Source organism: Miscanthus floridulus, chromosome 2, assembly GCF_019320115.1.
Source record: "Miscanthus floridulus cultivar M001 chromosome 2, ASM1932011v1, whole genome shotgun sequence".
NCBI classification, from domain to species: Eukaryota; Viridiplantae; Streptophyta; class Magnoliopsida; order Poales; family Poaceae; genus Miscanthus; species Miscanthus floridulus.
This window is the reverse complement of record NC_089581.1, coordinates 125,609,396-125,681,484: the sequence shown is the minus strand read 5'-3', so window position 1 is coordinate 125,681,484 and position 72,089 is coordinate 125,609,396. Positions and strand designations below refer to the sequence as shown.

Below are 72,089 nucleotides of genomic sequence, written 5' to 3'. Positions count from 1 at the left end.
GACGAGACGATCACCTTACCCTTGCGGCTCGCGCCAAAAAACATGAATAGTTGTCGTAACCTCGCGCCAAAAAAGCCAGGGCCGCACCAAAAACAACGAACGTTGTGCCAAAAAACAAAAAAACGAGCCTCACAACTCGCTGTTCGGCAAAACAGGCTGTCTCTTCATGGGCCGATGCCCAGCTAGCTGGAAGCGTGGTTGGTCTCCCGCGTGTGGCCGTTGGATGGGAGTGGACGGTTTGATTTTCGTGACTGCAGCCATACGTCGGTGGTAGTGAAGTCAGGCGATCTGATTCCCTCGGAGGAGGGGGGGCAGGCAGGCCCAGAGATACTACGGGGAGCAGAGCACAGCAGAACCGCGGAGGGAGGGAGGGGCAGTGGGAAACAGATGAATGGCGGGCGTTTTAAGGCGGGGGCGTGGACGGGGAATCTGCCGGTCGGGGAGGGGAACGCGCGCAGACCGGGCGGACGGACGCCGCTGCCAGGGCTTCGACGATGGGGGGACTCAGCGTGATGGGCGTGGGACGTGGATGGTCGCTGACGGACTGGTTTTCTTTTTTTCCACGAAAGAAGAATTATATTAGATAATAGCTGGGTATATCAATATCTTACCAGCACTCTTAATTACATAAATATTTAGAAACTGATTTTCATCTAAATGGTACCCACACTGTGAATAGCTCCAGATCTCAAAACCAAACATGTACGAGGCTTTGCAGTATGGATGACCGCACAGACAAACACTCGGCAAAAGATCTGAGAACAGATGCCCAACGAACGACGGCCAACATTCATGTAGGCGGAGTTGAGAAACTTCTTCTTTCTGGTGTCGTCCTTCTTCTTCTTTCTGCCATCGAATAATGAGGAAGACCGATCTGAAACTTAATCTCCCTAGTCCTCCATCGTGGTCAGATCTAACCGTAATAAAACGGAGAAGAGACCGGAGAAAATTATTCTATGGCGGCGACACTATTTTCGTCTTGATGTCGTCATCCGGAAATAAAAGTCTCCATGTCATACTGGTGAGGATGCTGACGCCGTAGTTGTCGCCCTCATCTTCAACAGAGCCGTCATAGAGAAAACGATTCCATCCTACCCTCTTGCTGTCGTCAGAGAGGAGGAGGAGAAGATAAATCCCCAAAACAAAAAACGTGGCATGGAGAGACCATAACCCTAAGGACTCGATCTACTAGAAAAACTTATTAAAAACGATGGATCCCCACTCCCTCTGGCCTCCGGCGATATGCCGGAGGGGGGCCAGCAGTGGTGGAGGCGGGCGACGGCGGAGGCGGCAGCAGCGACGCTCCGAGCGTGAGACGCGAGACCTGGCGGGTACGTCAGGAGTAGTGGTTCATCTGCGAGAACCGGGTCAAGCTGGTTTCGCATATTCCAAACGGAAAACTTTTGAAGAAAAAGGTAAAACCCAATAAAATAAACTCGAAGGTCCATCGTTTTTTGCATATAGCTTGCCTACCTCATGGGGAAGGTATTCCTAAGAGATCTTGTAGAATATTAAGTTTTTTACAAGAATGATAAAAAAGGATGTTTCATGGTGCTCATGGGGATATAGGTTAAAAGCAAGGCCTAGATATGTTTCTAAGAGATATTTGCATCTCTATTGAGCATGAGAATAAATAGAAACCGACTATCTTAAAGAACTCACTAAGACGTGGACTTGAGATGATGAAAAGAGGGATTTTAGGAAACAACCATGGGAAATTAGGTACTCTGGTCTAGCCCATCATGTACCCATGTCCATAGGTGTCTCAATATCTAGGTTAAACCCCTACATGTCTAACAAAAACATGGAGGGAGTACTTGGCATCCTTGCTCTTAGCTAACCCTAGGAAATGAAAGGGGGTAGATGGTTATCTTGGGTAGCCACTTCTACTATTTACAGACATATTACGCAATCCAAAGTTTCAAAAAATTACACAATCCAAGAATGCTCCTAGGTTCAAACATGAACCACTTAGCCAACAGGGGCAAAATGGTCCAAGTTGGCCTTCCATGCATCGAATGGCCACGACTCTTCATGAAGTCTCTTCACCTTGACATAATCTATCCAATGACGTCACATGTCGCCTCAAGATCTTGCTTGGGTTTTGATGTCCAACCCTGTAAACCACTCCGCTCTCATGGGCCATGTAACCAGTATGAAACTCCTCCAATGTCAACATATGCCCTCTATATCCTCGGTCTGGTGATCCACCAAATGCTTGTGATGCCCCCCACCTTAATTTGGTCCATCTATGTCCTTGACTTTGGTCAACAATGTCTTCATCTGAATCTTCATATGCTTTTGCTCGTTCTCGTGTCACGTGCTAGCCATCCTTGGTCTATCCTCCAGCATCTTTGGTCCCTTAGCCTAAGCCTCTACATCTAGTTTTCACCACCAACCACTCGCTTGACCTTCTTCACTGTCGTCGACCACCTTGATACACTCAACACTTGTACATTCACAATCCAAGAGATATGTTGCGCAACACACACCAACTCAACACCCTAGTTAGTCTAAATCATGCTAGAACTAACCCAACCAAAACTCGACCATCTCGCCTTGACGCTCATCATCCATGAGGGATTGTTTAGCTTCACTCGTATTCACCATAATCCACATGTGTTTAGAGTGGATTAGAGTGAAAATTAGTTAATTTCTCATCTCAATACATGTGGATTGAGATGGATACAACTTACGAATACAGCCAAACAAGGTCTAGCATGGGCACATATCCACCATGTCATCTCACTAGCTCCCTTATGTAATGCCCAGAGCGTGGGCCCAATTAAAGCCATAGATATTCAATTGAGTACCCACTGTTTTTTTCAAAAAGTATGTATGTATAGTATATACTATGTAGATTTATTAAACAAAATTATAGGCTGCTCTCAAACATTCAATTCAAAATAATCAAGCATGCATGCTGAAAACTAGAATTTATTAAACTATATATCAAAAGCGTTTTCTTTTTATCCTTTGAAATTTTGAATACATACCCTTGGGTCTGTTTGGTTTAGCAGTGGAATGTGAAAAAACTACTGAGTTATATGCTGCGAAAAAATTGTAGGTTGTTTGGTTAAAATAACAATAAAATCTATCGACATAACTTTATCTCCCTTGAAACAGCTGTAAAATGTCTCTTTCATTCTTTCCACCCATTTGGAAAAGCTAAAAACTGAAAGGTGAAAGCCAGAGCAGGATTCAAGGTGCCGCGAAATTGTAATACGCAAAAGCAGCTGTTTAGGAAAGGTTACTTCTAGTTCTATCTGTTCGGTTGGCTTTGTACTTTTTTGCGATGGAAGCACTTTTCAAAAACTAAACCAAACACATCCTAAATCCTGGCCCCCACCAGACCATGCCAAACGCCCTATCACCATTGCCAGCTGATGTAGACCTTCCTGCTTCAACCCAAGTGTCATGGTGCGTCACCTGTGCTCCATCGATCGACCACCTCATCTTCTAAACTCGTTTACCTATTATTTCGAACTTAGAATCCATATGACATATTTTTTATGGGGAGTATATATGGGTGGCAAGCCTCTACTAATCCATATGTTAATTTCAGCCAAGATAAATTGAGGTTCCCGTTCAGTTGGTGACTTTGGGTCTAGCTGCAAAATTTAATTAGGCCTTCGATGGAATTGCATCATTTTGTTGGTATAACTAGACAAAAAATCGCAAACTACTACTACATCCGTCCCTAAAATTATACAATTCTAGCACAGTATTACATCTTAGTACCTCAAGTTTGACCAATTATAAATAAAAAAAGTATCCATATTTATGATACAAATAAATACCATCGGATTAATTATGAAATGTATTTTCATAATAAATTAATTTAAAGAAATAAATGTAAATATTATTTACTAAAAAATTGGTCAAACTTGAACATTTTTTGTGACATGCAATGCATAGTTACATTCTTTTTAAGACCGAGTTATTACTCAGGAGTACTACTAGGCTTTCTTATTGAGGGAAAGATTAGGTGGCCGCGGACAGCCGGACAGGTGCTCAGCCTTTCGTTGTCACTCCCTTGTGCCTGTGAGCCAACGGTTGGGACTGCGTGTGATTATTAGCAACGGGGAGACGTACGTACGCTGGGGTGTATGTGAGGCCACGTTGATTTTGGTGATGCTGATCAGCTCATCATACGATGCCGACCTTTGACAAGATTATCTAATGTCCGTGGAGTATCTTTTGTTTTTAAATGGATATAACTCCGTTTCGCTCCCTCAACTTGTTTTAATTTTCCAAATAACCCGCCTGCATCCTTTTCTTTCCTGCTTTATGTTATCAAATACTCCATCCGTCCCTAAATATCTATCGTTTTCGCCTCCCGAGAAACAACTTTGACTAAATATATATTAAAAAATATTAATATTTATAATATATAATTAGTATCATTGGATAAATATTTGAAACTAGTTTTTAAATAAATTTTGGAGATAGAAATGTTGCATGCATTTTCTATAAATCGAGTCAAAGTTATCGGCACACAAATCGTAGCGACTAACATTTAGGGACAGAGGGAATAGTAAAAATAGGTTACCCTAACTAGAATTTTGTGAATATTAAAAAACATAAACTTTGTGAAATTTACAGCACAATTTACTTGGCATCGTGTTTATATTCTTAGATAATGGAAAAGTTCTAGCTTCGAACCTCTTCAAGAAGAGCCAATCCACAAATTTTCAATTTAAGAAAAACAAAAGTGTTCAACATTATTGACCAATACGAAATCTACAAAGCAATCTATATGGACAGCTTGGGTTAGAAGCACCTAAAATCATTTCACCTCATAAATGAGAAATATGTGCAATAAATAGTCGTCAAAAGACAATAAAAATATTTATAACATATAGTATGATGTATATCACCACACCAAAAAAATCAGCTTAAATAAATGGTAGATACGGAAACACAGTATCATAGCGAAGTGAAGTGCTGAACCTGGGTTTTACTAGCTGAAGAGCAAAGTATATATAGGATGAAAAAACTTCTTCCCAAGAAAAAAAAAATGGAAAAAAAAAAACTGTTCAGGGTGTTATTCAGCAACTTTGAATTTTTGGAGGGGTAACATGCTATTGTCCCTTGCTATTTTGCAAGCGCCAACCAAACAAGAACGATCCAATCGACACCAGTTGTTTGGGAGATATAGCAAACACTAAACACGCGCCCAGATAATTGGTTCGTCAATCCAAATTTCATTTGATCTAGTCAAACTGGCAACCTCAGATCCAACACCCAGTTTACATAGCCATTGGGTCGGTTCAGAATCCAAGAGATCGTTTCTGAATTATGATCCATGATTTGGGTTTCTTTTCATGAGCCTTAATTACCTCGATGTGTTGCACTATCCCTTAACAAGTGGGGTTTCGTGATAAACGAGCTTGCATAAATACTACTCATCATCAGTCCAAGGCAACTTGGTTTGACAGCTTGGAGTCAACTGCCACACGATCTTCTGAAATTGCCAGCAAATCGCTGTTCAAATTTATAATTCGAAAGGAGCCTGCGATTATGAATTCTTATCCACCCTTGAGGCCTTGGGGTTTGAGCAGTTGAAAGTTGCAAACAGTAGGAAAAGGAGGTGCTCACATGGCGCATGTGCCCAACTAGCTGTTAGTGGATTATGCATTCTTTCTTTTGTTGTTTTGTTTTTGGTCCTATGGCTATCCATTTGGAGTTCAGACTTCAGATCGGACACACACACACACAAAAAAAAGCAGCTTCCCACGGTTTATCGCTGTGTGGTCTCCCATTTATTCGGAGCACCTCTCTCTCTCGGGCCCATTTTTTAGTTACTGGGCTTTGTTCAAAAAAAAAAACTAAAGCCCATGACATGAACCACCATTCTAATCTTTATAGTATACTGGGCTATACCACAAACGGCCTCAAACTGAGGTAGCCCGGTTAGGAAATTGCCAATAAATTCCTGTTCTGTGTGTGTGTTTTTAACTAGTTTAGACTTTAGACTAGTGGATATACACGGAGAGGAATAACCCTTGGACTAAAGTCTAAAGTTTAATTACCTAGCCGCTTTGGTAGCCGACACGTAAAGGCTAAAACAAACAAGTCCTTTGGTCGCGATCTGAAGCCGATATATATACATAAAAAGTGCAGGTCTATTTGAGACTATCGTGCTCTATATTTTTTTAGCTCCGCTTCTAACTTCGCTAATAAAACAGAAACAGCTCCAAGAACCCTGTTCTAGAAAAGAATAGTTGGAGATCAATTCTAGGGTTTTTGTGAGCAGTGCTAGTTTTGGTAGAACGGAACGGTCCCAAACATGGAGGCCTGTCAACTCGTGGAGCCTGGGCATGTCTATTCGCATCACACAAACACATCCCATCCTGTTTCTCACTTGGCTCCTTATACTACAGTGAATGTGAAGTCCATGTGAGGTTGATATCTCCACCAAGATTGGCCCAACGGCCAACTTGGGCCTTGATCCCACGCTCCGATCGGGACGCCCAACCCTACATGGTTGGTGGACTCCGTCGCACTGCACTATATAAAGAGGTGGGGGCTGACGGCTCTCGGTACGAGGTTCACCGGTTGCCACAGTACCCCACCGACAGAACTCTAATCCGATCTAAGGGAGCGCAGCAGCGGCGGGAAGCGCCGCCACCGTCCTCCTCGACTCACCGCCGCCTGGACGCCGTCGTCACTAGACAATGTCTCCCCTCTCCATCGACCCCAACTCGACAGTGCCTTCTTCATTGACGCCATGGCTAGCTCTTCTGCCAAGCCCACTGATGGTCGGTAACACATCCCCTCTCTCATCCTCTCTCCTCTCTCTCTAGTTCATGTTCTAGGACGGATCTCTGTGTTCTATCTCAAATAGAAAGGTTTCACCCACTAGATCTACTCCTAGATGATCCTACAGTTATAACATTGGTATCAGTTAGCCATACCCTAGCGTGTAGATCTAGGTTTGGCAAAGAATATAGAAGGAGGTGAAATGAATTTTGATTCGGATGAAACCCTAACCCTAAAGAAAGAAAGGACGGAGAGGGACCTACCCGGGTCTTTTTTGCCACCGTCGCCACCGCCGTTGTGCGGGAAGGATCTCACCACCATGCGGGAAGGAGTACCAAGCCGCGTTCTAGGGAGACCATGCCACCGCGAGGCCTCCGACTCAGACTCGGGGGTCAAGGGCGTCGCCACAAGGCCGCTCGATGGCAGCGCACTCAACCTCAGGCGAGCGCACGCTGGCGAGGGGCCCTGCAGTGGCGCCGCCGTCCCTGTTCGGCCGCCATGAGTAGCCATTTCCCTCCCTCTAGATTTACTCACTTGGCTGTGGGATTAGAAGAGAGAAAAGGGGAGGGGGAAGAGAAAGGAAAGAGGAGGGGAAGCTGACCGGAACCTGCTCCGGCGAGGCCATCCCCTCGCTGCCACTAGTGGCCTTAGGCCACGCGCGGCATTGAGAGAGAATGGGGAGGAGCAGAATGAAGTTAGGGCTCGGGGGAGAAGGCCAGTGCTCAGGTTTTGTCCAGCCAAGATCGACGTAACCGTTAGATCGGATCCGACGGACAAGGACGGTCAGGCCGACTTTAGGCCCAGGCGGGATGGAGAAATCTCGACCCAGGCCTAGGTTGTGGCCTAGGCACGGGGGAGTGCGCCACGCGTGGCTAGGCCACGGGCTTTTTCACAGCTGGGCCGCGTGCTGTGTTATTGCTAGCCCGTATGAACAGTAGTGCTTAAGAATTAATTTTATTCTTTTTCAGAAGTAATTTTGATGATTTTTGTCTAGTCTTCAATCTCTACTCAAATTTGAACCAACGTGATAATTTGTTTAGAGAGTAGATGAGTACGCTGAGATGCTTCTAATCAAGAATTATTATTTTTCAAGTTTTTTCATGTTTCCGCTGCTATGATTATATTTATCCTCTAATTAAATTGGAACCAATGAAAAAAATAATAAATGAAGGAGTAGTCATATATGTTTAAGTTAATTTATAATATTGTTATTTTTTTTACCAACGTTGATGATAACAATATTATAAATTTATTCATGAGTTGTTTTCCATGCATTAATTTCATTTCTGTCCAACGGTGTTATAGAATTAATGTAGAAGAATGTTGTATTTATGATATTGCTATTTTCTCACCAAAGTTGATGATGACAATATTATATATTTTTTTTACTTATGAGTATTATACATTAGTTCTATTTCTGCCCAACGGTGATGTAGAATTAATATAGATGAACATTGTATGTTTTAATTTTGATCAACATTAAATTAAGGCATGTAATTATTATGTTAAATGTTTGTCACTTTCTCTGACATTGTTTTCAGGCTACAACCCAATGACATTTATCTCGTCCATTCCATCTCTCAATGGAAGCAACTATAACACATGGCGAGAGAAGCTTGAGATAGCACTTGCGCTCTCTGACAATGATCTAGCACTTATCTCTCCGTGTCCCACTGAACCTATGGACTCGGTGAGGGCAGAAAATAAGACCGATGCAACTTTCGCTACTCGGCAACGTGACCATGTAGAAGTGAGAATGAAGTACGATCTTGATCGTGTAAAGTGGGATAGTTGAAACCATAAGTGTTTGATGGTGATTAAGGGCTTCAATGAGGATCCAATAAGGGGATCAATCCTAGCATGTACCACCGCCACTAAGTATCTCAAGAAGCTAGAGAGATAGTTTACTAGCTCTTCAAAGGCTTATGCAAGTACTCTAATTAAGAAGTCAGTCAATGAGAAATACTCTGGTGGAGGGATTAGAGAGCATATATTAAAGATGAATAACATGGCATCTAAGCTCAAGCCAATGGACTTGGGGCTCAAGGATGAGTTCCTAATTCATTTAATTTTTGTTTCTTTGCCCAAAGAGTATGAGATTTTTGTTGTGAACTACAACTTATAGCTAGATAAGTGGGACATTGAGAAGCTCATTGCAATGTGTGTGCAAGAAGAGGAGAGGCTTAAGAGCTCACATGGTGACTCAACTAAGCATATGAAGGAAAATAAAAGGAAGAACTTTTACAACAAGGAAGACAGACCACAAAGGAAACCTCAGTGGGACAATAGCTCCTCTAAGTCACAAGGAAAGGCCCCTCAGAAAGATTACCATTAGAAATTCAACTATGTTTAAGTGGACAAGGACACCTGCAAATGGTGCAAGAAGACTAGACACTATCAAAAGGATTGTCCAGATTTCCTAAAGCACCTGATGAGAAAAAGGTGAGGACAATATTACATTCATAGATGAGTCCTTGTATTTAAGTTATGCAAAATCTACTTGGTAGATTGATTTAGGTGTAACTATTCATATTGCAAATTCATTATAGGGATTCCATACGAGGAGGACCCTACAAAGAGGAGAAAGACACATTAAGGTGGAAAATAGAGTCCAAGCTGAAGTTGAAGCCATTGGAGAACTCCCATTAGAATTAAATGATGGCTTTGTACTTAAGCTTACCAATGTCCTTTATGTACCCTCTTTGCGTAGAAACTTAAGTGTTTCATGTTTAGACAATGATGGATTTGATTGCCATTTTGGCAATGACAAATGTAAGATAATGTTTAATCATAAATGTGTTGGTCTTGCCTTCCAACTGAAAGGTCCTAATGGCTAGAGGGGGGTGAATAGCCTGTTAAAAATTTCTACAACAACACTTAGCTAACCGGTTAGATAATTATGAGGCGAAGTAAGTGTTGCGCTAGCCTACTAAAAATGCAAGCCACCTACCACAATTCTAGTTTCTATAGTTTCTAACCACACAATGACTATGTCACTATACTAAGTTAGTGTGCTCTCAAGGGCTAACTAAAGAGCCACACTAACCAAACTAAGAAGCTCTCATAACTAGCTACACTAAAGAGCTTGAAAACTAGTTTGCGGTAATATAAAGAGAGTAAGCAAGATAGTTATACCGCCGAGTCAAGGAGTGAACTAATTAATCACAAGAATGAATACCAATGAAGACCAATCACCTCATAATCAAATAATGACACAATGATTTTTTACCGAGGTTTACTTGCTTGCCGGCAAACTAGTCCTCGTTGTGGCGATTCACTCACTTGGAGGTTCACACGCTAATTGGCATCACACGCCAAACCCTCAATAGGGTGCCGCACAACCAATACAAGATGAGGTTCACACAAGCCACGAGCAATCCACTAGAGTACCTTTTGGCTCTCCGTCGGGGGAAGGTCTAGAACCCCTCACAATCACCACGATCAGAGCTGGAGACAATCACCAACCTCAGCTCGACGATCCTCGCTGCTCCAAGCCGTCAAGGTGGCGTCAACCACCAAGAGTAACAAGCGAATCCCGCAGCGAAACATGAACACCAAGTGCCTCTAGATGTAAACACTTAAGCAATGCACTTGGATTCACTCCCAATCTCACAAAGATGATGAATCAATGATGGAGATGAGTAGGAGGGCTTTGGCTAAACTCACAAGGTTGCTATGTCAATATAAATGGCTAATAAAGTGAGCTAGAGCTGGCCATAGGGCTTAAATAGAAGCCCCCACAAAATAGAGCCGTTGTACCCCTTCACTGGGAACTGCTCAGGGTGACCGGATGCTCCGGTCGCCCGATGCTTGCCACGTGTCATCGGCTTCAAACGCTGATCGCCAGATCTCAACGTCATTAGTACATTTAAGTAGTGACCAGACACGCTGCTCAAAGTGATCGGACGCACCAACACCAACGTTCGGTCATTTCCAATAAGGTACTAGAAGCGAAAAATTACGACCAGACGTGTCCGGTCACTCAACGTCTCCTGTGTGCGCTGCCACGTCAGCGGGACCAGACGCACCCCGTCAGCGTCCGGTCGCAAAGTGACCCAGCGTCTGGTCGAAGACCGATGCCAGCGACTTCGCTGCTTCCACTGACTGGACGCTCTGGTCTAGTTGAGACCAGCGTTTGGTGCACTCTGTGAAACCCTGTCTTTTTTGCATAGGGCACCGGTGACACCATTGGACTATCCGCACTCTATGGGCGGACACTCCGCCGTTGAAGTTCCTAACCCTTGCTCAAATGTGCCAATCACTAAGCGTATCACCTTGTGCACATGTGTTAGCATATTTTCACAAATATTTTCAAGGCTGTTAGCACTCCACTAGATCCTAAATGCATATGCAATGAGTTAGAGCATCTAGTGGCACTTTGATAACCGTATTTCAATACGAGTTTCACCCCACTTAATAGTATGACTATCAATTCTAAATGTGATCACACTCATTAAGTGTCTTGATCACCAAAACAAAATGGCTCCTACCATATATAACTTTGCCTTGAGCCTTTTGTTTTTCTCTTTCTTCTTTTCAAGTCCAAGCACTTGATCATCACTATGGCATCACCATCATCATGTCATGATCTTCATTTGCTTCACCACTTGAAATGTGCTACCTATCTCATGATCACTTGATAAACTAGGTTAGCACTTAGGGTTTCATCAATTCACTAAGACCAAACTAGAGCTTTCACCAACAAGACGAGCTTTATTTGTTATCATTTTCTGAGAATGTGAATGTTGTGAGCACTGAGAATAAGAATGCCTCCTCATCTATGAATGCAAGAAATAAGCGAAAGAGAGTTCATGATGTATCATCGAAATTATGGCACTATCGTTTAGGTCATATTTCAAGGGGGAGAATAGAACGATTGATTAAGAAATCAATTCTTCTGCCATTAGAAATTTTAGATTTAGAATAATGTATTGATTGCATTAAAGGAAAGTATGTTAAGAAAATAAAGAAAGACGCCAAACGAAGCGCAGAAATTTTGGAAATAATTCACATAGATATCTGTGGTCCTTTTCTTGTTAAAAGTGTGGATGGTTATCATTTATTTATAACATTCATAGATGATTATTCTCATTATGGCTATATTTATCCAATTAAGGAAAGATAAGAAGCATTGGATAAATTTAAGATATTTAAGGCTGAAGTAGAAAATCAGCATAATTTAAAGGTTAAGATAGTAAGATCCGACCATGGGGGGGAGTACTACGGTTGTGGGGGTATGGGCCCCGGTATCCATAAGACAAGACATGAGCTGCACCATTAGAGGTGGCCCAGCCCACAAGATCAAGGCGTGCATGGCGCTGCTCGGCGTGCACCATAAGCTATTGTATAGTACCAAATAGGATACTTTCCTTGTAACCCTACCCCTCCAGACTATATAAGGAGAGACAAGGGTCCCCCTAGTGGACATGATCCATACATCTCAATGCAATACATCAGAACACAGGATGTAGGTATTATGTCATACTGACGGCCAAACCTGTCTAAATCTTGTGTCTAGGTGCTTGTATTACCATCTCGCTCCTGATCTCGCTCACCTTTACGACAAATCTACCATCGTGGGATACCCCTCAGTGGATTGCCAAGTATCTTTTGTCGACAGTTGGCGCATCAGATAGGGGTGTGCACTTGATCCATGGGGGGCCAGATGGGATCTCAAGATCGACGCGCTCATGGCAACCTGACTTCCTACGGCAGCGTCCTTTAGCAGCCCTACGGGCTTGACATGCGGTGCATGTATCACCGCCCAACGACATCAGTGTATCAAGCTTCAGCTATAGCATGCATCAACACCGAAGATTTAAAAGCAGTGTTATGCCATCACGTGATGATCTACGCCACCATGCAAGCTAAATATAGTTTCCATATACGACAACAAGCCAAGAAGGAAGGAACAAGATAGAAGGCATGCAAGCTAATCATGCATATACGTGTATATGCATCATGTACAGTCTAATCCTGCTTGATGTTTTCATCCAACGACTACTCGATCCAGAGGATACCAGGATGTGCACAAGTTTCTACATGTGCGCATGAGGCACTATTGCTGCTTAGCCCCAATTCCCTAGACTCTGTCAAGGTCATCACCAGGATCGACGATTTGTCTTCAGCATGGCCCGCTGATCGCGGCGGCCTCCATTGACTACCTAATGAGACTTGACGTCGACGCGTCTTGTGACGACAAATCCCTCCGACGCCGACATGATCACCGAGATGAGCTTCCAAGCCATCGAACAAGCCATCCGATCTGTCAAGCGAGCCGCTAAGCGAACAACCCATGTCGCTGACCAGACGTTCTGTCTAAAGCTAAGTCATAGCTTTAATATTCTCATAAATATTCTCCAGTCTCTACACCATCGCAATGTTTCTCCAAGCCGTTTTCTCCATGTTTGCTCTTCAAACAATTTTCTAAACCCTTGAACAGTCATGTTGATGCTCGGATGCCTCTAGAGATGGCCCTATCTTTGGCTCCTCCCTACACGTGCACGAGCGTCTGTCCTCTGTGTTATGGGTGGTCGGCAGCGCTCCTTAGCGATGCCTGTTCCTCCTACACGTGCACGGGTTCCACGCTCGACGTTATGGACTATGAGCTAGCTAGGGCTGAAGACTCAGCTACACACTAACTAGCCGGGCGGTTTATATTAAATATAAATACATCTTTGCACAAACTGATCACCGAGCTACATACGCTATTTTTTTCTCCGGAGTTCATATATTTTTACATCATGTACTACCCGTTCTATATATTTGTATTGCAAGATCATCGTCTAGGTGATCGGACCACCTAGTGCTCGGGCTTCTCCACCTGGTGCTCGGCGCTCAGATTCTTTGTGCTCGAGGACTAAGTGGGCACACTTCACCACACGGACGTCGCCAGCTATGCCGGGGACCCACGGTGTTCGGACATTGCCAGTGATGGCGGAGACTCCTCAGTACTCGGACATCACTAGTGACGCCGGGGACTCCTCGCTCCTCAGTGCACGAACATCTCTAGTGACGCTAGGGACTCCTCGCTCCTTGGTGCTCGGACATCGCCAGCGATGCTGGGGACTTCTCGCTCTTCGGTGCTCGGACATCGCCCATGATGCCGAGGACTCCTCGATGCTCGGACATCGCCAGCGACGCCGGGGACTCCTTGCTCCTTGGTGCTTGGACATCACTAGCGATGTCGGAGACTCCTCACTCCTTGGTGCTCGGTCATCGCCAGCAACGTCGAGGACTCCTCGCTCCTTGGTGCTCAGTCATCGTCAGCGACGCTGGGAACTCCTCGCTCCTCGGTGCTCGGACATCGCCTGCGACGCCGAAGACTCCTCGCTCCTCGATGCTCGGACATCGCCAGCAACATCGGGACTCCTCACTCCTCGGTGCTCGGACATCTCCAACGATGCCAGGGACTCCTCGCTCCTCGGTGCTCGGTCATCACCAGCGATGCCGGGGACTCCTCGCTCCTCGATGCTCGGTCATCGCCAATGACACTAGGGACTCCTCACTCCTCGGTGCTCGGACATCGGCAGCGATGCCGTGGACTCCTTGCTCCTCGGTGCTCAAACATCTCCAGCGACACCGGGGACTCCTCGCTCCTCGGTGCTCGGTCGACGCCGAGGACTCCTCGCTCCTCGGTGCTCGAACATCACCAGCAATGTCGGGGACTCCTCGCTCCTTGGTGCTCGGATATCGCCAGCAACACCGGGGACTCCTCGCTCCTTGGTGCTCGAACATCGCCAGCGACGGCGGGGACTCCTCGCTCCTCAATGCTCGAACATCACCAGTGTGGGGGTATTAACCCCTATACCCTTACGGCTAAGCTTGGGCTGGCCCGGATCGATGGGTTCAGTCCACCCGAAAAACGACGTGCGGCTCGGTCCACCTGATCGGAGTCCCGCACAAGGAATCAAGGCGGATTTGGCGACCAAGCAGGATCCTGGTCGGTTAGAATAGGAATCCTTGTCCGGCCACATATGGCAATTGTAACTGACTAGGATTAGTTTCCAGATCTGTAACCCTGCCTCCCGGACTATATAAGGCGGGCAGGGGACCCCTCTAAAAAACATCTCTCATTGACATACAGCAATACAAATCAGACGCAGGACGTAGGTATTACGCCTTATTGGCGGCCGAACCTGGATAAAACCTCGTGTCTGTCTTGCGTCACCGTCTTGTTTGGGGCTTGCGCATCTGTCTGCCGATAATCTACTACCTTGGGCATATCCCTAGGTAGACTGCCGACCATATTTCGTCGACAGTGGCGCGCCAGGTAGGGGGTGTGCGTACTGCTCGTCAAGCAAACAAGATGGTCATCGTCTCCGGTTCCATGGCTACGCCCAACGGCCTCACGTTCACCGTCGGCCAGATCACCTGGACCACCGGCCCCGACGTCTCCATCACCATGACCGCGGAGGAGGCATGGATTCAACCCGCGCCGACGACTACTTCACCTGCATCGGCTACGGCTCCGACCACGACGAACACGATTCCGACCACGGTGAACACGGCTCCGACCACGACGAACGTGGCTCCGACCACGATGGATCTGGCTCCGACCACGGTACATCTGGCTCCGACCACGCTTACAGCCACGCCGACCACCCGTCGTCCGCTTCCCCGCTACAGAGGAAAACAGATCGACGACACCGACCTGCTCGACCCCATCGATCGGGTCGGCATCAAACTCGCTGAAACCCTAGCTCTGGTAAGTACGATTCAAAGCCAACCTAATGAGCAGGTAACATCTCCCCACAACAGATCTATCCGACCAGCTCGGACCAGTCGTCCTGCACGACTCAGAACAGATCTTGTGGTCGTATCTACTCCTGAGGGGCGCTCCGCTCGTCGCCAGCCAGCCTTTGCGACGGGTCTCCGACTCTGCGAGTACGAAGCCCCGACGGAGAACCACCAGGTCCAGCCCTACGGCCTGCAAAACGCTGCCTCCAGCTACGCGTACAACCTGCGACGCCGCTCGGATCTACTTCCTGTGCACCAATCTCGGCCGAAGTCATGCAACATCGTCAACATGGTCCGGATTGAAGATTATCAGGAAGGATCCGTCCACACCGTCCGAGAGGGTGACTCCAGCTCCTCATCCGGCATCGCGTCTAACGCATCTGTCCACACCGAGCTTCAGCGTCACGAAGATGAAGGCGTCAAATACGATCTGGATCTACCAGACCACGCCCCGGGTTTCCCCCAATTTCCGTCTTTCCCGCCAAGACGGGGGGATTTGATCCATGTTGTCAGCAACGACGAGCCGCCAGCAGTTGGCGAAACAGAACAAGAGAAGACTGCACGCGAAGCACGCAATATTGACCGGTTTAATCGCCGGCAAACCAAAGCTGAGGCAGACCAGGAGGCACGACGCATAAGGGTCCAACCGCGTGACCTCAACAATGCTTTCGACAGGGTGGGGGATAAACAAGTCTTCAAGACCCCAAGTGCCAACGTAGCCATCGCCATGGCGACAATGCAGCGGCTGCCCAACACTCCCGAGACTCAAGTAATCCGTGATGACATACAAGCTTATCTGACGGCTGCTATGGCTCAGACCGCAGAGATGAACCAAGCCCGGGCTCCATCAGTTTCTGTCGAATCAAGCTACAGCCGTCAATACTCAAGTCGCTCACAGCCACTCAACCAACGTGGCTCGCGCAATAACGACCCGTCAGACAACCGTCAAGGCGGAAACGGCGGTCGCGATGATGGTCGGGACGACAACCGCCGCCGGGAGGATAACCGCCACGACGTTCGGGGAGACAACCGCCGAGATAACCGCGACAATCGCCGCGATAACCACGGTCGCAAGGCTAATCCAGATGGCAATCGAGATCGCCGCGATGGCAATAACGATCTCCGCCATCACCTCGATGGACGTGATCTACGTGCCCGCATCAACCAGAGAGCCGACGATCGTGCATCCCACGAAAGCTATCGCCGTATTGAGTATGACACCGCCCACGGTCCGCCGGGTCTGAAGCAGTTCACTCCACACCTGCGCCAAGTCATATGGCCCAAGAATTTCAAGCTCGAGAAGCTTCAGAAGTACGACGGCAAGGAAAACCTAGAATTATGGGTCATGCTCTACGAAACTGCGTGCCGCTCAGCCATGGCTGACGAGCACGTCATGTCTAACTACTTCCCAGTCGCTGTTGGTCATGCAGGTCACCAATGGCTGGTTAGCTTGCCAGCGAACTATTTTGACTCTTGGCAGGAGCTCAGGCAGGCCTTCATCGACAACTTCATCGCTACTTGTGAACAACCCGGCAACAAGTACGATCTGCAACGGATCCGAGATCGAAAGGATGAACCACTACACGAGTACGTTCGGTGTTTCTCGGAGATGTGCATCAAGGTCCCATCAATATCCGACAATGAAGCAATCGAGGCTTTCGTCACCGGCCTCCGCTTCCACGACGCCCTAAGAGACAAGCTCCTCCGGAAGAGACCCGAATCGGTCACAGCGCTTTTGGCCACCGCTAAGAAATATGCGGACGCTGACGACGCTAAAAAGATAATCGTTGAAGAAGCAGCAAGAGTTACACGACCCGACCACCCCCCACACCGCGACGATTACCGTGGCAATCGTGGTCGGAGCGATAATTTTGACCGCCGCAACCAGCGCAACGATCCCCGCGACCACCGTGATCAACGTAATCAGCGGCGTAACCGCTGTGACGATTACAGGAGCAAGCGCGCTCGGGAAGACGACGGCGAGGTCAATACTGTGAAAAAGGGCAGCGGACATCGAAACTACGAGGACGACTACGCCAAAGCATTGAAGGGACCCTGCCAGCTCCATCCTAAGTCAAACCACACCATGGAGAATTGCCGCGTCCTAAAAACTATCTACACGCGTCAACAGGCTCCGGATACGTCCGACAAGCCTAACGACGCGAGGGAACAGCGCAATGAGGACAACGACGACGACGATGCAGATCCTCGTCATAAATACGTCAAGCCGACTGATCGCGTGCACACCATCATCGGCGGCAAGGTGTCCATTGAGACCAAACGAGAACGCAAGCTGCTCGCCCGCGCTTGCTTGAACGTGGCAAACACCGACAACCTTCTCACCGATCCACGGCTTCCTCCGTGGTCTCACCGTGAAATCTACTTCAGCAGGAAAGACCAATGGGCCGCCATACCCGAGCCAGGGCGTTTTCCCCTGGTCCTCGATCCCTGCATCAACAAGGTTCAATTCGACAGGGTACTGATCGACGGCGGCAGCTCCATTGATATACTGTTCAAGAATAGCCTGCCTGCTCTGAAAATAGCCCAGGCGGACCTGAAGCCGTACGAGGCACAGTTCTGGGGCGTTCTCCCCGGACAGAGCTCCACACCTCTCGGGCAGATCACGCTACCGGTGCAGTTTGGGACTCCGGACCACTTCCGCACCGACTACGTCAACTTCGTGGTCGCTGATTTCGACGGCACCTACCATGCTATTCTTGGTCGCCCATCGCTCACCAAGTTCATGGCCATACCTCATTACAGGTATCTGGTGCTCAAGATGCCTACTGAGAAAGGAGTTTTAACCCTCAGGGGCAACGTATACGCAGCTTACACCTGCGAGGACGACAGCTTCAAAATAGCAGAGGCCCACGACCTCTCTATTCGCATGGCCGAGACCATTCTCGACGCTAAGAAAACCCCGACCGACCACCTGGAGATCCCAGAGCTCGAGGTTCCGCGCAAGAACATCAGATCCAAGGAGCACAAGACGATCCAGCTGGTCGAGGGCGATCCTAGCAAAACGGCCCTCATCGGGGCCGACCTGGATCCCAAATAGGAAAACGCGCTCGTCAGGTTCTTGAGGGGCAACGTGGATGTGTTTGCATGGAGACCTTCCGACATGCCCGGTGTACCTCGGGACTTGATTGAGCACTCCTTAAATGTCAACAGCAAAGCCAAACCAATCAAGCAGAAGCTACGACGGTTCGCTCGTGACAAGAAGGAGGCGATTAGGGTAGAAGTTACACGGCTTTTGGCAGCCGGATTTATCAAAGAAGTGTATCATCCGGAATGGTTAGCCAACCCGGTTCTTGTACGCAAAAAGAATAATGAATGGAGAATGTGCGTTGATTACACTGATCTCAACAAACACTGCCCTAAGGACCCCTTTGGCTTACCTCGCATAGACGAGGTCGTAGATTCAACCGCCGGTTGCGAGCTGCTTTCCTTTCTTGATTGCTACTCTGGTTATCACCAGATCGCTCTAAAAAAGGACGACCAGATCAAGACATCTTTCATCACGCCTTTCGGCGCCTACTGCTACACGACTATGTCGTTCGGGCTCAAAAACGCCGGTGCTACCTACCAACGCGCTATACAGGCCTGCCTCAACGACGAGATAAAAGACGGCCTCGTCGAGGCTTACGTCGATGATGTAGTTGTCAAAACCAAGGAAGCACATACCCTTGTTGACAATCTGGAACGCACCTTCGCAGTCCTTAATACGTTCTAATGGAAATTAAACCCAAAGAAGTGCATCTTTGGTGTCCCTTCTGGCATATTGCTCGGCAACGTCGTCAGTTACGACGGCATACGCCCTAACCCGGAGAAAGTCAAGGCTGTTCTAGACATGAAGCCTCCAAAAAAGGTGAAGGATGTCTAGAAGCTCACCGGCTGCATGGCTGCTCTAAGCCATTTCATATCAAGATTAGGAGAAAAAGGACTACCGTTCTTCAAACTGCTCAAAGCGTCCGAGAAGTTTGAGTGGTCGGAGGAAGCAGACGCTGCCTTCACGCAGCTGAAACAATACCTCACGTCACCTCCGGTACTTACTGCTCCCAGAGAAGACGAAACTCTCCTACTTTACATTGCGGCAACCGATCGGGTGGTTTCCACTACACTGGTGGTCGAGCGTGATGAGCCGGGCCACGCCTACAAGGTACAGCGGCCAATTTATTTCATTAGTGAGGTACTCAACGAATCCAAGACCAGGTACCCACAGATTCAGAAACTGCTCTACGCCATACTGATAACATCCCGAAAGTTGAGACATTACTTCGACAGATATCGTGTGGTGGTCATGACCGAGTATCCTTTGGGGGACATTATTCGCAATAAGGACGCGAACGGGCGCATCGTCAAATGGGCAATGGAGCTATGCCCCCTTTCCTTGGAATTTGCAAGCCGTACTACAATCAAGTCTCAGGCACTCGTCGATTTCATCGTTGAGTGGACAGACTTAAGCACTCCCACCTCTCCGGGATCCGACGAATGTTGGACGATGTACTTCGATGGTTCTCTCAACATTGACGGTGCAGGAGCAGGAGTTCTTTTCGTATCACCATCCAAGGAAAAGCTCCGGTACGTCCTCAGAATTTATTTCCCGGCATCTAATAATGCCGCCGAGTACGAAGCATGCCTGCATGGTCTACGCATTGCGGTTGAGCTTGGAGTTAAACGTCTCTATGTCTACGGAGATTCGGCTCTGGTCATCAACCAACTCAACAAGGACTGGGACACGACCAGTGAAAAGATGGACGCATATTGCAAATCGATAAGAAAGCTGGAAGGCAGGTTCTATGGCATCGAGTACATACACGTGGTCCGGGACAAGAATCAGGCAGCGGATGCGCTGTCAAAATTAGGATCCTCCTGAGCCAAAATCCCACATGGCGTATTCGTCCAAGACCTGCTCACGCCTTCCATTGAAGACGAAGATTCAATGACCGACAAAGTTTCAGACCAGCAATTAGTGGCTACGGTTCCGGTACCGAGCACAACCGAGCCGCTTCCGACCACTCAAGAGCCGGACTGGAGAACGCCTTTCATCAAGTACTTGACAGATGGTAGCGGTTGTATCGATCGAACAGAAAATGAGCGCCTGATGCGTCGTAGTAAGCAGTATTTGATCGTCGATGGCAAGTTATGGCGCAAAAACGCTAAGGAGGAAGTCTTGATGAAATGTATAACCCAGGAGGAAGGCAAGCACCTCCTAGATCAAATCCACTCCGGCTCCTGCGGCAACCACGCGGCCTCAAGAACACTGGTCGGTAAGGCTTTCCGAGCAGGGTTCTATTGGCCGTCAGCAGTGGCCGACGCAGAGAAGCTAGTCCGCCGCTGTGAAGGTTGTCAGTTCTTCTCCAAGAGAATCCACGTACCAGCACATGAGATCCAGACGATTCCAGCTTCCTGGCCCTTTGCATGCTGGGGACTAGACATGATCGGGCCTTTCAAACCAGCTCCTGGGAAATTTACATGCGTCTTCGTGCTAATTGATAAGTTTTCTAAGTGGATAGAATACATGCCTCTAGTACAGGCGTCCTCAGAGAAAGCCGTTGCATTCCTCGACCAGGTCATCCACCATTTCGGCGTGCCCAACAGCATCATTACTGATCTGGGTACTCAGTTCACCGGGAACGCTTTTTGGGACTTCTGCGATGAAAGGAGCATAGTTGTAAAATACGTCTCGGTGGCGCATCCTAGAGCTAATGGACAAGTCGAGCGGGCAAATGGCATGATCTTGGACGCATTGAAGAAGAGGATGTACAGAGAAAATGATAAAGCTCCTGGCAGATGGCTCAAGGAGTTACCATCCGTTGTCTGGGGCCTCCGAACTCATCCCAGTCGTAACACCGGTGTCTCACCATACTTTATGGTTTACGGCGCTGAGGCAGTCCTTCCACCAGATATAGCTTTCAGATCAGCACGGGTAGAGAACTTCGACGAAGGCAAGGTCAATGAAGTACGGGAGCTAGAAGTCAACAGCGCAGAAGAGAAAAGGCTTGATTCCTGCGTACGCACGGCCAAATACCTTGCTGTTTTGCGCAGGTACTACAACAAGAACGTTAAAGAGCGTTTCTTCGTGGTCGGGGACTTAGTCCTGAAGTGGAAGACGAACCAGGCTGGCGTCCACAAACTCGCAACCCCATGGGAGGGACCCTACATGATCAAGGAAGTCACACGTCCAACGTCTTACAGGTTAGCTCATCTAGACGGCACGGACGTACCGAACTCATGGCACATCGACAAGCTTAGACGTTTCTATGCTTAACTGCTGAGATATGTACTCTACTTCTATTTTCGATTTACTTTACTAAAGCAACTATGATTTCTCCGACCACTCTAATGTGTCACTCCGAATTTTATGGTTATTCTAACTTAAGGCAGTACAAGCCGACCACCACTCCTTCTACGGTTTTCAGAGCAGGCCCTGTCTCCGGTTCCTCCCAACACGTGCACGGGATCTGCTCTCTGCGTTGCGGGTGATCGGCAGGTCCCCTCTGGTTTGACTTGTCTGCGTCCACGTATGCATAGGTCATAGTACCTCATACTCCGACCACATGCCAGACTGGGGCCGCACAAACTTTTCAGGATGACGTGTCGAGCAAAACGGTACAACTAAAACAGAGCGTTAACACGTTTCCACTTAGTTACACCAACAAAAAATTTCAAGCTTAAAGTGCGTTTTGTATAAAACAAATAAGCTTATAATGATATACAGTTACGTTATTACAAGCTTGCCTGAAAAGGCTCAAGTTTACAATAACACAACTATGTCCTCCTTCTACAGCTCTAAGCCTATTACATTGGCTGGTCGGGGCGCATGGCATTTACTGCTCGCCGCCTCCGATACCCTACTCGATTCTCGGGGACTCTAGAGCTATTCAAGCTGAAGGGGATGGCCCCGCCGGTGCCTGGCTGGTCGAGACCGCAGGCTTCGTTGGTTGGCTTGAAGGTGACGGCATTTCCAGCTGGCTTGTCGATGGCATACCCTGCACAGGTGCTGTCCCACCTCCACACAGGTTAATATCGCCAATTATCCTTGACGACAAGTCCAGCTGGGCCGTCCGAAGCTCTTCGGCCTTGTCTGGGTCTATCTCCTTCGGGTACCCAGCTTCCAAGCGTTTGAGATCGATCAGGAGGTAGTGAGCACGCACCATGCTTAGCACATGGGCGCCCGTGTACTCACCCGCCTCCTTCACGAAGTCTTGGAACCATCCCCATGCTTGCTTGCATCTCTCGACCAGTCCGAGCTGAGGCGTCCTTAGCTCTTCCTCTGTGAGCGCCGGGTCGATGAGGTCGAGGACGGGCACAATGCCAGTTGCCATTTCTTGGCACCGCTTGCTCCACGCGTCCCGCTCCTCGACGGCCTTAAGGCATTGTGCTTTCCAGTCGTCACGCTCCTTGATCACGGCCTCAAGGTGTCTCTTGGCATTGACTTTCAAAACTGAAAACATTACAAGACATCAAACGTGATGACACGACAAGGCAATGTGGGCAGTTGAATGAGCAAGGCGGTCTGGAGTGCTTACTTTTCAGGTCGTCCTTCATTCTGTTAGTGTGGTCTTGGAGTTCCGACTGGCGGCGTGCCAATTTCTCGTTGTCCTCCTTCAGGCGACCACATTCTGCAAGCGCGCGGCTGTTCTCCCCCTGGAGGCGGGTCACTTCAGCTTCTAAACCTGCATTACAGCTATTACTGTCAAAAAAAAACACACAAGTCCAGCACTTGCTATGATACGGTGAACACTTACATGTTTTCTCCTGCTCTTTGTTTTTGAGCTGGCCGACCAGGTCTTGGTTCTGTGCTTCTTGGTTTGTCCTCTCCTGGTCGGTGGCTTCAAGTCGGCGCCGTAGGCGTTCCACTTCAGCCGTCAACTCCTTATTGGTCTTCATGACTACTTCTATCTGGTCGAAGCACCTTTTTCGGTACCTCGCAGTTTTCATCACGTCCTGCATACAGACAAGCTACGTCAGACAGCTTGACTACACAACAGGTTTAAGGACTAAAGCCAAATATACCTGGACTTCAGTCACCAGGCGTTTGGCCGCTCGCTCAACTCTTAAGGTTTCCTCGGCCTCTGGGATCTCCTCGTGCATGACCCATTCGTCGTTCCGATAGCGCGACACATATACATGTTGTCGTCTATCTTGGGGACGGCCCAGGACTTCTTCCACTTCATCCTCTTCAGCCTCCTGTTCGGGAGGCGGCAGTGGTCCGGAGTTCGCAGACTCCACGACCACCAGGGCTTTCCCACGAGCCGTCGCGTCGGCACCCTTGTTCTGGGTAACTTCTGGCTGCTGCCCCTCGGCTAGATCCAGCTCCTGTGGTGCTGTGGTATCCACCTCATCAGGGTTTGTGCTCGGAGCACTTGTATTCTGCTCGGGGACTGGCGTCTGGTCGTACGCCTGTTGAGGCCCAGGCAGAGTCCCTGCCATGGGCTCCTCCATGGCTTGTTGCTGAGCAGTTTGTCCCGCCGTTTTTGGAGAGGACGTTCCGCACCTAGCTAGCTGGTCGGGGCCTTCGGTGGACGCCGATCTAATACATTCAGAGACAAATTCATAAGACAATAGCATCCAATGCAAAATGAAAAGCTTACATCAAAAATATATATACTTACAGTTTTGACTTGCGGAAGGATGTGGCGAAGGAACGTCTCCTCGACCGCCCCTGCTCTGCTTGCTCGGCAGTTTCTACCGGGACTTGTTCAACCTCCGGTACGGGCGTCGGAGGATGATGCGGCATGTTCCCTTCGTCTGTGCTCTGTGTTGCCGTGGTCGGTGCTGTGACCACTGCTGGCACAGAGGAGCCACCCTGCTCCGACGGTCCCACCTGCCTTCTCCTCTTTCGGGGGACGAGCCGGAAGATGTCCGCATCCTCTGCTTCGTCGTCCGACTGGGAGATGATGGCTTGGCGTCGTTTGCTGGCAGCCGGACGCTTGCCGGCGGCTCTGGTCGAGGCGTCCTCAACGGTCTCGAGTACCGCCCAGTGAACGCCGTCGGTCCTGGCGCTGGTCTGGGCGGTTGGTCCAGTAACTTGCGGCCACTCTACACCGGGGGGAGGCGACACAAACACTCCTGCCCGGTCACGGCCATTATACTGAGACGCAAAATGAAGGAAAAGACAGTTATTTTCTTGATGCAACATGACTTTACAGTTAAAAGGAGGCGTCATTTACCTTTGGGGGAGGGCGAGCCAGCTTGAAGGCGTGTTCAATGGCGTTCAGTGCAACATAACTGGGATCGGCCAGGTTGAATAGCTCTCCAATCCTGCCCTTGATCTCCAGCTTGTCGAGCGGCTCCTTTCTGGTCCTCGTCGGATCAGCGCCTCCTTGGTACTCGAAGCCGGGGTGAATCCTTTTCTGGCACAGCTGAATTCTACGGCTGATGAAGTTGCCGACAACGCTCGGGCCGTCAAGCCTTCCCCACGGAATCAACCCGAGTAGTTCGGCGATCTGCTCTAAGTTGTCGGGTTTCTCCGACCAGCTGCTTTTCTTCTCTGGAATCAGTCCCACATCGCACAGAGTGATGGTGTTCGGCTCTTCACGGATGTAGAACCACTTCTTGTACCACTCGTCCAATGAGGTGTTCCAGGGGCAGTGCAGGTATTGAGCCTTCATGCCGTCCCACAGGTTCAGGTAGACGCCTCCGGCGATCTTCGAGCCACCGCTTCCCTTTTTCCGAAGGCAAAACAGGTGGCGAAAGAGGTCGAAATGGGGCTGGAAGCCACCATACGCCTCGCAGAGATGGATGAAGGTAGAGACAAGAAGAATCGAGTTGGGATGCAGATTGCAAATCCCAATCTCGTAGTACAAGCAGAGCCCCTGAAGGAAAGGGTGCACTAGAATCCCAAAACCCCGTTTGAAAAAATCTTCAAAGACCACAATTTCACCTGGTTGTGGATCGGGGAAGCTTTCTCCTTCGGGTGCACGCCATCCCGCAAGTGCCTTGTTGTGGAGCACTCCCATGGCGACGAGGTCCTCGATGGTTTGCTCGTTGCTCCGCGACTTCCACCATTCCTTCGCCATGACCCCACCTTTCTTCTGGGCGTCTCTCTTCGCCATTAGTTCGTCCTTACTAAGTGGGTGGATGCGGGAGACCGAGGGGATTGGTGATGATTTTTGGGCAATAGGGTTTGGCAGGAGGAAGAAGAAGGTTGCGGCGGCGGATGACAATGGGGAATGGTGAGGGTAACTTACCAGACCTACATTATTTAAAGCAAAAGGGCACCGTCGTTTTGTTCGCCCGAGAATATTGGGAGTCGTGCGCACGCGCCGCAGATGGTTGTTCACACAACCTCGAAATCTGCGCCAATAAACGCGCTCCTTCGTTAACAGTGTACGCGCCTCTTCGTTGATGGTGTAAGAGGGCCCACACTGACACACCTCAATACAGGTGTCAACCGACTGTTTGCCAAAAAATAAAAAATAGGAATAAGAAGACAGAATGACGTACTATACCTATTTACTTTTTTGACCAGACGTGTCAGACTGGTCAGACTGGACTTGGCAGAGAGTAGAGAAAAATAAATACACCAAATAATAGTACAAGCAGCGCACACGATCGTGGATTTGCTCTGATTGTGCTCGGGTACTGCCCAGACCACTACCGTGCTCGGGCACTGTCCGGATCACTTTTGTGCTCGGGGACTGCTCCGACCACGGTTGTGCCCGGGGGCTGCTCCGACTATTACCATATTCAGGAGCTGCTATGACAATTGCTGTGCTCGGGGACCCTCCCGACCACTTCTTGGAGTTTTGCTCTCCTCGGCTACATGTGATTTGTACTCACATACAGTTGAGAGACATTTATTTTGGACTTTGCTACAAGGCTCATGCTTTGCCTTCCAGCAAGCTCGGCGACTACGTAGGTACGACGCACCTGCCGGTGTATCTTGTTTGGCATGTACGGTAATTGGATTCTTAACTTCAGCGGAGTTTCTTTTTTAGACCCTGGCACCACGTGCCTACGTCAACTACTACCAGGCTCGGGGACTAAGTGGGCACACTTCACCTTGTGGTGAATGTGTTTGTTTAAATCGGCCCTCGAGCTTTGAATGATTAAAAGGATTATTAATATGCTCGGGGACTGCCCCGACCACTGCTTGAATAATGGTTCTCCTTGACTACATGTGATTTGTACTCACGTACAGTTAAGAGACATTTCTTTAGACCTTGCTACAAGGCTCAGGCTTTGTCTTCCAGCAATCTCAGGGACTACGTCGGTACGATGCACCTGCCGGTGCATCATGTTTGCCTGTATGGCAACTCGGTTTTCAACTAAACTATGAATTCTTTTTAGACCCTGGCACCACGTGCCTACGTCACCTCCTACCAGGCTCGGGGACTAAGTGGGCACACTTCACCTTGCGGTGAATGTGTTTGTTTTTTCGACCCCTACGCTTCTGATGTTCAAGGACGCTATGCTTCAAGACCACTTACATTTCTTTTCAGAAATACAAGTGGGCACACTTCTCAGGACAGAAATCTTTTCTTTTTTTTTATAAGAGCACCATACATTCTTCGGACAACCTACTTCTCCGGTGATGACGGTGGTCGGAGGCGTCAAGGTTCCAAGCCTCGCTTGTCGGAGAAGGTGAAAATGGCGTGTCGCAGCATAATACATGATGCTCGGGGACTAGCTGTGGGGGTATTAACCCCTATACCCTTACGGCTAAGCTTGGGCTGGCCCGGATCGATGGGTTCAGTCCACCCGAAAAACGACGTGCGGCTCGGTCCACCTGATCGGAGTCCCGCACAAGGAATCAAGGCGGATTTGGCGACCAAGCAGGATCCTGGTCGGTTAGAATAGGAATCCTTGTCCGGCCACATATGGCAATTGTAACTGACTAGGATTAGTTTCCAGATCTGTAACCCTGCCTCCCGGACTATATAAGGCGGGCAGGGGACCCCTCTAAAAAACATCTCTCATTGACATACAGCAATACAAATCAGACGCAGGACGTAGGTATTACGCCTTATTGGCGGCCGAACCTGGATAAAACCTCGTGTCTATCTTGCGTCACCGTCTTGTTTGGGGCTTGCGCATCTGTCTGCCGATAATCTACTACCTTGGGCATACCCCTAGGTAGACTGCCGACCATATTTCGTCGACAACCAGCGATGTCGGGGACTCCTCGCTCCTCGGGTCTTGGTCATCGCCATCGATGCCGGGGACTTCTCGCTCCTCAGTTCTCGGTCATCGCTAGCAACGCCGGGGATTCCTCGCTCCTCGGTGCTCGGACATTGCTAGCGACGCTGGGGACTCCTCGCTCCTCGGTGCTCGGACATCGCCAGCGATGCTAGGGACTCCTCGCTCCTCGATGCTCGAATATCGCCAGTGACGCCGAGGACTCCTCGGTGCTCCCTTGATGGTTGGGTCTTGCTACGTCTCGTCGGTGTGCTATCAAGCTGCTCCATGCTGTTTGGATCAGAGTGCTGATCTTGGGCAACACGTCTGGGGTCTTGATACGCGCATGTCAGATGATGTCAGCACGCTTTCAGACTTATTTTTCTTTGACCCTGCTACAAGATTCATTCTTCATCTTCCAGTAGGTTCGGGGACTAAGTGGGCACACTTCACCTTACGGTGAATGTGCTTGTTCTCATCTCGATGGATATGGTGAGAAGTATGATAAGTTACTCCACTTTACTAGTAAGTTTATGGATGGAGACGTCAAAAACCACCATTCATATTCTCAATCGAGTACCAAGTAAGTCGATAGCCAAAACACCATATGAGTTGTGGATAGGAAGAGAACCCTCACTTAACCACATACGTGTGTGGGGCTGTCCAGCTGAGGCTAAAATATTTAACCCAAACATTGGGAAGCTAGACTCCAAGACAGTCAGTTGCCATTTCATTGGCTATCCAGATAAGTCAAAAGGTTATCGTTTCTACTATCCTGATAGACATACGATGTTTGTAGAAACAAGACACGCTGTGTTCTTGTAGGATGATATGGTCAGGCGGAGCATGGTAGCGTGAAAAATTAACTTTGTGGAGAAGCGGGTATACGTGCCCACTCTGATGGTTCAGGAGCCATTTTTTTCACTATCTGTTGCTACTGCACCAATAGTATAAGACACTGTAGTGACAACACCTGTTGTTAGTTCTCCCATGGCAACAATAAATGAACATGAGGAATCTGTCCTTCAGGATCCTATAGAACAAGTTGTCGCATATGAGGAAGAGCAACAACAGCTCTATATAGAACAAGCGCCAACTAATGAGGCTCCCAGAAGATCTCAAAGAGCCAGAAAACCAGCCATTCCTGATGACTATGAAGTCTATGAATGTGAAGAATTTCAAATGGAGGGTGATCCCACCTCATTTGAAGAAGCCATGAGAAGCGCTCACTCATCAAAGTGACTTGAAACCATGCAAGATGAAATGAGATCAATGAACACCAACAGTGTTTGGAATTTTGAAAGAATTCCTAAAGGAGCCAAGACAGTAGGCTGTAAATGGGTCTACAAAACTAAACAAAGAAAATATGAAAAGATTTAAAGTGTGACTTGTGGCGAAAGGTTTTACGCAAAGAGAAGGAATAGATTATAATGAGATATTTTCACCAGTCTCATACAAGGATTCTTCTAGAATCATAATGGCGTTAGTGGCGCATTATGATTTAGAATTACATCAGATGGATGTAAAAGACGACTTTCTTTAATGGGGATTTAGATGAGAATGTCTACATGGCACAACCAAAAGGTTTTGTCATAAAAGGAAAAGAATATATGAGATGCCGCCTGAAGAAATTCATTTATGGATTAAAACAAGCCTCTAGACAGTGATATTTAAAGTTTGATGGAACAATAAAGAAGTTTGGGTTTAAAGAGAATGTGGAGGACAATTGCGTTTATACAAAGTTCAAGAATGGGAAATTCATTTTCCTAATCCTGTATGTGGATGATATCTTACTCGCTAATAGTAATATTAATCTACTACTGAAGACGAAGAAGTTCTTGTCCTCAAATTTTGACATGAAAGATCTCGGTGAAGCTTCATTTGTTTTAGGAATAGAGATTCACCGAGAAAGAAGAAAGAGGGTTTTAGGATTATCGCAAAAGGCATACTTAGAAAAGGTTCTAAAGAAATACAGTATGCATGCGTGTAAGCCTTCACCTGCTCCTATAGTCAAGGGCGATAGTTTTGGAGAATTCCAATGTCTCAGGAACCAATATGAGATCGATCAAATGAAAGTGGTTCCATATGCTTCACCTGTAAGAAGATTACAGTATGCTCAAGTATGTACACGCCCTGACTTAGCTTTTGTTACCAGGATACTTGGCAGATATCAGAGTAATCTAGGAATAAAACACTGGAGAATGGTGAAGAAAGCTTTGCGTTATGTGCAAGGCACAAAAGGCCTCATTCTAACGTATAGAAGATCTGATTCCCTATATTTAGAGGGCTATTCGGATTCAAATTTTGCGGGAGATGTAGATGACAGAAAATCAACATCAGGGTATGTATTTACTCCCGTAGGATGATCTATATCGTGGAAAAGCTCCAAGCAAACCGTCACTGCATCGTTCACGATGTATGCCGAGTTTGTAGCTTGTTATGAGGCCACGGGGCAGGTGAACTAGCTAAAGAAATTTTTGCCCGGGTTGAAAGTGGTTGACGACATCTATAGACCACTCAAGTTATACCGCGACAATGAACCAGCAGTAACTTATGCTCACAACGATAGGTCAAGTAATGCTGTCAAACACATTGACATAAAGTTCTATGTTGTGAAAGACAAAGTCCGGGATCATGCTATTAGTCTTGAGCATGTAAGCACAAAGAAGATGCTTGCAGATCCGCTGACAAAAGGCTTACCACCCAATGTGTTCAGAGAACACTTAGCCGCCATGGATTTACAGAAAAGCCTATGATTCCTGGACAATAAGAGCCTAGATGAGAATCAGTTTCAAAACAGAGAGGTGTATTGTAGCTGTTAATCCAATGATACTGACTGTTGTGACGAGGCACGCTCTATGCGCTAATTTGTGATGGAATGAAAAAAAGAGATATGTATTTTAAGTTTAAGACAAAAGGTGAGATCAAGGAGGAGAATGTTAGGTTGATCTCTCCATCAAGATTAGCCCAACGGCCAACTTGGGCCTTTGATCCCGTGCCCTGATCGGGGGCGTCCAACCCTACATGGTTGGTAGCCCCCCGTTGCACTACACTATATAAAGAGGTGGGGGCTGGCGGTACGAGGTTCACCGGTTGCCACAGTCCCCCACTGACAGAACCCTAATCCGATCTAAGGGAGCGCAGCAGCGGCGGGAAGCGCCGCCACCGTCCTCTTCGACTCGCCACCGCCTGGACGCCGTCGTCACTGGACTGCGTCACCCCTCTCCATCGACCCCAACTCGACAGCGCCTTCTTCACCGACGCCATGGTCAGCTCCTCCGTCAAACCCACTGATGATCGGTAACACATCCTCTCTCTCGTCCTCTCTCCTCTCTCTAGTTCATGTTCTAGGACAAATCTATGTGTTCTATCTCAAATAGAAATGTTTCACCCGCTAGATCTACTCCTAAATGATCCTAGTTATAACGGTCCAGTCTGGACACACAATCAACCCCAACAATGCAACAACCTTAGCTCGCTGTGCATTTATAGAGCACCAGCATTGGTGGCTCCTGCAGTTGCATCACAGCTCACCGCTCAAAGATTCCCAAATCCCGTAGTCACCAACATCCTTAGTTGCCCATCACCATCACCGTCACCGTCTGCAATGCAATGGATCAACAAGCTACTCAACGACAAAGAAATATCTGATTGAATTCATTGTTTGTCCAAGGTGACACAAAGTACACAACGGCTACCGAGATTAACAATTAACTCTACTAATCCATTATTATTTTTTTGGTTTGGTTTTGAGACGAGCTGCTGCTAATCAACTGTAATCAGAAGAAGCCAAGTGAAGCAGACACAACTCGATCGATCCCTCTGCGTTTTATTGGTACTACTACCACGCACGCACGAACTGAAGAAACTAGCCATAGGAGCAGAAATCCTGAGTTCTGAGAGTTCCGACAGCCGACAGGGTAGCATCTCTTCAATCAGTTGGTGTAGTTGCTGATGCTGGCGTGCGGCTCGGCGGCCTTGGCGGCGGGGGTGGGCTCGACGGTGGGTGACGGCGGGACGGGCGTGCAGAGCAGGTCCCTGGGCAGGTCCGGGATGCCCTTGAGGTAGAAGGTGTAGAAGATCTTGAAGGGGAAGACGATCTGGTTGAGCTTCACCTGGCCGTAGACGCCCTCGAAGACGCCCGAGCCCCCCGTGACCGCCAGGTACGACTCCTCGTAGGTCAGGTAGGGTCCCTGCACTGAGATGTGGCCGTGGTCGCCGAAGTAGAAGCTGTAGATGGCCTCGTACCGGTCGCCGTTGCGGTCGGGGACGTGCTGGATCAGCACGCAGATCCCCGCCGTGATCCCAAGCCGCTTGTCCAGGCTGCCGTTGTACACCTGGGTGGGGGTGGGGAGTCAGAGGATGGATGGCTGAGGGGAACAGAGAGGGGGGGCGAGGGAACGAAAGCGAAGCTGACGGACCTTGTTGGTGAAGGGGACGAGGTCGCCCAGCGCGTTCTCGGTCTGCTTGGCGCTGAGGCGGAGGTAGGCGGGGCTCTCGCGGTCCCGCTCGTTGATCTCGTACACGTACAGCTCCTGCACCTTGGTCGGCCGCGCGTCCTTGGCCGCCGCGGGCTTGGGCGAGAACAGCGACGCCCGGACGACGGCGGCGGCGCCACGGCCCCGCGGCTGCTGCTGCCAAGCCCCGGCGCCGCCCACCGCGACGACCCTGGGCGCCTTGGCGAGCCCCGAGGCGGAGGAGGGGCCCGAGGCGACCCTGACGGAGGCCGGGGACCTGAGCGCGGCGGCCATGGCGATCAAGCAGGGGTGTGGGGAAGGGGAATTCGCGAATTGGTTTAGTGATGGTGGCAGTGGTGTGTCTGTTTATTTAAGCTACTCTAGGCCTGTGGGTAGGTGCGTCCTCGTCCTCGTCCTCGTCCTCGTGCAACTGCTTTGGGTTAGGGTCCTCGTAGTCTTTTTCGTGTCGGCCGGGGCGCACCGGCCATAATTGGCCACGAGTACAACATGCGCTGCGTCGTCCATCCCGCCTGGCCTGGTCGGTGGTCGCCGTTTTCAGATCTGCGTCGTACCCTTGACAGCGTGGTGCACGGCTATGATGGCCGATTTATTCCGTCTGTTCGCAGCTGCACCGGGTCCTCGCTTCTTACCCGCAGCTGAAGCTGTTTTGTATCGTAATATATCATAATTGATAAGCTAGGCTGATAAGCTCAACGGGAAGCACATTGTTCTATATACTCCCTCCTCTAAACCATGTATGTAAGGGTGCCGCACTCCCTTTCGCGGGTCACTAAGTCGAACCCGCTAAATCACGTATACGATGGACGACGACATCTTATACCCTGATATTTCTCCCACCAAGCCCGGTCCTCCCCCAACCACGGTGGTGGCGCCTTCTTCGGACCCGCGGAGGTGGATCCCTACCACCACGGTGCCCCATCTCCACTTCAACAGCGGCGGCGGCCATCTCCCCTTAACCGGCGTGGTCGTCAGGCCCCGGCGGCGGCGGCCCCTGACCCGTTCCCCGCGGCGGCGGCACCCACCAGGTTTCGATCTCCATCACCTGGTGGCAGCGCCCCTCCCCCGCAATGGCTTAAGGCACAGCGGTGGCTTTTCTCTGGAAGGGCACGGTGCTCTCTCCCATCATTGGTGGCGGTCAGACGATCCACGTGCGATGGATGGCGGAGCCATCGACATTCTAATCCAATTTGAATGTTCAATTCATACGTATGTAGTATGTACACATTCTACATATGTTTGCATGAAGTATTTGTTCATACTCTTATACTGGAAGTATTAGCCCATACTACTACTAGGTATATACAACAATCAGGTATATACACATACTGTATCAATTTTTGTCCTGAAAAAAAATGCCAGTACAAGTATATGGATATATACTAAAATAATCCCTTGAGTATATGGATATACTCAATTTTTTTTTGTGAAGAATATGGATATACTCCCAAGTATATGGATATACTTAAATAATCCCCTGAGTATATGGGTATACTCCCAAGTACAAGCATACAAATATACCCATTTTCTTATTAAAGTATGTGTCTATAAGAAAAATGGACCATAGACCCATTTATTTTGGATTTTGGTGTTTGATGACCAACACAACCAAATTAGACTAATGAATTTACAAGTGATTGTTTTATAGTTCAATAGGGTGCAAGATGTGACTTGGACGAAGGCAACGTAATGATCTGATGATCAACACCTTAAGCAAGACCTTAGGAGCACAAGCGAAGACCCAAGATATCAAGCAAAGTTCAAGCACGGAGATAGAAACCAAGGCGCGCGTAAGATCACGAAGAAACGAGCTCACAAAGACGACCGGATGCTGGACTGGACGCTGAAGGAAAGTGACCGGACGCTCCGACCAGGAAGCCCGGCAACAGCAACAGCAGCAGCAACCGGATGCTGGCGGCAAACCGACCGGACGTAGGACAGCAGCGTCCGATCGAGTACAGAAAGGTTCTAGAGCGGCGAACTTGCGACCGGACGCATCCGGTGGCAAGTGATCGAACGCTAGCAGCGTCCGATCAGTTGTTCGCGGCTCCAATGGTCGGGACGACCGGACGCGTTCGGTCAGGACGTGATCAGCGTCCGGTCAGTAGCAGAAAAGCGGGATTTCGTCCCCAATGACTACTTTCTCAGTGGGGCTTATAAATAGACCCCTCAACCGGCCATTTGAGAGGTATGGAGCTGAGAAAACATACCAAGGGTGTTGATACACCATTTTAGTGATCTCCATTTGCATAGTGCTTAGTGTTTTATTAGGTGATTAGCGTAGGTTCTTTGCAAAGTGCTTAGGTTGATTAGACCACCGCTTATGCGCTTGCTCTAGGTTTAGGCCTAGTGTTTAGTGAGGTTTGCATACCTCTTACCACTCGATGTTTATGTGCACCATTGTTGTACATCGGGGGGCTTGTAGTCTTGCGAGATCACACCAACCGCGTTTGTTATGTGGCCGCCACCGTGTACCGGAGGGAACAAGGCCCGCGGCGTTTCGGCCGGAAGCTTGATAGTGAAGACAACGAGGAGCATCCGGGAGTGGCTTGCCGGAAGGCACGTCGGAGACCCACTTGTGCGTGGGGAAGGCCCGAGGCTTTCCACGGAGTTACCCGACCGGGAGCTTGGCCCTTGTGAGGGGCTCCAACGAGGACTAGGGGGAAGTTTGCGCGCTTCTTGATACCTCGGTAAAAATACCGGAGTCATCGACGGGAGTTTACATATCTCTACCTTGCCCTTTAGCTTCCACATTTACATTGATTGTATTACTCCTTTTACGGTAGAGATAGCAACACACTAGCAAAGTCGTAGTTACACATTTAGATAGTTTATCTATTGCATATGTTTTGCTAGGGTTAGAAAAAAAGGCTATAATTTAGAGTTAGAATTTTAAGTCGTCTAATTCACCCTCTTTCTTAGGCGTCACACGATCCCCTACAGTGTCCATACTTTATTCACACGAAAACATAACTTTATTCACACGAAAACATATACGTCTGTAAAGAATTTAGTATCCACTTTATTTAAAAGAAGGTAACAAACTGACGCCCCAAAATATGGATGTGTAACGTCAACTTTGCATGCAATTAGCGCAAAAGGGTAGGAGCATTTAACGGGTTTGGACAGTGGACATATACCCAATAAACCTAGTAGAAGTAACTACTTCTAAGAGTATAGAAAACTCACCATATATATATATATATATAGGCCTCGTTTAGTTTGACGAAATTTGAGAATTTGGCTACTGTAGCACTTTCGTTTTTATTTGGCAATTAGTATTTAATCATGGACTAATTAGGCTCAAAATGTTCGTCTTGTGATTTTCAACCAAACTATGCAATTAGTTTTTTTTTCCGTCTACATTTAATGCTCTATGCACATATCGCAAGATTCGATGTGATAGCTACTGTAGTATTTTTTTGGAAAAACTTTTTGGAACTAAACAAGGCCATAGAGAGAGTTCTCGATATAGCCCCGTTCGGCTTACCCCATATTTGGTTTATTCGGCTTATTTTTTTTAGCTGGAACAATATTTTTTTCTTACAACAATTCAGACAGAACAGTGTTTTTCAATCAGTTTTAGTTAAGATTCAGACCCGCGAACCGGGACGAGACTGACTTGGGAACGCACTGTCCGCCTCCGGTCCGGTATGTATGTATGGGCGCAGGCTGGCCGGCGGCGCATGGGCCAAGTCCGATCCGTTGCGGCGCGCCGCGTTCGCGTTTGCACGTCCCTCTTTCGTGTTCTCTTGCCGCATGCCCGCAACACACAAAAAATGGGGTACTAGTCCTGTAGCAGCATATTCGTACCAGCAGCTCAATAATTTCGGCGGTTGATAGGTGCTCACCTGCATCACTAGCTCCAACCGGAAATGAAGTACTGACTCTCAACAACGACGGCCCAGTCAACGTCTTGGCCTCATTTTAAATGCCATTAAATGGAATAAATCCAAGGCTATATATAACTATTGTTTCTTTAAAATATATGTATTCTACTATCTCTATCCTTAAATAAATGAACTTATAGAGTTGTCTTAGGTCAAAAAGAAAGTTTCAAGTTTAATTGACTTTGATTCATAGAAAAAAAAACTAATACTTATGACAACCCTTTTAAAAAAATACATACGACAAAAAAATTAAAATTGGTCAATGTCTTGTAGTGGAGTTGTGTTTGCTATGATATGAAGTAAGTATACTCCATGACTATGAAGAAGGAAGCGATCAATGTCTTGCAGTGGTATTTTAATTGGGTTATGGGCCCATTTTAAATGCAATTGAATAAAATGAATTCAAGACCATATATAACTGATTGTTTTTTTTTTAAAAAAACTACTACCTATGGCTTGATTTGTCCTAAGTCGTTTTTAAAATTTGATTGACTTTTGAAGACAAAGACTAATACTCAAAATTAGTATTCGGTAGATGGGTGGTGAACTGGTGACCTCATGGAGCTGTTTCACTCGCATATGAAGTAGAGCATACTACTCACAACTGATGAATGTGGAGAACGGCCTAAGCCTGTTCCTTTCGGCTGGATTGGTTTATAAGCCATGGCTGAAAGTACTATTGGCTGGTTTAGTGTGAGAGAAAAATACTATTCATGGCTGATAAGCCAAGGCTTATAAGCCAGATACATGCTGCCGAACAAGCTGCTAGTCAACGTCTTCTGGTGGGATTTTAATAGGGTCATGGCCCCATTTTAAGTGCCATTAAATGAAAAAAAAACAAGGCCATACCTAACTGATTGTTTTATTATGAAAATTATTCTACTACATATGTTATCAAATAAATCAACTTTTTAAGTTGTTCTAAGTCAATGTTTTTAGGTTTGAATGAATTTTATAGAAAAGGGCAAATACTTATGACACAAATTAATATTCTGCGGATAGGTGGTGACCTCATGGAGCCGTTTTCACTTAGATATGAAATACTCACTGACCGAAGAAAATCGCAGTCAATGTCTTCTGGTGGGATTTTAATTGGATCATGGTCCCATTTTAAACACCATTAAGGCCATGTTTGGATGCAAAGTATTTTTGAAATATTGAAGAAATACTATGATTTTACAAAATACTTTGGTTTTTAAAAGCTACTGGGTGTTTGGATACAACAAATCTTGTAGCATCTACAACCCTAGTTTTGTTAAAACTGTAGCCTTTTTGGAGTTTTAGAAACTCCACTCATGATCTCTTTTTTTTCTAAACCATAGTTTTGTGTCTATTTAGCTTATAAAACCATAGTTCTGTGATGCTATAGTTTTTGAAAACCGCATAATCCAAATAGGCCCCAAGGACATATATAATTGTTGTGTTTTTAAAAAAATATTCCACTATCTTTATCTTTAAAGAAATCAACTTAGGCCCTGTCTGGATCAGTTTTAGATTCTTAAAAACCAGTTTTTGCCTCTAGTTTCTAAAATCTGGATTATGAGCAAAAACTGGTGAGGTGTTTGGATCCTCTATTTTTTAAGAATATGACTTCATTTATTGCTCTATGAGTCACGAAAAACTGAAAAAAGCTGGGTATCAATAGCTTCCTGATTTTTAAGAATCTCAAAAACTAGCAGCAAAACCTGGCCAGTTTTCAAAAGCCAGATTCTTAAAAACCGGCAAAAACCGAAGGGATCCGAACAGGGCCTTGTAGAGTTGACACAAAATTAGTATTCGATAGATGGATAGTGACCTCATAGATCTGTTTCACTCGGATATGAAGTACTCCACTGAGCGTGAAGGACGGCGTAGCAACTTCTAGTAAGATTTTAATTGGGTCGTGTCCCCATTTCAAATGCCAAATGAAATAAATCCAAAGCCATATATAACTTTTTTTAATCATTATAGTCCCTCCGTCTCTAAATAAATCATCTTCTAGAGTTCCTCTAAGTCAAACTTCTTTTTAAGGTTGATTGAATGTTGTAGAAAAAAAGAAAAATATTTATGACACAAAATTAGTATAGTTTTTTTAGAATTAAATACAATATAAAATATATTTCTATACTAGTATATTTTTTGTTGTCATAGATGCTAGTACTCTTTTGTATAAATTTGGTTAAACTCAAAAAGATTTGACTTATGACAATTTTAGAAGTTGACTCTTTCAGAGGAGGGAGTAGTTTTATTTTAAGTGAAACCATCATAAACTTTACTAAATTTATTGAGAACCGTATCAACGTTTATGACACCAAACATGCAAAAAATATGTTTGATGCTTGATCTAACTATACTAATTTGGTATCATATATATTAGTAAATTTTTATATAAACTTGGTTAAACTTAGTATATAGATTGACTTAGACAAAACTAATATGACGTGTTGACATAGACAAAACTAATATGACTTGTTTTTAAGGACTGTCGAGCAAACATGCATGTTCAATACAATCTCAAATGGAAAATTAAAAGGAGATTAACCAACTTAATGTGATGCGACTTGTTGTGAACCTAGGAAGAGGGAGGGGATGTGCCACACAAGGCACAACAGCTGCGTCAATAACAAATGTGGATTAATGACAGTCATCAAGACAGGTTAGTCTTCCTCTACATCAAGCTATTACTGTTGAACAACTTCGAAGAACTTTTTCTTCTACACAGTAATAGTAGTTACGACAGTTGTGCATACGAATGTTGATGTTGAGCTTAGCATATCTGGGCTGTTAATGAAGTACGTTGTGTATATATAATTTGGTTAAGTACAATCGTGATTTATCCAATGTTTGTAACTTTGCATGGATTAACTGTCTAATTAAATCAACCGGGAAGTGCTGTTATAATTCCAACATTTCTTTCCTCCTGCATTGCCCTGGCGCCATATAATATCCACGCCACACATCTGCTTATTCGACACGGCACGTGTACAGCTTTTGAAAACAAAGGAAAGACCAATTGCACCAAAGCTTGATGCCGCCACTAACTCCATGATGTTTCAATCTAAACAAATTCTGCGCAAACATGTGCCATCTTTTCTCCTTGTTTTCCCTTTCACGGTTTTCCAAAAAAGTACCTTGTGCATTTTTTTATCATACAAGAACACTTTTGCTTGTACCACTTTCACTGCTGAATTTTGGTTGTACACTTTTTGGCTAGCTAAAAGCACCAGCTCAAAAAGGGGCTCAAAAACACTGGTACGAGGCTTCCAACAAAGGCCCTGTTCGCTAAATAGCTTGTTCGGCTTTTTTTTTTAGTCGGAGCAGTATTTTTCTCTTACAATAATTCAACCGGAACAGAGTTTTTCAGCCAGTTTTAGCCAAGTTTCAGACCAGCGAACGGGGCCAAAGTCTCCGGCTCACGATTCACTATTGATAAGATATATTCTATTCTCTAAGCGTTATATATAAATTACCCATATATATCGTCATGAAACATAAAAAATAACATAATGTAATTCTCCAAATTTATATATAAATTACCCATATATATCGTCATGAAACATAATATAAAGTAACCAACTAAATTGCATCTAAATCATCCACCATGCCATTATTGTAGATAATCTACTCTTAGAGTTGCATCTAAATTGCCACTTCTATCACTAATAAAAACTAAAATATCACCTCAAAATCCTCATCTAAATTACCAGCATCTGCTAAAAAGGGCGTACCCAGTGCAAAGAGCTCCCGCTCTGTGCGGGGTCTGGGGAAGGGCGTTAGTGGCAAGCCTTACCCTCGCCTGTGTAATGCAAGGAGACCGCGACTCGAACTCGGGGTCCTTCCGGTCACAGGCGATAAGACTCTACCGCTTGCACCAGGCCCAACATCTGCTAATATGAAAAATATATAAATAACCACAAAGTCCACATGTATATGTTTCTAAACTACTCACTTCAATTACTAATATTATATATAAAATTAACCTAGAGTCATATATATTAATGTATTTGATAGTGTATTGTAGTCACTATAAGTTTTTTTTAAAGATCATCACAACATATATAATTCATCGATAAGAAAAATCCAACAACTCAAACAATGGAGGAGGTTACTGCAGACCAAAGGTGGCCATGGAATTCCTAGTCTCTGTGATTCATTTGGAGTAAACATTTTTGGTTATGCTTAATATTAATATTCTCTTGAGACCCCCATTTAGATCTTAATTCAATCTCCCTTTAGTGTCGTGGTGAGGATTAAATGACTATTTATGATGTCATAGTAACTAAGAGTATAACCTACGATAGAGAGTCCTCATTTTTTTAATAATAGAAAAGGCACATTTTTTTCAATAAAGGCACAATATGCACAAGAGATTCAATTTAATTTGTGAAAAAAGTTTGTAGCAATCAGTAAGATCAAAATATGAAGTAAAATTTTGTTTGTCAGAGACATGAACTGCAACAAGAGCCACGACAACTTAAGTTTAAGGTTTCAATTAAAAATGCATACTAAGACACATGAACTTCCATATCCCTAAACCCTAAAACTATTGATATAGATGAAAAAACAAACATACGGAGTACTATTTCTGCTCTTGAGAACGTGTTGTTTGGGACAAGATCTTATCAAACCATAAAAACTAAAAACATCAATAGCTTCTGAATTATTCAGTTTGGAAACACATAAGGTATATCTGCATGCAAAATCACATGAGGTACATCTGTTCCCATACAACTCAGCGTCTCTGCCTCTCTGCCCCACGTTCCTTTACGTTGTGATCGGCCTGTTCGGTTGGCTGGTTCGTATCGTTGCTGGTTTGTAAAGAAGTACCGCTGGCTGATTTGTGTGAGAGAAAAATACTATTTTAACTGAAAATTTACGATTATTTACGACAAGCCACGGCCAAACAAACATGCTGATATGTCTCTCTCTCTCTTAAATTCCACGTCCTGCAAATCAGCTGCCGATTTCGCTAGGCCTGTTGGAGTGGAGCCGCCTTTACTGGACTTGAAATCTATGGATTTCGTTCGATGTATTTAAGCGCGTAGCATATAGCCCTCGTTCTAGCTCAGCTCATTCGGCCCGGGCCTGGAGCAGTATCCATATGGGCCGGCCCATTTGGTCGCCCTTGTCGTTTTCGTTTGCTTCGATTTTGGGCTCACATGACAGATGGGCTGTGGGGCAGGTCCTAGGCCTTCTCTTGCCGCCATGTTACTACCTTATCTCGCCTCCCCTCAAAAAAAAAAAAAAAAAACCCTACCTTATCTCGGCAATGTGCCATGCCCCCATGCCCCATGCTATTCGAACAAATCATGATTCATATCTGATCCACTGTTTGCTGAATCGTTTCAGTGGCTCCATCTATCCAGACGTAACCCTACGTTTGGAGCTTGCCATTTCTACCAGTTTCTTCTTCTTCTAGAGAACAGGTACTTTTTATGGGTGTAGACCTTAGCTAGTAGTCTGTGGACACATCACAACTATTCCAGGATCCAGGGGCAGGGAACCTTTCATGATACTGCGCCCTGTTTGTTTAGGCTTGTTTGGCTGATAAGTCATGACTAAAAGTACTGTTGGTTGTAGTCGACTGAAAAAATACGGCTTATAAACCAAACAAACCCAAACAAACAGGACGCTGACATGTGGAGAGTGGAGTAGTCACAGTTTCTATTGACTGAGGGGGGTTACTTGTTCCGTTCAGACGAAAGATAGTGAGGCCGTCCTGCAGTGTCGATCAATTTTTCAACGCGGCAAAGAGGAAAAGCGTCTAGATTCTAGAGGCCATGACTATTAAGTCAATTAAGCAATGAGATAATAAATGCTCGTCTCTAGAACTCATGCAGGAGGAGCTCCTTCTGAATCAAGGAAGGCCACTTTCAGATATAAATAATTTGACTAGTCATCTGAAAGCTGGTGTTTTTCATGAGCTTAGGGCATGTTTGAAATTTGAATCAGTTAGAGCCTTTATACAGCTTTTAAAATTTCTAGATGATCCATAGATAGCAGCCTGTGTGAACTGTCTTTTGCTACCGATTTGTAGCAGCCCGGATTGTAACAATTCGACGATCCATCTGCATGCACGATATGCGCCTAGCTTTTAACAACTTGTGTGCATTTTGAAAAGACCAAACTGCACATTGGACTTTCCTGGAAAACATATACCCAATTTTTACAATCCACTATAGGCTATTACAATCTCTAGCTGACCAAGCACACTCTTAACAGTAATAGTTAGACCAGCTCCATTATATCCTTACGTACGGATAGAAACAGAGATTTTGGTGGGGGGAAAAATCCCTACAATACATTTTTCAACTAGATCTCCAAATATCCCATCCTCTAATCTTGGTTTCTCGCCTGTCAATGCAAAGACAAAGAGCGAGGTTGTCTCTTCAAAGTGCGGAACAAGATATAGAGACATTGTTGCAGGGTAAAAAGGTATTGAGAGAGATTGTCATTAGAATGACTCTCGAAAGTCCAAACGAACCTGTCTAATCAATAACCGGTTGTTTTAGCCTTTTCCAACAACCAGATTTTCCCTACGCACTTACAATGTCTTATAGCTATATTTACACCGCCTTATTATTATATTTACAATGATTTCTTCAGTATAATTTATTGGACATAGTGACCTAAATTTAGAGATGATACAAATATATGCCAAATTTTTCAGAAAATTTATAAATTATTTCTATGGGTCGCAGATATCAGAGAAATATATGCAAAATTGTTCACAAATTTTAGATAAAATTAGTTCCACCTAAAAATACGCTCGCCCGCACGCGCCGCTCAGCCCCTGGCCTTGGATGTGTCAGATGACAGATCAACAGCCTGAAAACCGGTTGCCCACGTCCGGCAAAACAACCGGTTATTCAATAGCAAATCTGTTTCTGTAAATATATTCCGAGTTTTCCAGGAAACATGTGTAGTTCAAGTGCTTGCAGTACTCGAGTCATGCAGGCTGACAATTGCTCGATCGAGCATGATGGGCTACAGAGGGCAATTTCGAAGACACACCCTATTATTGCTTTGCTTGCTGGGCTGCTGGCCTCAGCGTGCTTCTGCTGTTCAGGTTATGTTCGGCCCTAATCAGGGATGTCCAACACAGCAATACTGAAACCCAATCTAATGGTAATGTAAGTAGCACGAGACCCGTGCCTTGAATTTTAAAACGGTTCAGAGCGAGCTCGGCGCCCTTTTTCTCCCTCAAACCAGGCATGCATCACATACATGCAACGTGCTGTGCGCCCTGTGCCCTAGTCCCAAACAAACAAGAAGAAGACCCAACACAACACCGGCCTCACTTATAAAAAAGAACAGCACAGAACAACTCAGCGGCTCAGCTCCCGTACGTTAGACGAGGCAGGCAGTGGAAGCCCTGGCACGAGCAAGCGATCTATAAAGGCTTTAGCGTCGGCTTCTCTGATTTCTTGGGTGAAGGCCGATCAAACGCCGGCTCATGAAACGGCTCTGCGAGACAAGGCCTAGAGGGGAGAAACTATTTTTGGTACTGAAAAACGTTTGCACATCTAGCTCCTCCAAACTAAGCCTAAACTAAAAGATGGTGGAGCCCACCAAAGCTCTAAAAGAGCCCTTATGTTGTCCACGTGTACATCTTTGTGTAGAAATGGGATACCTTATATGATCAAAAGATTTGATATATATGAGAATTTTAAGGCTTTGTATTTTATATTTGTGGAACAGGTAGTATAAAAGCAGCGGTCCAGCCAAACGTGGCTTGTGCAGCGCTAGATCACTTCTTTCTCTACACATTGAAAAAAAAAACTTGGAAGACAAATGCACGCATACAGTGTATTCCAGTAACACATGCCGTCCTGCGTGTCGTTTGTCCGCTAGTAACTCGATCAATGATTGGAGAAAGGACAAAGTCACAAAGTGTCAACAAACCCTAAAATAAAATTCAAGTTGCTTTTGCTGCAGAACAAACATCATATCCACTGGTTCGATGGAGTCAGTTTAAAGCTAGCTGTCTCAAATCTTTGCAGTGTCGCCTTAGACTCCTCGGATTGGTTTATTCTTGTCATGATCTAATTAACTGCGAAACTGCAAGGCATATCGACAAATGTGCTTCCAGGGGTACATCGTACACCGTAAACTATTTGATTAGCAGATTCAGAATCGGGCACGAATTGACCCGTAGCCACCAAAGATTGTGTCATGCTGGTACAAACTGAGCATGATTGTTCCAAATGGCCGCAATAACATTGATCATTGTGTGGGCATGATTACAGTCTGTGGGGGGAGATCTCTCGGTAAGCCCACTGGATTCCTGTAATCTCTGTCGCATAATAATGCCACATGTTTGCTTTGCTTCCATCCATCTGCAGCTGCAGTTCATCAATCCTCTGGTTACCGATTGTTTCTTCATGGCTTGGCTCCTCGAGAATCTGGTCAAGATAGATATACATATATATGCTGCCAAATTAAACATTCACTCATTCTAACAAAAGTTCATTCAAAGTACGTTGTTAAATTCGTCATTGCTGATAGAATATATATCCGCAATGGAATATTTTCGAGGGAATAATCGTGCAGAATAAGAACCCTGTGGGAAAAAAAAATTCGGCATGGCTCGTTCCTCGTCGTAACAATGTGGCGCGAGGTTCTGAGATTGCTAGTTTCCTTCGGTTTATTATTTGCTAATAACCAAAAGACGAGATAGGAGTCAAAACAGTTGAAAATTCTTGGATTTCTCGCGCTGCCCCGATGTAACACTCAGTAAGTAATCAGCCTGTGCCCGTTCTAGAAGGCCACCACGTACGTAATTAATCCAGATGCTGACATGTTACGCGGCTGATACGCAATTCATAAAGACGACGTCTTCTTATGGTATGCTGTTTTCCTTGATGTTGATCTTTTTTTTAAAAAAGAGAGAGAGAGGTAGTTCTCTACTGCCATGTGCAGCAATAAAGGATTAAGGAAAGACAATAAAAAGGAAACTAAACACGTTTCCTTATCAAGCTGCTGGTGTCTATTTCTCTTCTAGCTCTATCATAATAGGTAACCATTATTATATTACTACATTTTTTTATTTAAAAAATGCAATACGCCTAGTTTGTGATTTGCGCAAATAAAACTCTTCTGGGAATTTTTCCATGCTGTAGCAGCCTAGCTAGTAATAGGAAGATTTTTTTCAAAATGGAACCTTGAGTAGTGTTGAAGCGGAAGATCAAGTTGAGAAAGATAGAATATATGAAGGTGGAAATAAACAAATACTAGATCTTAATTTGTGCAATTCACCAAAAAGGAAAAAGAACATGGTCTTGTGTTCTTAGATTTCTAGATATAATTATTCGATTTAGCAAAATTACGCGTTTATCTAGAAGGTGCTTAGACACAAAAAAAAATCTTCTTCAGATGTGACCTAAAAGTGAGGGTCGTTTTGGTTACAAGATTGATCTATTTGCAGGTTAGGTTTCTATGACGCATTCTTGTCTCCTTCGCCACCTATGGCTTAGTACAGGTATTTAATACACAAACACGTATAAATAGTGAGCATTGCATGGTAGAGCCGAGCAACACGTCTCCTTCTCCCTCGCTTCTTCTCTCGCTCTCGCTTTGCCCGAGCAAGAAACTCAAATGCAAAAGCAAACACAACCCATCTCTTGCTCTCTCCCCCCTTCAAACCAAGACAGCAAGAAGCCATCCATGGCGTGCCAGGAAGGTGCGGAAGATCATCTGGCGTCACCGGCGCCCGCCGACGACTTCGAGTTCTGCATACTCTCGTCCGGCGGGCTCGCGCCGGCCGGGGACGACGCGGCGGCCGGCATGTGCGTCGCAGACGAGGTCTTCTCCGGCGGCAAGCTCCTCCCGCTCCGCCTCTCCTCGGCGTCCGAAGCACTGCTGCTGCTGCGCTCGGACTCGCTGGACGGCGCCGCGACGTCGACGGCCATCAGCAGCAGCGGCTTCAACTCCCGCTCCGTCAGCCGCAGCAGCAGCTGCTGCGTCAGCCGGAGCACGTCGTCCAACAGCACGTCGTCCTCGGACAACGCCGGCTCCGGTGGCAGCTCGTCGTCCAGCAAGCAGAGCGCTTGCGCGTCCTCCTCCGCCGACGCCGCCGTCCCGCCGCGGCGATCGCTGTCGGGCAGCGTGTTCTACGCGCACCCGAGCCCGTCGCCGCGCCCGCCTCCGCGCGGCCGGAGCCGGACATCTGCGCCCGCGGCACCGGCGTCGTGGGGCGTCATACGCCTCGGCGTCGTCGGCGCTCCCGAGGTGTTGTACAGGAAACCGGCCGCGCCGAGGAGCGGGAGCCGGAGCGCGAGGTTCGAGTCGGCGCCCGCGGACAAGAAGCTTGCGCTGGGGCTGCTGGGAGCCGGACTGGTGTGCTCGTGCTCCCCTGACGCCATCGCGCCGGTGGGCTCGGCGGAGGTGGCGGCGGTGGAGGCGAGGCGGAGGAGGAAGAAAGCGGAAGAGAAGAAGAGAGCGGCGTCGGCGACGGCGACGCAGAGTGGAAAGGGCACTGCTCGGAGCAGCAGGATTCTCGAGTGGCTGGAGGACCTCTCCATTTCCAAGGAGAAGAGCGCCGCGCCGCGTCGTCGTGTGGATAGACAGAGATCGTCGAGCTCCTGATTACATTTGTTCTCTTTGTTTTTTCAACATTTTCTCGTTCTTTCATGGCTCTTATTGTACCAGTATCATCACTATCACCTATATGGCAATATTTGCCACTTCCATTTGTTTCCACCATTCAACATCATCAATCAAGCCATCCATGTCCCGTTGAGCAAAGCGCCAAGGCCCTTCGTTTGTGAAATTAAAAAAAAAATACTGCCTCGAGTTCTGTGTTGCATTCCTAAATTCTCACCTTTGCCTTTTAAAATTCGAAAGTATTATTGCGCGTTTGGTTTAGGTCACTGCATAGGACAAGCAACTCGTAGAAATTTGCATGCTCGGGGTGGTGTGTCATGATAGTAGGATGGGGCTGGGGACGAAGAAATAGAGCACTGACTTGGTAGCGTGACAATGGGAGCTGCAAAAAGGTTGCTTTCCAGGAAGATAGGGGCATGGCCTCATGGAGTTATGGGGCACAAACAAAAAGTTTGGTCTACCTTTTCTCGAGCTACCAAGCCAAGAATGGACCGGAGCTTAAATTTTTCATGTCGCCAACAAGACCGGTTCTTGAGCTCAGGATGGGAACAACAGCTACGCCATCAATCATCATGGTGATCGAAGGCCCAATCGTGACATGACAATTGGCTTCTAGTTTCGCTATGTTTATGCATAATACAGTGGAGGTGAACGAATACGTGCAAAACCCAGGATGGGTCCTCTGGAACAGCTATACCACAACTAATTTGTTATTGCTCCTTTACAGAGGAAATATTCGCTAGTACTTCATAGTTAAAAGCATCTTCGAGAGCTTTTCTAAAACTTACTTTCTAAATTAGTATTTAGAGAGCCATATGCACAAAAATCGTTTTCTATATCTTTTCAGTATTCAATGTATTTTCTATATTTTGTACATAATCTAGAGAGTTATTTTTGCCATCTATTTTTGACTAGCGAGAAATCCAAAATAGAGAATAGTTATATTTGGATAGTCAGTTAATGAAGCTATTGGAGGGTACTTTTCCTCTAAATCTCCATTCCTAACAATTAGGAATGGTATAGAGAGCCTCTTAGAGTTACTTTTAGGGGTTTATTTATGTACCCCGAGCTTATATATATAATCCAAAATTTATATATACAGAATAAAAAAATGAAATAACAATTATGCTACTCTACAGTAGCATGATATATAAGCTAATGGACCTAAATTATATAAGCTGATTTATTATAGGTTAAACTATTTGTTGAGCACTTAAGTTGGTAGGTATGTTTTGTTGGTGGTGGCTTATCTCTCCTAGATTTAGGGTGGATAGGTTACGCTTTTCAGGATGTATGGTGGCTATCACTCTTTATGACTCTGACTCATATATAAGGGCAAGATGATGACTTTCAAACATTAATTCACTTTTTAGGTGGATGTATATTAATCTGCTTGGAACTTAGATATTTGCCTTTTAGAGTTTTCTTTTAACTGTTGTTTTCTCTAGTTCTATTTTGATGTTGCACATGGCTGGAACTTGTAGGAATAGACAGAGTCATTGTTCGCCTAAACCGCCGTTTAGCCCATTTAAACACCGTGTAAACACTACATGGTAGTGTGCCGTTTCCGTTTAATCACCCGTTTACCCTGTTTAATTGGCTGTTTAGCTCGTTTAATGGGACGTTTTGCCCGAATAATGGCTAAACGGTAGGTGACCGACTGTTTACCGTTTAGCGTTTAGGAAAACACTGGATAGAGTTGAGTGCACAACTCATGTATATGTAGAGGGTAGAAATTTGTTATTTCTTCTGAAAAAGGCACATGCCATCCCTCTTTTAAAATGTTGATTATGTTAATTCGGATTTAGATTCTAACCTCGTCGTGTAGACTGTTTTCCTCTTATTACATTATATTGGAAAAGATCTCGTTGTGTAAAACTCAAATTACTCATGTCTCAAAATATAAAGCATGATTTAACTTGGTGTGATCTTCAACAACATATTTTGATCTATAGTTTCTCTTATAATATATAATTTATAGGAATAAAATTTTGGTCATTAAAAAATATTTCTAAATACAAATCTAATGTAACTAATTTTGTACTATACATTTTTCATACGATCAGTCTAATTGTTATTTAAAGATAACAAAATCTGAATTCTAAAATACATGCAGGTCTTATTTTTCAGGAGTGTAAGGGAGTATATAAGTTTATGAAAACTAAAACAAGTGTTGTTATTCTTTTTAGGACGCTATGTGAAAGATATGCTGCGGCAGAGAAGTACATAAATAATTTATAAGGCGGCTCGAGGAGTGCAGCTAGCGTATGATTTGATTTGTCAAGGCGATTACGTGCTGCTTAGCTGAAAGTCTGAAGCCCTGAACTGCACGGTCTCCGATCTCCCTGCCTGATATGATCCGTGTCGTCTCGATGGTACGGTGACACGCAGACGCCGATAGATCTCCAAATTCTCCATCGACCTCTGGAAGTGGGAGCACCGTCAGGCAAAGCCTCACGCGTCTCAGCCTTTCTGGATGACTTGCGCTGGTCACAGGTACATCGGATGATTGTACACTAATTTAGAGTATTAAATATATATTAGTTACAAAACTAATTACATAGATTGCGACTAATTTATAAGACGGATCTATTAAACCTAATTAGTGCATGATTTGACAATGTAGTGATACAGTAAACATATGTTAATAATGGATTAATTAGGCTTAATAGATTTTTCTTGCGAATTAGCCATGGCTTCTGTAATTAGTTTTATAATTAGCTTATGTCTAGTTCTACTAATTAGTACCCGACATCTCTTGTGACAAGGACTAAACTTTAGTCACTGAATTCAATATGATACATGTCAGAGACGATTCAAATTTAATCTGGCGAGATGAAAACGGTCGGAAAACTGCTCAACCGTTTTCTACTTCTACATTTGAATACGAAAACGAAAGCGAAAGCGGTAAAGGCGGACATGAAAATGAACACGAACTTACGGAACATCAAGAATTTCGAAAACGAACTAATTCGGGCGGAATTATGTCGAACACGGTCGATATACGAAAAATCAATATGGAATATTGATCCGTAGGACCAAGTGTATAATAATTAATAAGTAAATAAAAATTAACAAGTCCTACAACTTTCTTAAAAAGTATCTCCACTCGACACCATGTAAGGAAGATATGATTTTCCTAAGGCAACAAGCGCTAGTTGTAACATCCCAGATGTTAAAAAGCAATTAAAACTTTGATCATGAGCATCATCAAGTATAATCACCAAGTGTCATGTCAGTTATGCATTTTATGTTTCAATAACAACATGTCTATGTTGCATTGTAGTGTTTCATATGTTGTTTAATATGTTTCATTAATGCAACTCATGTTTCAAGTATAGCATTCTTGTGTTGCACATGTGATGTTTTGTATGTTGGATCTATGGTGTTTCTTATGTTGCATGAAATGTTAACAACATTAGTGTTTAAGGTTTTTTATGATTTTATACATGAGAATTTGCCTAAAGCAACTAAAATTTTGTTAAAATAAACTTTGTAGTATGAAGTGTGCATTGAAATATAGAACAAAGGTTGATTGAGTTTTCAAGAAAAACATGTTCAAATTTGAGCTCCAAAGTTGAATCCAGCAGTCCTTTTCCACACAGCCTTTTCCACTAAGTCCGTGAAAAACAGTGTTAACCTTCAATTTTTGGAGAATTAATGAATCATTTTTTTATAAATAAAAGTGGTGTAACTTTTGTTCTATTGATCGGAGTGATGCTTGAGCTTTAATAATGTGTATTTGGTTGTAATGTATTATCAATGTTTAGCTTCTAATTAATTGCCCAAAGTTGCTAAGCCTGTTGATATTTCTTAGCATCACTCTTTACTAAGTTGTCATCCCTAGTGTGATGCCAGAAATGCGTTGTTGGTAATTATAAATGACACTTGAAAACTTAAAGGAAAATTATATATATATTAAAGTATCCGCAAGCGCACAGATAATATACCATTGTAGCATTTTACCCGGAAGTATGTCAGGTATCGTTATTTATATTTTATCCACAGAAATGAGCTATGGAGTTGTGTTGGCATAGAGATATTGACAAATATATATACTTATGATAAAATCACTCTCATGCTATGGCAGGGGTAAGTCAAGGGATAAAAAATGATAAGTGTAAGGTAATAATGGTATTCCAGAGATAGAATTAGAGACTCATAAAATGTAGTACGGCTAAGCAGGAGATTCATTAAGAACAAAAGATTCCTAAGTCATTCCTTATTTACTAAGTCTTTTGTACATCCAAGTATATACACTCTCATCTATAGTATAATTAACTTTGGATCTATGCATAAGGAACATTACTAAGGAAGATCAAGAATAGAACTTGTCTCCCTTTGCAACTACGTTCTACTTGCTCTACAAACGGATAGTGAACTACAAAGGACTCAATGGGAGTGTCACATCCACGATCTACCACATGACCCAGAGTGCAGAATGCATCCGCTGGCAATCAATATCTAAGCACCATGCTTACATAGTGTTGACCACTTAACTCACTCGAGTACTAAGTAAGAGCTTTGCGAACATATGCATAAATTCATCATCAATCATAACTATATCAAGCATATAACAAGAGCATACTAGGAACATAGTAAATAGCAACATAATATTGAAGTAGCACAAAATCATAAATATAGAGATACAATGGCTATACCAGTCTCCAGACGGCAAGTCCGGAATCTTGGGCGATAGCCCACACTCTACTTGAACCTTAATAGCTAGCCTATACTAGAAACTTAAAAAATTGGAGCTCTATTCTCTTCTCTCTAGAACTCTAATTTTTGGTCTAATCTTGACTTATAGCAGTATGCTCTAGAGGGGGGTAGGGGTTGGTTATATAGGACGAAGCTTCCAATATGAGCCCTTGGATCAAACCGACTTGAATAAACGACGTAGATGCAATCCTTAAGGCGGTGGAGAACCGACGTACGAAGGAGGGACTGCCAGGTGGGCCTAGGGGACCGAGCGGCCTGTAGGTGGGGTCGGGTGGCCCTACCTGGCAGTCTCCTGCCCTCTGCTTCGGTGACATGGCTTCTAGAGTCCTCTGGAACCTTCTAGAGTAGTTTTCGCCGTGGATAAGCGCGATTTAATTTGACGTTTTGATCCCCTTGACGGTTTTATGAAATAACCCTGCTGAAAACATAGATTCACCAAAACTCATAGAAATTGTAAGTTTAAACCCCTAAATCTATGTTGGTGATCATTTTCATGCATTATTTCAAGTTATATTGAAGTTTATAATAAATGATAACTACCGTCAACAAAGTCAAAAACTAATTTCAAAACCTGTGAACCCTTGTTTGACATTCAAAATCTCAAAATCTAGTGTGTGTTTGGTGTTGATCCTTAAATCAAAGTTGGAGATTTCTCGTAGGTCAACAACTTTGGTTAAAGGTGATCATCTTGTTTTTGTGCAAAATCGAGTGAGAAAGGCGGCAGAATAAGAAGGTTTCAGTCGGCTATAGTAATCTCGACAGCAGTTTGCTTCACCTGCTCACCGTCGGTGGCCGCCCACCGCCTTCGTGTCGCTTCTCTGCGCACCAACACGTAGCTGTTTCCATGGCATAGCGCAAGCAGATGCTGGATTGTCTAGACGCCTCGTCCTCGCCTTTAAGCACCCAAGCCATCGCCATCTCCCTCTTTCTTTTTCCCCAGCTCACCGCCGAGCTTGTTAGTTCCCCGGTCAATTCTCCACCACTAGTTCACCACCATCCAATTCCTCACGCTCATGACTCTGTCTAGTCCTTGCACTCCTCCCTGAACCGCTATAGCCACCGCTTGCCACCAGAGTAACCCACGCGTGCTGTACCCGTCGCGGCGGTCCACCATGGCCAGCCCTCTCTGATGCGTCCCTCACTTCCTCGTTTGCCGTTTTAGGTTGCTTATGACCTCGTGATGCTCATATGCCTGTCCATTTTAACAGAGGCCCGTTGAAGCGGCTGAAACGACGACCTTGCCACCAGATCACGCCACTGCCCGCGGCATCAACAATGGCATCCGCGTCTGTGTCGCCTTTGCTTCTACCTATAGGTCAATAAGGTCATGGTAAGCGCCACTATGCCCTCCCAAAACCCAGTCAGGCCGGACTCACGTCGGAGCATTGTGCCTTGAACCGCCATGGTCACCATGGCCGGCATTGAGGTCGCCATGGAACCCTAGCTAGTTGGTTAGTACTGTGGCAGAACCGCCTAATTTAATGCCTCACCGGAGTGCTTGTCTTCCATTAGACACTAAGCACTCAGAGGAGAACACTAGATTACTCGGTTCCGTCGGACACACCCCAGGGGAGAACCCGAAAATCCACATTTTTGCCACCAGAATCACAAATGAGAGAATAAAGCTTACATCATTCGTAACCATTTCTTACATCACTTTTAATACAACATCAGAGTATAATATTTATTAATATAACAGCGGAATGAAATCATGTTATCAGAGTTATAAATAATTTAATTGAACAGGGAAATAGAAACATGTGAACAGAGTTACAGCGGGAATAAACATCTATTAATGACATGGTGAAGTATTGATATATATAGACTACGGCAACAGATTATGAAACTTTCATTTATAAAAGTATTTGGTGAGAGTTATAAATAACAACTACGATCGCAGCATAAAGGAAATCCTCTCTGAGCCCACCAGGAGGAATCCACACACAAAGGTCAGCTCAAGCGTCCACCTGTCACCTGCAACAGGGGAAGTAAAACCCTGAGTACTCAATTGTACTCAGCAAGACCTACCCGATAGAAGAAAAGAAAAGACTCCAAGGATATGCAAGGCTATCTGGTTTGTGGGTTGCATTTGCAGAAAGCATTACTAAGCGTGCGTCCTTATATTCGATTTTTATTAAAAGCCGCATTGGTTCATTAACTAACCATTCTATGTAAGCACCTGTGCTACTTTCAAGCAAGTGGTAAGCAAATCAGATTTCCTTTGTCCATCTTCCATCTTTCATCTTTCAGTTCTTACTACGATGCTAAACCGTAGACAAGCCGTACCGGATTTCCCGGCGATTCGCGAATCAATGCCCCCAGCTGGGTACCCCAAAAACACACGCCCCGCTTGTACCCCGGGCACAAGCAGGACCAACCCATCACTCTCCTGTCCCGGGTGTCCAGGTCCCCGTCCAAACTGGGACTCCAAGCCCCCGCCCCTGAGTCCCGAACTCAGTGCGGTGCAAGGACCTCCTCCACCAAAATAAAACCCTGACAGTCGGTCCGGAAAGAGCCGGATCCACGACAAGAGAGCAACAAGCTTTCCAAGCGCCCATACACAAGTATGTGCTCGGGATAATAAGTCTGTGACCTGCCTAGAGTCATATGCACGATCGGTCCTTAATCGACCAGACAGGGAGAAACGGTGTAACCAAGCTATGACCCGCCTCCGCGGCGACACAACTTCTTACACCCACCAATACCCAAACCATATCACTGCCCGGTCACCATTTTTCTTTTCCACCATTTTCATATTTTCCAAGTGATAGTAATCCAATAATATATTTCCTATCTCTCGCGAGTGACAGGCAATCACTCGACTTCTACCGGAGTCCTGTAGCATAGCATTCTACACGATCCTGTCATACTAGTAAGACTTATAGGAATAAAGATATATATGCAAGTGGGTTTCATTCAACTCCTTAAACTTAATGCACAAATATTATTTAAACTGCAGAAAGTAGGGGTTATGCACCGGGGCTTGCCTGGGAAAAATATAATCAGAAGTTAGCTTTCCATCATGGCGACATGATCTCCAAAAGCACCATTCCTCTAGCAACTCCCGACAACTCCGTGATCCACCGACGTCCCTATTATGATATGCAATGTAATGCCATGCAAAGATATAATTAATTGACTGAAATCGTGACTCGTATAAATACGCTTTACGCCGCTCAAGTTAACGAGTTAGATCTAACGACGACCATACTTAGGCTACATACCCATTTAACCATTATTCAAAATAGGGCATTATTATCCATCTAGCAAACTAATCATTCTAGAACTATAAAATTATAGTGAGTACCTAATATTGCTGGAGCCTAATGTAAACATTTCAGATTTAACACTATTACCAATTTATCAGAAAAATTCCTACAAGTTATCTTTCTACAATTTTAAATATCCCAAATTAATTATATAGCTCCTAAGATTATTATCCCACTATGTGAACAAGTTACACTAGCAGGTAGATCATGATTTTAGGAGCCTAACAAAACTGATTTGGCATTTTTACGATTTTTCTACACTTTATTTTCAATTTCTGAATGGCACTAAATTAACAAAACTAAAACAGGGCAACAAGGCCAGGCCCGGGCGGCCAACTCGGCCCGCAGGCGCGCGCGTGGCCCAACACAGCACGGCGGCCCAGCAGCTGCGCGCGCGGCCCGTCAGCCAGGCGTGGCCCAGCGGTGCACGGCCTAGGAGCGCTGGCAACCGGCCGGCCCACCGCGCGGCAACGAGCGGCCCGGACATGGCGCCAACAGGCCGGCCCAGCAGCTGGTAAAGCTCAGGGCGCGGCTCGTTGCAGGAAACCCCTTATTCATTTTGCTAATCGCCAAACCCTATTTGCACTATTCATTCGAGTCTTGTATTTTTGCAGTAAACACCCTGTGTATTTCTATTTCTTGGATTTCTTACCCTCTTCTACCTTTTCATCTTCACCGAGGAGCAGAGGAGATCACGGCGGCTCCTGCGCGGTGAACCGGAAAGCGGCTTGGCCATGGCATTGACGGGACGGACGGCGGAAAGGAGGGTGGAGCTGTGCGCGGGTCGAGGACTCGCTCGCGGGGAGGGCGCAGGCGCGCGGTACTGTGGGTGGCTCGGTCGGGCACAACCGGTGGTGGCATGACCACACACACGGCGGCCACAACAGGTGGCTGCATGGCGGCGGCAATGCAGCCGGTGGCACTGCGGCTGCGGCTGGCGAGGCCGGACTGGGCAGCGGCCGAGGAGCTCCACGGCACAGCTTACCAGGTGCAGCGTGGAGCTCGCGCGAAGGTGGGACGACGCGGATGGCTCCGGGACGGCAACGACAGCGGCCATGGCGACGAGGCGCATCACCGGCACGGTGGTGCTCCAGGGCATGGTGGTCGCGGCTTGCCGGGAAGACACAGCGCGCGAGAGCAGCGGCCGTGGGGCTTCGCGCGCTCGCGCATGATGGCCGAGCAGCGGGGATGGGAGGGATGGCGCTGCTGGCACAAGCAGCAGGGACGCGGCCGCGCCTGGCACGGGCGCGCTGCGCGTGGAGCAGCTGGTGCCATGCGGGACCGCGGGGACGCCAGCGCGCGGGAAGGTGCTTCGCGGCTCGGGCACGGACGGGGCACGGCAGCCCGGCGCTGGAGGAAGGCGCGGTCAAGGCCGGCACAGGCGCTGGGGAACCGAGCGACCATGGCACGGCAGCCGGCGTGCGGGTCGCTGCGGCTCGGGCGGAGGGCGGTCACGGTGGCGTGGGCGCATGGACGGGAAAGCAAGGGAGCGAAACCTGGGACACCTCCCTTCGGTAGCAGAGAAGAAAAGGGAGGAGGAAACGTCCTACGCACGCTCGAGGACAGAGACAACAGACAAGCGTACATGGCAGGGCGTGGGCTGCCGAGGCTTTTTCTATGCGGGGCAGCGAAATGAGAGAGAGAGGAGAGAGTGCACTGCGCAGCACAGAGGCCAGACAGAGATAAGACAGGGGTACAGCAAAGGAGAAGCAACCGGTCAACTACCACAGTCATGCGGAGGACAGCCATTTCCAGATAGAGGCAACCACGTCACACAACGATGACTATTGTAGAATGCATGGTGGCGATGTAGTTTAATATAACCTTTTATTTAGCACCATGTAAGTATCATGATATAGGTATAGAACATGAATTTACTGATTCTCATTTCATGTAATGATTTGTCTACAGCTGAAGTTACGAGCACGACGCTGGTGCCAGATTGTAGTATAGGAATGGCTTTATCCATTTTGGACATCGTTTAATATAACGTGACATGCAATGTAACATTCATTTTGTGCTTATCAATATAAACCCGGGCGTATATATATATATATATATATATATATATATATATATATATATATATATATATATGGATCGTTCTATTTATTAATGGATTTTATTTTATCTATAAAAGTTGTTGTTCCCGCTTAATCTAATAGAACAAACCGTTCGCTATTTATTTGCTAGAATCTTTATGGTCATTCCTAAATATTTCACTGCGTAATTTAACTTGGGCGCTTAATTCGAGTCCACAAAACTAAGTCACCCCAGATTCGCTTATCGCCTCAAGTACGTTTAGATTAAAAATTCTGAAAACTCGTTACGAAAATTTTTACTTAGGCCTAAAACGCGGTGCTAAACAAGATCGTAACACCGGGGTGTTACAACCAACCCCCCTTAAAAAGAATCTCGTCCCGAGATTCGAAACTGGAAGCAGAAAAGGGGAAATGCGATTACATTTGTAGATCAGGGATTACACGAAAGATTACATGACTTCGAATACTAAACCCCATGGGGATCTAGGGATACATGGTTAAGAGCAACTTGGTACAACCGAGTCCTACTCCAGAAGTCGAGATAGACGAGGACAATGGAGAAACAACAAGATAATGATTATCCAAAACATGGCGTAGCACCAACAAATCCAAAAATAGTCGACTGAGAAGTAAAACATCGTGAATCCTAAGGCCAACTAACCAAGGGAACTTGAACTTCTTCGACGAACTGGATCCTTTCTTCTTCTTAGCTCACACCATCACCTCAGCCAGACGAACCGAGCTTCACAATGTTGCCTAGATTTCGTAGTTCTGCTGTGAAAGCGAGAGGAATGGGGATGAAGAAGAAGAGCAAGGACAAAGGGTATTTATAGAGGCGAATGGAGAGGGAAAAGCAACACATCGACGGCAGATGCGGCGGGGCTAGAATACACAGACGGCGCATGCTGCGGAGATAAGGTCGGAAATATGGTGCGCTTCCTGTGCGAGCGGCGGAGGGGGAAATAAAGGAGAGTAGAGGGGGTTCGCTCGACGAGGCAGGCGTGCGGGCGACCATGTTCACAAAAGAAGAAAAGAGGGAGGGGAAGGGGGGGTCCGGTACGAGGGACGAGGCGTGAGAGTCGAGAGCCGACCGGATGCTGGGGAAAAGGAGCAACGCACAGTGCACAAAGACGGCGAGCACTGCACGATGCTGCGGCCACGCGAAAACAGGGAGCTAAAGACCCGATACAGACAACATTCGTAGGACATGCAGTGAAATGACCCAACACGCGTAGCGGTCAACTAAGCACAGGGCTTTGGACAAGACGTCCACTCAGACTTTTACGACTATCCACGGCTAACCTTCCGTTACTACTCTTCTTTTGCTTTCCTTCCTTAACCACATCCGTCTTTTCTGTAAACCCAGATCACGTCATATTTTCTTTCTCCAAACCATCTCTTGTTTACCTTGAGAGAACACTTCTGTATCACCCCATTGTGGATTTCCCGTTTGAACACCTGAACATTTCGAAGGAGAAAAATTTTAAAACAAATGGTACGGCGGTGTAACTTGGTAAAGGTACTTGGTCAACAACCTCGATACCAGCGCGTGCCGAGCAGCAGCACCATGTGGTAGCTGTTCCACAGGGAGCCCTCGGTTTCGTCGCGGCACCATAAGCTTTTAACCAGGCAACTATTACCAACTTACACACCATGAAGGCAGTGGGGTCATAGACCACAGAGTAAGGGGTATCGCAAGGGAAAAATTCAACAACAAAGGTTTCCCTCCACAACAAGGGACAAGGAATTTAAATCCAATGATGGATTTGTTTTTAAAAAGATTCAAGTGTTCTATTGGGACATCCACAATTAGTCGATACAATGTCCAATAACACCCAATCACGGCTGATCTGCTGGTATCTGAATGGCAACTTCTCTTGTAACTCACTTAACATCGCCCTTGAAAACTTGGAGCACGTCTAACGAACTTAAGGTAGATAAACGCAATAAACACAGCGAAATAAATAAAATGCATATTCCAACGATCTTACACGGGTACAACGTATAGGCATTCAGGCTCCTGTTCCCGACACAGCATTCACCTACGGTCGAACGAGCTCAACAACTACGGATGACAACAACGGTAAGAGTACAATACCGGGGGATAGTGATGAAAAACACTACTACTACGGGTACAACATTCCAAGGCAACTAATCTACATCCTCGCGGGGCAACGACTGAGCGTGAGGAATCAAGGGTTCTTCTTCGGACACCTCCGAGGGTGGAGGTGCAGGCGGTGCTGCAACACCAGTTCTTCTTCTCTCTGGCGGGTGGAGAGGGATCCCTTCCAAGATCGGGGCATCCTGCCTTCCATCAACCAGCGACCTCCGCCTGGCCCTAGTGAACAGATAGGCCTCACCCAGCTGATGGACATGCCGATCTTCAGCCTCCTTCAGAGATTCCTCCATGGTAGCCTCTCGGCTCTCAGCAGCTGCAGCGCTGGCATGCGCTTCGGTGAGCTGCACCTAGAGCATCCGGTTGAAGACCTCGGCTTCCTCGGCGCGCCGAAGGCACGCCCTCAGCTCCAAGGCTTGCTGGTCATACTGCTCATCTAGAGCGAGCAGGTACGTGGTCAAGTGCACCACGGTGGGACTGTCCTCTTGCACATCCCGCCCTTGCAAAGCCTCCATGCGAGCCCTCCATGCCCGCCGGTTCCTATCCAAAGGTGGAAAGAAATGCATGGGGGTACGGGCAATGGGCTCCTCATAGATCTGGCAGAGGTACCGTAAGGCTTTGCGGGCCACAACCTGGTAGGTGTCGATGAAGCTAAACCCGGTTGCGGTCACACTCCAGGCTTCGGTGAGGTTAGGGAACTCTTCACTCTTCCCGATGTAGACTGTAACCTCACACCGCTCGGTGCCATGCTCCTCATACTCACGGCCCTCGTACTCGGGGCGATCATTAACTCCGAGCTTTTGCAGGGTGGCATGCAGGATTTTGGGAAACCCCTCAACATTCAGGCAGTAGGTGCTAACCCAGGCTCCTGCCATCTCTGGCGGTGGTTGCAAGGAAGGCTGAGTGAAAAGCTGGCTCAAAGGAGAAGCTAAGCGAGCTAAAATGCGCTGAGTGGTGGTACCAATGGCTAAGCCAGGCTCTACTTATAAAGGCGGAGCGTTCAGTGGTCCTGGCGCGGTTCACCAGGGTTCCCGCGCGATATCACTACGGCGGATCGACCAAATTCCACGAGTTCGAGGCGAGCGACGTGCGATGTCATTACTGACTAGTACGGCTGCAGGGTAAGGGTCCGACAAGAGCGCAGAAAGGGGTATGGGGAGACGTGGGTCACGACCGGCGTGAACCACGGGCGAACGCGAAACACGAAGCCACAGTTCAGACCTAACTCTAGAACAGGACGAGTTAGTCGTGCACAATACGACCTGCGTGACACCTATGGATGGCGTATCTGCAAGTAATACGAGTACTACAATGTATAGGCAAGATATGCATGAATGCACGTCCTATACGTCCTTTCACTGTTGCCACATATAGGGCAACCGTTCTCAGAATTTTGGCACATCGTTCTCTCCCTGTAACTAGTCAATACTATCGAACTATGCTCGAGTCAGTGTACCTGCAGAAACTTGATTAAGTCTACCTAAGTCAGCAGAGTGCCATCTATCCTGGATACATAACCATAGTAATAGGGCTACTTATATAACTTCGCATGCAAACGTCCTAACTTTTTGCAACAAATTTTAGTTTAGAAAAGGTTTTCGAAGCTTTATTTCCTCATTTATGCTCTGATACCACCTGTGGCAGAACCGCCTAATTTAATGCCTCACCGGAGTGCTTGTCTTCCATTAGACACTAAGCACTCAGGGGAGAACACTAGATTACTCGGTTCCGTCGGACACACCCCAGGGGAGAACCCGAAAATCCACATTTTTGCCACCAGAATCACAAATGAGAGAATAAAGCTTACATCATTCGTAACCATTTCTTACATCACTTTTAATACAACATCAGAGTATAATATTTATTAATATAACAGCGGAATGAAATCATGTTATCAGAGTTATAAATAATTTAATTGAACAGAGAAATAGAAACATGTGAACAGAGTTATAGCGGGAATAAACATCTATTAATGACATGGTGAAGTATTGATATATATAGACTACGGCAACAGATTATGAAACTTTCATTTATAAAAGTATTTGGTGAGAGTTATAAATAACAACTACGATCGCAGCGTAAAGGAAATCCTCTCTGAGCCCACCAGGAGGAATCCACACACAAAGGTCAGCTCAAGCGTCCACCTGTCACCTGCAACAGGGGAAGTAAAACCCTGAGTACTCAATTGTACTCAGCAAGACCTACCCGATAGAAGAAAAGAAAAGACTCCAAGGATATGCAAGGCTATCTGGTTTGTGGGTTGCATTTGCAGAAAGCATTACTAAGCGTGCGTCCTTATATTCGATTTTTATTAAAAGCCGCATTGGTTCATTAACTAACCATTCTATGTAAGCACCTGTGCTACTTTCAAGCAAGTGGTAAGCAAATCAGATTTCCTTTGTCCATCTTCCATCTTTCATCTTTCAGTTCTTACTACGATGCTAAACCGTAGACAAGCCGTACCGGATTTCCCGGCGATTCGCGAATCAATGCCCCCAGCTGGGTACCCCGAAAACACACGCCCCGCTTGTACCCCGGGCACAAGCAGGACCAACCCATCACTCTCCTGTCCCGGGTGTCCAGGTCCCCGTCCAAACTGGGACTCCAAGCCCCCGCCCCTGAGTCCCGGACTCAGTGCGGTGCAAGGACCTCCTCCACCAAAATAAAACCTTGACAGTCGGTCCGGAAAGAGCCGGATCCACGACAAGAGAGCAACAAGCTTTCCAAGCGCCCATACACAAGTATGTGCTCGGGATAATAAGTCTGTGACCTGCCTAGAGTCATATGCACGATCGGTCCTTAATCGACCAGACAGGGAGAAACGGTGTAACCAAGCTATGACCCGCCTCCGCGGCGACACAACTTCTTACACCCACCAATACCCAAACCATATCACTGCCCGGTCACCATTTTTCTTTTCCACCATTTTCATATTTTCCAAGTGATAGTAATCCAATAATATATTTCCTATCTCTCGCGAGTGACAGGCAATCACTCGACTTCTACCGGAGTCCTGTAGCATAGCATTCTACACGATCCTGTCATACTAGTAAGACTTATAGGAATAAAGATATATATGCAAGTGGGTTTCATTCAACTCCTTAAACTTAATGCACAAATATTATTTAAACTGCAGAAAGTAGGGGTTATGCACCGGGGCTTGCCTGGGAAAAATATAATCAGAAGTTAGCTTTCCATCATGGCGACATGATCTCCAAAAGCACCATTCCTCTAGCAACTCCCGACAACTCCGTGATCCACCGACGTCCCTATTATGATATGCAATGTAATGCCATGCAAAGATATAATTAATTGACTGAAATCGTGACTCGTATAAATACGCTTTACGCCGCTCAAGTTAACGAGTTAGATCTAACGACGACCATACTTAGGCTACATACCCATTTAACCATTATTCAAAATAGGGCATTATTATCCATCTAGCAAACTAATCATTCTAGAACTATAAAATTATAGTGAGTACCTAATATTGCTGGAGCCTAATGTAAACATTTCAGATTTAACACTATTACCAATTTATCAGAAAAATTCCTACAAGTTATCTTTCTACAATTTTAAATATCCCAAATTAATTATATAGCTCCTAAGATTATTATCCCACTATGTGAACAAGTTACACTAGCAGGTAGATCATGATTTTAGGAGCCTAACAAAACTGATTTGGCATTTTTACGATTTTTCTACACTTTATTTTCAATTTCTGAATGGCACTAAATTAACAAAACTAAAACAGGGCAACAAGGCCAGGCCCGGGCGGCCAACTCAGCCCGCAGGCGCGCGCGTGGCCCAACACAGCACGGCGGCCCAGCAGCTGCGCGCGCGGCCCGTCAGCCAGGCGTGGCCCAGCGGTGCACGGCCTAGGAGCGCTGGCAACCGGCCGGCCCACCGCGCGGCAACGAGCGGCCCGGACATGGCGCCAACAGGCCGGCCCAGCAGCTGGTAAAGCTCAGGGCGCGGCTCGTTGCAGGAAACCCCTTATTCATTTTGCTAATCGCCAAACCCTATTTGCACTATTCATTCGAGTCTTGTATTTTTGCAGTAAACACCCTGTGTATTTCTATTTCTTGGATTTCTTACCCTCTTCTACCTTTTCATCTTCACCGAGGAGCAGAGGAGATCACGGCGGCTCCTGCGCGGTGAACCGGAAAGCGGCTTGGCCATGGCATTGACGGGACGGACGGCGGAAAGGAGGGTGGAGCTGTGCGCGGGTCGAGGACTCGCTCGCGGGGAGGGCGCAGGCGCGCGGTACTGTGGGTGGCTCGGTCGGGCACAACCGGTGGTGGCACGACCACACACACGGCGGCCACAACAGGTGGCTGCACGGCGGCGGCAATGCAGCCGGTGGCACTGCGGCTGCGGCTGGCGAGGCCGGACTGGGCAGCGGCCGAGGAGCTCCACGGCACAGCTTACCAGGTGCAGCGTGGAGCTCGCGCGAAGGTGGGACGACGCGGATGGCTCCGGGACGGCAACGACAGCGGCCATGGCGACGAGGCGCATCACCGGCACGGTGGTGCTCCAGGGCATGGTGGTCGCGGCTTGCCGGGAAGACACAGCGCGCGAGAGCAGCGGCCGTGGGGCTTCGCGCGCTCGCGCATGATGGCCGAGCAGCGGGGATGGGAGGGATGGCGCTGCTGGCACAAGCAGCAGGGACGCGGCCGCGCCTGGCACGGGCGCGCTGCGCGTGGAGCAGCTGGTGCCATGCGGGACCGCGGGGACGCCAGCGCGCGGGAAGGTGCTTCGCGGCTCGGGCACGGACGGGGCACGGCAGCCCGGCGCTGGAGGAAGGCGCGGTCAAGGCCGGCACAGGCGCTGGGGAACCGAGCGACCATGGCACGGCAGCCGGCGTGCGGGTCGCTGCGGCTCGGGCGGAGGGCGGTCACGGTGGCGTGGGCGCATGGACGGGAAAGCAAGGGAGCGAAACCTGGGACACCTCCCTTCGGTAGCAGAGAAGAAAAGGGAGGAGGAAACGTCCTACGCACGCTCGAGGACAGAGACAACAGACAAGCGTACATGGCAGGGCGTGGGCTGCCGAGGCTTTTTCTATGCGGGGCAGCGAAATGAGAGAGAGAGGAGAGAGTGCACTGCGCAGCACAGAGGCCAGACAGAGATAAGACAGGGGTACAGCAAAGGAGAAGCAACCGGTCAACTACCACAGTCATGCGGAGGACAGCCATTTCCAGATAGAGGCAACCACGTCACACAACGATGACTATTGTAGAATGCATGGTGGCGATGTAGTTTAATATAACCTTTTATTTAGCACCATGTAAGTATCATGATATAGGTATAGAACATGAATTTACTGATTCTCATTTCATGTAATGATTTGTCTACAGCTGAAGTTACGAGCACGACGCTGGTGCCAGATTGTAGTATAGGAATGGCTTTATCCATTTTGGACATCGTTTAATATAACGTGACATGCAATGTAACATTCATTTTGTGCTTATCAATATAAACCCGGGCGTATATATATATATATATATATATATATATATGGATCGTTCTATTTATTAATGGATTTTATTTTATCTATAAAAGTTGTTGTTCCCGCTTAATCTAATAGAACAAACCGTTCGCTATTTATTTGCTAGAATCTTTATGGTCATTCCTAAATATTTCACTGCGTAATTTAACTTGGGCGCTTAATTCGAGTCCACAAAACTAAGTCACCCCAGATTCGCTTATCGCCTCAAGTACGTTTAGATTAAAAATTCTGAAAACTCGTTACGAAAATTTTTACTTAGGCCTAAAACGCGGTGCTAAACAAGATCGTAACACCGGGGTGTTACAACCAACCCCCCTTAAAAAGAATCTCGTCCCGAGATTCGAAACTGGAAGCAGAAAAGGGGAAATGCGATTACATTTGTAGATCAGGGATTACACGAAAGATTACATGACTTCGAATACTAAACCCCATGGGGATCTAGGGATACATGGTTAAGAGCAACTTGGTACAACCGAGTCCTACTCCAGAAGTCGAGATAGACGAGGACAATGGAGAAACAACAAGATAATGATTATCCAAAACATGGCGTAGCACCAACAAATCCAAAAATAGTCGACTGAGAAGTAAAACATCGTGAATCCTAAGGCCAACTAACCAAGGGAACTTGAACTTCTTCGACGAACTGGATCCTTTCTTCTTCTTAGCTCACACCATCACCTCAGCCAGACGAACCGAGCTTCACAATGTTGCCTAGATTTCGTAGTTCTGCTGTGAAAGCGAGAGGAATGGGGATGAAGAAGAAGAGCAAGGACAAAGGGTATTTATAGAGGCGAATGGAGAGGGAAAAGCAACACATCGACGGCAGATGCGGCGGGGCTAGAATACACAGACGGCGCATGCTGCGGAGATAAGGTCGGAAATATGGTGCGCTTCCTGTGCGAGCGGCGGAGGGGGAAATAAAGGAGAGTAGAGGGGGTTCGCTCGACGAGGCAGGCGTGCGAGCGACCATGTTCACAAAAGAAGAAAAGAGGGAGGGGAAGGGGGGGTCCGGTACGAGGGACGAGGCGTGAGAGTCGAGAGCCGACCGGATGCTGGGGAAAAGGAGCAACGCACAGTGCACAAAGACGGCGAGCACTGCACGATGCTGCGGCCACGCGAAAACAGGGAGCTAAAGACCCGATACAGACAACATTCGTAGGACATGCAGTGAAATGACCCAACACGCGTAGCGGTCAACTAAGCACAGGGCTTTGGACAAGACGTCCACTCAGACTTTTACGACTATCCACGGCTAACCTTCCGTTACTACTCTTCTTTTGCTTTCCTTCCTTAACCACATCCGTCTTTTCTGTAAACCCAGATCACGTCATATTTTCTTTCTCCAAACCATCTCTTGTTTACCTTGAGAGAACACTTCTGTATCACCCCATTGTGGATTTCCCGTTTGAACACCTGAACATTTCGAAGGAGAAAAATTTTAAAACAAATGGTACGGCGGTGTAACTTGGTAAAGGTACTTGGTCAACAACCTCGATACCAGCGCGTGCCGAGCAGCAGCACCATGTGGTAGCTGTTCCACAGGGAGCCCTCGGTTTCGTCGCGGCACCATAAGCTTTTAACCAGGCAACTATTACCAACTTACACACCATGAAGGCAGTGGGGTCATAGACCACAGAGTAAGGGGTATCGCAAGGGAAAAATTCAACAACAAAGGTTTCCCTCCACAACAAGGGACAAGGAATTTAAATCCAATGATGGATTTGTTTTTAAAAAGATTCAAGTGTTCTATTGGGACATCCACAATTAGTCGATACAATGTCCAATAACACCCAATCACGGCTGATCTGCTGGTATCTGAATGGCAACTTCTCTTGTAACTCACTTAACATCGCCCTTGAAAACTTGGAGCACGTCTAACGAACTTAAGGTAGATAAACGCAATAAACACAGCGAAATAAATAAAATGCATATTCCAACGATCTTACACGGGTACAACGTATAGGCATTCAGGCTCCTGTTCCCGACACAGCATTCACCTACGGTCGAACGAGCTCAACAACTACGGATGACAACAACGGTAAGAGTACAATACCGGGGGATAGTGATGAAAAACACTACTACTACGGGTACAACATTCCAAGGCAACTAATCTACATCCTCGCGGGGCAACGACTGAGCGTGAGGAATCAAGGGTTCTTCTTCGGACACCTCCGAGGGTGGAGGTGCAGGCGGTGCTGCAACACCAGTTCTTCTTCTCTCTGGCGGGTGGAGAGGGATCCCTTCCAAGATCGGGGCATCCTGCCTTCCATCAACCAGCGACCTCCGCCTGGCCCTAGTGAACAGATAGGCCTCACCCAGCTGATGGACATGCCGATCTTCAGCCTCCTTCAGAGATTCCTCCATGGTAGCCTCTCGGCTCTCAGCAGCTGCAGCGCTGGCATGCGCTTCGGTGAGCTGCACCTAGAGCATCCGGTTGAAGACCTCGGCTTCCTCGGCGCGCCGAAGGCACGCCCTCAGCTCCAAGGCTTGCTGGTCATACTGCTCATCTAGAGCGAGCAGGTACGTGGTCAAGTGCACCACGGTGGGACTGTCCTCTTGCACATCCCGCCCTTGCAAAGCCTCCATGCGAGCCCTCCATGCCCGCCGGTTCCTATCCAAAGGTGGAAAGAAATGCATGGGGGTACGGGCAATGGGCTCCTCATAGATCTGGCAGAGGTACCGTAAGGCTTTGCGGGCCACAACCTGGTAGGTGTCGATGAAGCTAAACCCGGTTGCGGTCACACTCCAGGCTTCGGTGAGGTTAGGGAACTCTTCACTCTTCCCGATGTAGACTGTAACCTCACACCGCTCGGTGCCATGCTCCTCATACTCACGGCCCTCGTACTCGGGGCGATCATTAACTCCGAGCTTTTGCAGGGTGGCATGCAGGATTTTGGGAAACCCCTCAACATTCAGGCAGTAGGTGCTAACCCAGGCTCCTGCCATCTCTGGCGGTGGTTGCAAGGAAGGCTGAGTGAAAAGCTGGCTCAAAGGAGAAGCTAAGCGAGCTAAAATGCGCTGAGTGGTGGTACCAATGGCTAAGCCAGGCTCTACTTATAAAGGCGGAGCGTTCAGTGGTCCTGGCGCGGTTCACCAGGGTTCCCGCGCGATATCACTACGGCGGATCGACCAAATTCCACGAGTTCGAGGCGAGCGACGTGCGATGTCATTACTGACTAGTACGGCTGCAGGGTAAGGGTCCGACAAGAGCGCAGAAAGGGGTATGGGGAGACGTGGGTCACGACCGGCGTGAACCACGGGCGAACGCGAAACACGAAGCCACAGTTCAGACCTAACTCTAGAACAGGACGAGTTAGTCGTGCACAATACGACCTGCGTGACACCTATGGATGGCGTATCTGCAAGTAATACGAGTACTACAATGTATAGGCAAGATATGCATGAATGCACGTCCTATACGTCCTTTCACTGTTGCCACATATAGGGCAACCGTTCTCAGAATTTTGGCACATCGTTCTCTCCCTGTAACTAGTCAATACTATCGAACTATGCTCGAGTCAGTGTACCTGCAGAAACTTGATTAAGTCTACCTAAGTCAGCAGAGTGCCATCTATCCTGGATACATAACCATAGTAATAGGGCTACTTATATAACTTCGCATGCAAACGTCCTAACTTTTTGCAACAAATTTTAGTTTAGAAAAGGTTTTCGAAGCTTTATTTCCTCATTTATGCTCTGATACCACCTGTGGCAGAACCGCCTAATTTAATGCCTCACCGGAGTGCTTGTCTTCCATTAGACACTAAGCACTCAGGGGAGAACACTAGATTACTCGGTTCCGTCGGACACACCCCAGGGGAGAACCCGAAAATCCACATTTTTGCCACCAGAATCACAAATGAGAGAATAAAGCTTACATCATTCGTAACCATTTCTTACATCACTTTTAATACAACATCAGAGTATAATATTTATTAATATAACAGCGGAATGAAATCATGTTATCAGAGTTATAAATAATTTAATTGAACAGAGAAATAGAAACATGTGAACAGAGTTATAGCGGGAATAAACATCTATTAATGACATGGTGAAGTATTGATATATATAGACTACGGCAACAGATTATGAAACTTTCATTTATAAAAGTATTTGGTGAGAGTTATAAATAACAACTACGATCGCAGCGTAAAGGAAATCCTCTCTGAGCCCACCAGGAGGAATCCACACACAAAGGTCAGCTCAAGCGTCCACCTGTCACCTGCAACAGGGGAAGTAAAACCCTGAGTACTCAATTGTACTCAGCAAGACCTACCCGATAGAAGAAAAGAAAAGACTCCAAGGATATGCAAGGCTATCTGGTTTGTGGGTTGCATTTGCAGAAAGCATTACTAAGCGTGCGTCCTTATATTCGATTTTTATTAAAAGCCGCATTGGTTCATTAACTAACCATTCTATGTAAGCACCTGTGCTACTTTCAAGCAAGTGGTAAGCAAATCAGATTTCCTTTGTCCATCTTCCATCTTTCATCTTTCAGTTCTTACTACGATGCTAAACCGTAGACAAGCCGTACCCGGATTTCCCGGCGATTCGCGAATCAATGCCCCCAGCTGGGTACCCCGAAAACACACGCCCCGCTTGTACCCCGGGCACAAGCAGGACCAACCCATCACTCTCCTGTCCCGGGTGTCCAGGTCCCCGTCCAAACTGGGACTCCAAGCCCCCGCCCCTGAGTCCCGGACTCAGTGCGGTGCAAGGACCTCCTCCACCAAAATAAAACCTTGACAGTCGGTCCGGAAAGAGCCGGATCCACGACAAGAGAGCAACAAGCTTTCCAAGCGCCCATACACAAGTATGTGCTCGGGATAATAAGTCTGTGACCTGCCTAGAGTCATATGCACGATCGGTCCTTAATCGACCAGACAGGGAGAAACGGTGTAACCAAGCTATGACCCGCCTCCGCGGCGACACAACTTCTTACACCCACCAATACCCAAACCATATCACTGCCCGGTCACCATTTTTCTTTTCCACCATTTTCATATTTTCCAAGTGATAGTAATCCAATAATATATTTCCTATCTCTCGCGAGTGACAGGCAATCACTCGACTTCTACCGGAGTCCTGTAGCATAGCATTCTACACGATCCTGTCATACTAGTAAGACTTATAGGAATAAAGATATATATGCAAGTGGGTTTCATTCAACTCCTTAAACTTAATGCACAAATATTATTTAAACTGCAGAAAGTAGGGGTTATGCACCGGGGCTTGCCTGGGAAAAATATAATCAGAAGTTAGCTTTCCATCATGGCGACATGATCTCCAAAAGCACCATTCCTCTAGCAACTCCCGACAACTCCGTGATCCACCGACGTCCCTATTATGATATGCAATGTAATGCCATGCAAAGATATAATTAATTGACTGAAATCGTGACTCGTATAAATACGCTTTACGCCGCTCAAGTTAACGAGTTAGATCTAACGACGACCATACTTAGGCTACATACCCATTTAACCATTATTCAAAATAGGGCATTATTATCCATCTAGCAAACTAATCATTCTAGAACTATAAAATTATAGTGAGTACCTAATATTGCTGGAGCCTAATGTAAACATTTCAGATTTAACACTATTACCAATTTATCAGAAAAATTCCTACAAGTTATCTTTCTACAATTTTAAATATCCCAAATTAATTATATAGCTCCTAAGATTATTATCCCACTATGTGAACAAGTTACACTAGCAGGTAGATCATGATTTTAGGAGCCTAACAAAACTGATTTGGCATTTTTACGATTTTTCTACACTTTATTTTCAATTTCTGAATGGCACTAAATTAACAAAACTAAAACAGGGCAACAAGGCCAGGCCCGGGCGGCCAACTCAGCCCGCAGGCGCGCGCGTGGCCCAACACAGCACGGCGGCCCAGCAGCTGCGCGCGCGGCCCGTCAGCCAGGCGTGGCCCAGCGGTGCACGGCCTAGGAGCGCTGGCAACCGGCCGGCCCACCGCGCGGCAACGAGCGGCCCGGACATGGCGCCAACAGGCCGGCCCAGCAGCTGGTAAAGCTCAGGGCGCGGCTCGTTGCAGGAAACCCCTTATTCATTTTGCTAATCGCCAAACCCTATTTGCACTATTCATTCGAGTCTTGTATTTTTGCAGTAAACACCCTGTGTATTTCTATTTCTTGGATTTCTTACCCTCTTCTACCTTTTCATCTTCACCGAGGAGCAGAGGAGATCACGGCGGCTCCTGCGCGGTGAACCGGAAAGCGGCTTGGCCATGGCATTGACGGGACGGACGGCGGAAAGGAGGGTGGAGCTGTGCGCGGGTCGAGGACTCGCTCGCGGGGAGGGCGCAGGCGCGCGGGTACTGTGGGTGGCTCGGTCGGGCACAACCGGTGGTGGCACGACCACACACACGGCGGCCACAACAGGTGGCTGCACGGCGGCGGCAATGCAGCCGGTGGCACTGCGGCTGCGGCTGGCGAGGCCGGACTGGGCAGCGGCCGAGGAGCTCCACGGCACAGCTTACCAGGTGCAGCGTGGAGCTCGCGCGAAGGTGGGACGACGCGGATGGCTCCGGGACGGCAACGACAGCGGCCATGGCGACGAGGCGCATCACCGGCACGGTGGTGCTCCAGGGCATGGTGGTCGCGGCTTGCCGGGAAGACACAGCGCGCGAGAGCAGCGGCCGTGGGGCTTCGCGCGCTCGCGCATGATGGCCGAGCAGCGGGGATGGGAGGGATGGCGCTGCTGGCACAAGCAGCAGGGACGCGGCCGCGCCTGGCACGGGCGCGCTGCGCGTGGAGCAGCTGGTGCCATGCGGGACCGCGGGGACGCCAGCGCGCGGGAAGGTGCTTCGCGGCTCGGGCACGGACGGGGCACGGCAGCCCGGCGCTGGAGGAAGGCGCGGTCAAGGCCGGCACAGGCGCTGGGGAACCGAGCGACCATGGCACGGCAGCCGGCGTGCGGGTCGCTGCGGCTCGGGCGGAGGGCGGTCACGGTGGCGTGGGCGCATGGACGGGAAAGCAAGGGAGCGAAACCTGGGACACCTCCCTTCGGTAGCAGAGAAGAAAAGGGAGGAGGAAACGTCCTACGCACGCTCGAGGACAGAGACAACAGACAAGCGTACATGGCAGGGCGTGGGCTGCCGAGGCTTTTTCTATGCGGGGCAGCGAAATGAGAGAGAGAGGAGAGAGTGCACTGCGCAGCACAGAGGCCAGACAGAGATAAGACAGGGGTACAGCAAAGGAGAAGCAACCGGTCAACTACCACAGTCATGCGGAGGACAGCCATTTCCAGATAGAGGCAACCACGTCACACAACGATGACTATTGTAGAATGCATGGTGGCGATGTAGTTTAATATAACCTTTTATTTAGCACCATGTAAGTATCATGATATAGGTATAGAACATGAATTTACTGATTCTCATTTCATGTAATGATTTGTCTACAGCTGAAGTTACGAGCACGACGCTGGTGCCAGATTGTAGTATAGGAATGGCTTTATCCATTTTGGACATCGTTTAATATAACGTGACATGCAATGTAACATTCATTTTGTGCTTATCAATATAAACCCGGGCGTATATATATATATATATATATATATATATATGGATCGTTCTATTTATTAATGGATTTTATTTTATCTATAAAAGTTGTTGTTCCCGCTTAATCTAATAGAACAAACCGTTCGCTATTTATTTGCTAGAATCTTTATGGTCATTCCTAAATATTTCACTGCGTAATTTAACTTGGGCGCTTAATTCGAGTCCACAAAACTAAGTCACCCCAGATTCGCTTATCGCCTCAAGTACGTTTAGATTAAAAATTCTGAAAACTCGTTACGAAAATTTTTACTTAGGCCTAAAACGC

The 72,089-nt window shown here is 46.8% G+C and overlaps 2 protein-coding genes across 2 annotated transcripts; one reads left to right on the top strand and one right to left on the bottom strand.

The window, feature by feature from the left end:
• Positions 1-31,333: 31,333 nt before the first annotated feature.
• LOC136539586 (allene oxide cyclase, chloroplastic-like) lies at positions 31,334-32,454 on the bottom strand. The gene is made up of 2 exons (XM_066531549.1): positions 32,052-32,454; positions 31,334-31,967 (listed from the first exon to the last, which is right to left on the bottom strand). Exons 1-2 carry the CDS (start codon positions 32,379-32,381, stop codon positions 31,566-31,568), a joined length of 732 nt encoding a protein of 243 aa, XP_066387646.1. The 5' UTR covers positions 32,382-32,454; the 3' UTR covers positions 31,334-31,565.
• A 13,080-nt stretch (positions 32,455-45,534) lies between these two features.
• LOC136539585 (uncharacterized) lies at positions 45,535-46,714 on the top strand. Its single transcript, XM_066531548.1, has one exon. The coding sequence runs from the start codon at positions 45,572-45,574 to the stop codon at positions 46,559-46,561; it is 990 nt and encodes a 329-aa protein (XP_066387645.1). The 5' UTR covers positions 45,535-45,571; the 3' UTR covers positions 46,562-46,714.
• The last annotated feature ends 25,375 nt before the right edge of the window (positions 46,715-72,089 follow it).

Bases quoted from the DNA above. Each gene is read 5' to 3' on its own strand.
- LOC136539586 (XM_066531549.1), bottom strand. From the start codon at position 32,381: ATGGCCGCCGCGCTCAGGTCCCCGGCCTCCGTCAGGGTCGCCTCGGGC. The intron at 31,968-32,051 runs GTCCGTCAGCTT...ACCCCCACCCAG, and splicing joins TCGTCCCCTTCACCAACAAG to GTGTACAACGGCAGCCTGGA.
- LOC136539585 (XM_066531548.1), top strand. From the start codon at position 45,572: ATGCAAAAGCAAACACAACCCATCTCTTGCTCTCTCCCCCCTTCAAAC.